The 69,873-nt window shown below is 49.8% G+C and overlaps 2 protein-coding genes and 1 long non-coding RNA gene across 7 annotated transcripts in view; 2 read left to right on the plus strand and 1 right to left on the minus strand.

The window, feature by feature from the left end:
- The first annotated feature begins 280 nt into the window (after positions 1 to 280).
- PARP1 (poly(ADP-ribose) polymerase 1) lies at positions 281 to 40,075 on the plus strand. The gene is made up of 23 exons (XM_025430661.3): positions 281 to 517; positions 4,955 to 5,120; positions 13,312 to 13,427; positions 14,017 to 14,231; positions 15,943 to 16,042; positions 18,336 to 18,452; positions 19,008 to 19,184; positions 21,551 to 21,698; positions 22,854 to 22,994; positions 24,493 to 24,735; positions 24,865 to 24,933; positions 25,148 to 25,280; positions 26,958 to 27,153; positions 30,613 to 30,741; positions 32,619 to 32,702; positions 34,449 to 34,571; positions 35,082 to 35,210; positions 36,250 to 36,348; positions 36,816 to 36,968; positions 37,858 to 37,985; positions 38,687 to 38,748; positions 39,245 to 39,359; positions 39,548 to 40,075. Exons 1-23 carry the CDS (start codon positions 398 to 400, stop codon positions 39,627 to 39,629), a joined length of 3,045 nt encoding a protein of 1,014 aa, XP_025286446.3. The 5' UTR covers positions 281 to 397; the 3' UTR covers positions 39,630 to 40,075.
- A 15,559-nt stretch (positions 40,076 to 55,634) lies between these two features.
- On the minus strand, positions 55,635 to 69,014 carry LOC112648809 (uncharacterized). 2 transcript variants are annotated; one of them, XR_003129335.3, is made up of 5 exons: positions 68,892 to 69,014; positions 68,450 to 68,658; positions 64,423 to 64,579; positions 56,292 to 57,102; positions 55,635 to 56,121 (listed from the first exon to the last, which is right to left on the minus strand). It is a non-coding gene; the product is annotated as an uncharacterized LOC112648809 (long non-coding RNA). The 2 variants fall into 2 exon arrangements; XR_003129334.3 differs by having other exon boundaries at positions 55,635 to 57,102.
- LIN9 (lin-9 DREAM MuvB core complex component) overlaps positions 65,433 to 69,873 on the plus strand; it is an 80,048-nt gene continuing 75,607 nt past the window's right edge. Inside the window, exon 1 of one of the 4 annotated variants that reach the window (XM_025430663.3) lies at positions 65,433 to 65,566. In XM_025430663.3, the coding sequence (XP_025286448.1) occupies positions 65,488 to 65,566 (79 nt within the window). In that variant the 5' untranslated portion in view covers positions 65,433 to 65,487. Of the gene's footprint in view, positions 65,567 to 69,113; positions 69,150 to 69,873 lie in introns of those variants that run through there. The other 3 variants (XM_025430662.3, XM_025430664.3, XM_025430665.3) reach the window with 3 other exon arrangements.

Consider the following 69,873-nt stretch of genomic DNA (forward strand, 5'->3'; position numbering starts at 1 on the left):
GCGTGCGCGGGGGGCGGGGGGGCGTGCTCCGAGGACGCGTGCGCGGGGGGCGGGGGGGGCGTGCTCCGAGGACGCGTGCGCGGGGGGCGGGGGGGGGGGCGTGCTCCGAGGACGCGTGCGCGGGGGGCGGGGGGGGCGTGCTCCGAGGACGCGTGCGCCGGGGGCGTGCCCCCGAGGACGTGCGTGCGCGGCGGCCCCGCCCCGAGGACGCGTGCGCGGGGGGCGTGCCTGCGGCCGGGCGTCTGCGGTCGGTCGGGAGCGGCGGGCAGCGCGGCGTGCTGGGGCGGCGGCGGCGGCGGCTCTGGGCGCTCGGTCGTCTGCGGGGAGCGGGAGTGGGGGGCGGCGGCGGCGCGTGTCCAGGGCGCGGCGCAGGGCAGGCGGCGGCGCGGGGCGGACGATGGCGGAGTCCTCGGACAAGCTCTACCGGGTCGAGTACGCCAAGAGCGGGCGCGCGTCTTGCAAGAAATGCAGCGAGAGCATCCCCAAGGACTCGCTGCGCATGGCCATCATGGTGCAGGTGCGCGCGGCCGCTTTGTGCGCGGTTGGGGGCGCGGGGGAGGGGAGCCGGGGAGGGGGAGGGGCCGCCCCGGAGCCCGCCCGCGAGAGCCGGGGAGGGCGGCCCGGAGCGGTGCTGCGGGGTGGGGGGCTCCTCCTGCCTGTCGCCGGCCGAAGTCTGAGGACGAGGCGAGCCTGGGCTTCTGAAGCCCGCCGCTTCTGCCCTCCCTCGTGCTGGAAGGTTTGTCCTACATTGATGATGGCGCCTGGCGCGTGAGGATCATTTTAATCTATTTTTGTACAACATCCGCTCACTCTCGATTTTTTTTCTTAATTATGCAGAACTGTACCAGTCGGTGTGATTTCTGTACAGCGCATTCACTGATTCGGGGTTTGAAATAACACCCCCCCCCCAACTTTGCAGGTTCTCCGGCGCCTTCCCACCCTGATGCATTTACAGCTGTCTGATTTGAGTAAAAGGCCGGAGGGGTGTCCTCGGGGCTTCTGGACCCTCTGGGGGTGCCCCGGTGAATTTGCTGAGGCTTCCCAGGCCGGGCCGTGGGACTGGGCGTGTGTCTGAGGGCTCCTACCTAGGCGGGGGGCTTCCTGCGTCCTCCAGCTGCCAGTCTGCTCCTGTCTACCTGTCCAGTCCTGCTCTTCTCCAACATGGAGCTCCTGTTGGTTAAGTTCAGTGCTGGTAGTCAGGGTAACTCGGTTTTCCCTCCCTGCAGTGAGGCAGCAGCATGTTTTAAGAACAACCCTGTAAAAAAAAAAAGAAAGAAAGAAAGAAAGAAAGAACAACCCTGTAGACTTTACTGGGTTTTCAGTTCTAACCAGGTGGAGCAGAGTGGGTACCAAATGCCAAGTGGGGTTAAAGATGGAGGATGTTGTTCTGGTATCAGAGCCAGTCTAACTCGCACCTGCCGTGCAGTACTTCCCTTCAGTGAACACCAGGCGTGTCAGGCACCGTGTTAGGTTCTAGGGCCTCGGAGACAGCCTTCTGCCCATGCAGCCACCAGCTCGGTTAAATGGAAGATAACTGGGAAATGTGGCTGTAGTGAGTGGAGACCACCCAGGATACCTGTGCACCCACCAGGCGTTGAGGGCCTGGGGTGAGAGCTGGATAGGGGTTCTTAAGCGCAGGAGTAGCAGGAAGTTGAGGTTGGAGAAGCCGACCAGGTCTTACCATCTGCAGAGCTAGATCTGCCCCTGAGGCTCTCCAGATCTTACACCTGAATGTATGGGTCGCCTAATCTGAAGCTCTCCCCTTAACATTGTTGACTATCATGAAATTAACATTTTAAAAATAATAATAAAAAGGAGAAGCTCCCTCGGTGCCGGGGCTCTTAACCTAAAATCTGAGTTTAGAAGAAGAGAAATTTATATCTCTGTAGTCCCTAATCTCTCTCTCTCTTTTTTTTTTTTTTTTTTAAGATTTTATTTATTCATGAGAGAGAGAGGCAGAGACCCAGGCAGAGGGAGAAGCAGGCTCCATGCAGGGAGCCCGAAGTGGGACTCAATCCTGAGACTCCAGGATAACACCCTGGGCCAAAGGCAGGTGCCCAACCACTGAGCACCCAGGCGTCCTAGTCACTAATCTCTAATCTCTAAATAAACTTCATTACTTTCTCCAGTTATGAATGTGAAGGCAGAAAAGCAAAAGCAGTACCTATGGTTTTTGTCACCAGTGGAAATTACAGATATTTTCATATCACTGTACGTTTGTTGGGGATATCTCAAAACATCCATTACATTCATCATCATTCAAAGTTGCTGTAGTTGCTACAGTGGGCACTAAATCTTGTTATTTTATGCTTTAGAGCTCACCATTACCATATTTTTAAACATTTTGATAATTCAGTCTAACTGCTTTCTTCTGTGAGCCTGTGTATTGTATTACTCGTTTTTAAATTTTATTTGGAGAAAGACGTATCCTTAGGCTTCACTAATCATCCAGAGAGGACCTTCCCTGATCAGGAAGGACAGACAAAACCATAGTAGAGCCAGTATATCGAATACATAGGGCTGGCCTGGTGTTCCCAGATCGTGAAATAAATGAGTTAAAGTGGTTTTCTGTAACTGTATTTGGGGGTGGAGTTTTAATTCAGAATGTAAAATCTGGTCTTTGTAGGCAGAGCTGGAGGCCTGAAAGAAAGAAGCCATTCTTCTCCCTCGGGGTTCTAATACCTTCTTTTACATTTGTATGGGCGGATTGTTCTCCAAGTGTCAGATACCTGATACTTTAGGTGGTGTGCCCGGGGGCAGCCTCCAGGGGACTAACCAGGCCTTGTAGCTTCTTGACCCTTGGACCCTGGGTTCTTTTGTGTTGGGCGGGCTTGCTGTGGGGTCACACACACTGTTAATGGTCATTCCGTGCTCTCGGTGGATAGGTGGGCAGTGGGATGGCCTGTTCTATGCCGAAGGAAATAGTGGCTGGGCGAGGACCTGGTGTGTGTTTGCTGGGTACACAGAAATTCTTCTGCTTACGGTTGCCAAGTGGAAGCGTAGCCTTATGACCTTGTTCTGGTTTCCTTCCTGCCATATCCTTGTGAATCCTACATTCTAGGGTAAGGCCTTGCTTTGATCAGGGGTCCTTGCTCTCAAGTCCCTCAAGCTGCATGCCCTTGGGCTGCACCTCTTGGTTGCCCCACGCTGCACTGATAGTTGGGACACAGCACCCACACCAGAGGTTAGGGGGCAGGTGCAGGGACCCCACCAGAGCCAGGAAACCATGCAACAGCCACAAGGTCCAGTGTGTTCCCTCCCTTTGTGCGAATGTGACCTGAGCGCCGCAGAGGAGGGGCAGACGAGGGACACGGAGGCAAAAGGAGCCCAAGTGCCAGTCTCTGCAGATGTACAGCAAGGTGGAATACGCTTCGCCTGCCTTGTTGGAAGTTTGAGAGCTGAAATGCAAGTCCATTCTGAAATGCCTTTTTGGGGGGTGGGGGCACCATCTTTTGTTCTGTTGGGAGGGCATCTTTTCCAGAGCAGGACTTCCCCCATCCTTTCCCTTTCTTATCTCCAAACTTGGGGTGTTCCACACTCTCTCTGTGTCCTCTATGAGTAGGCATTGCATGATGGTACCAAGGTGGGCATTGTTGCCCTTCCGGGAGCTTCCAGCCTAGTGCAGGACATGGACATTGAATAATGGCCCAAATGGATCCTTCTTAGCAAGGAGGAGCTTGTAAGGAACCTTCTGGGGAGATGGGAAGGTGCCACTTGCTCTGAATAGGGCAGTGGAGCATTCAGGGCCCAGGGAAGAGCTATTGTGCTGTAAACCAGGCTGCTTGATGCTAGGGAGTCCTTGAAGTACCCTGGCCTGAACCCTCCCTCTGCATGTATTATACTGATTAAGAGGCCACTCCCAGCAGGAGGGGGCTTGGTGGGAGAACTCATCACTGTTTTTCCAGAATATTTCCCCTGTCAGACTGTTCCATCCAAAAATTTGTATGTGGTATTTATTTTTGATGCTGTTTTAATGCTTTTATTCCATCTGTGTGGCATTTAGCTTTATTTTCTATAAAGGCAGATATTTGGAGCCTCTTCTGCCTTGATCAGAACCGTTTGTGTAAAAAAAAAAAAAAAAGTTTGTGTGTTTCGGTAGCTCTTCCTGCCGAGCAGAGTAGTGGACTAAAACTTGGTGTCGGTGCAGTCAGGCTGAGTCACTTGCCGCAGACATCTGTGGACGGGGATGCTGGTTGCCACCCAGAGGTAGTTGAAGGTTACGTGTGATGGCTTGCGAAGAGGGCCAGGGACCAAGTAAGTGCCAGCATTAGCCCCACTGTGCCTGGTCACCACCACTGTGCCTTCTCTGAAGCCAGAGGTGCTAGGGGCCCAGGAGACCAAAGGTGACACCACACAGGGAGAAGAGCCTGGTGCTGTGGAGTCAGCAGCCTGTTGAGTATGAAGCATCAAAGGAAAGAGGAAGTCCACCATGAGAGGGGAAGCACCTTTCCCCCCTGGCCAGACTTCCCAGAGGCCAGTGAGGGAGCTGATAGTCTGGCTCCAGGCCCTGGGGACTTCTGTCATCTGCTCCCCAGACCGCCAGCTTGACACTGTTTCCTGACACAGTTTCTCTGCCTTGCTCATTATTTGGGACTTGTTCCTCATTATTTTAACTGCAGACGCACTAAGGGAACCCTTTCTGGGCCACACAGGCCCCACAGGGGCAGCAGCGGGGGTCCTGTGTGCATTCCAGGATGCTGGGAGGGAAGTCATGTCACTGAAGCGTGAAGCCTGTGGTTAGAAGGCCTCTGGGGCTAGGTTCTGTTTAGAAGCTCCCCTGTTCCCATCTGTGTCCCATGTCCTGAGAACAGACTCCCACCTTCAGCAGACAGCTGTTGGGGAAGATCTTGAGAACTGTGGACTGGGATGCATTTTCTCACATGACACGGGACAGGGCCAGCTGCCAAGGGCTGGGCTTGAGGCTGCTCACTCATCTCCCTCTGTTCTCTCCTAGTCACCCATGTTCGATGGAAAAGTCCCACACTGGTACCACTTTTCCTGCTTCTGGAAGGTCGGCCACTCCATCCGGCACCCTGACGTGGAGGTGGACGGGTTCTCTGAACTCAGGTGGGATGACCAGCAGAAAGTCAAAAAGACTGCGGAGGCTGGAGGCGTGACAGGTGTGTATGGACCTGGGGGCAGCAGGTGCAGACCCCCAGTCCCACCTGGGCAGCTTCCCTGGGGACCTCTTCTGGGGGGTGGGGAGCCCTTCAGCTTTGTTACCTGTGATTTCGGCAGCACCTCCTTGGCTTGCCTATGGTAGGCTGTTTTTGTTTTTCAACGAGTTTTCCCATTTACCTCCTGCCGCCACACAGGCAGGGCCTCTCCCTCTGTCTCCCTCCACAGCGGTACATGTGTTCAAGTGGACCCTTCATTATCACCCCAGGTCCAAGGTTTAAGGATTCACGTGTGGTAGTGTACATTGTATGGGTTTGGACAATACACAATTGACCTTTGAACAACATGGGTTTGAACTGGTCTGCTTCTGTCTAATCTTCAGTAAATTCAACACTACTATAAATGTGTTTACTTAATAACATTTTCTTTTTTGAGGTTTACCTTATTGGGAGTTCAATATTTAATACTTATAACAAAGGATGTGTTAACTGTTGGTTATCAGTAGGGCTTCCCGTGAACAGTAGGCTGTTAGTAGTTAAGTTTCAGGGGTATTGTGGGGCACCTGGGAGGCTCACTCAGTGAAGCATCTGCCTTCAGGTCATGATCCCAGGTCCTGGGATCAAGTTCCACATCAGGCTCCCTGCTCAGTGGGGAGTCTGCTTCTCCCTCTGCCATTCCTCCTGCTCACACTCCTCCTGCTCACACTCGCTTGCTTTCTATCAAATAAATAAAATCTTTTAAAAAAAAAAAAGGTTTCAGGGGACTCAAGTGACCCATAGGTTTTCAGTGCACGAGGAAGGTCAACATCCCAACTCCCACTTTGTTCAAGTGTCATCTGTATTTGGAGTCATTCGTATGTAGTCTCTTCAGATTGGCTTCTCTACTTAATAATTAACAGGCATTTCAGGTTCCTCTGTGTCTCTTCGGGGCTTGATGGCTCCGTTCCCTTTAACCCTGAATAACATTCCATTGTCTGGATGGACCACGGTCTGTTCGTTAGGAAGGATATCTTGGTTGCTTCCAAGATTCAGTAAATGCAAATAAAAGTGCTGTGAACATCCGTGTGTAAATTTTTGTGCAGACTTAGGTGCACATCCATGTGTAAATTTTGTGCAGACTTTCATTTGGATAGAAAGCAAAGAGCATGACTGCTCATCCTCTGGGGAAGCGTAGGCTTCATTTTGTAAGAAACCCCGCAAACCAGGGGCAGCCCCGGTGGTGCAGCGGTTTGGCGCCGCCTGCAGCCCAGGGCGTGATCCTGGAGACCCTGGATTGAGTCCCATATCGGGCTCTCTGCATGGAGCCTGCTTCTCCCTCTGCCTGTGTCTCTGTCTCTATGAATAAATAAATAAAATCTTAAAAAAAAAAAAAGAAAGAAAAGAAACCCGCAAACCAGCTCTCTAAGCAGCTGTACCAGTTTGCATTTCCATCACTCCCTCACTAGCACTTGGTATGTCTGGGTTCAGGATTTTAACCATTCTGATGGGTGTGTACAGGTGTCTTGAGTTGGTTTGCAGTCCCCTAATACCCTACAATGTGGAGCATCTTTTCGTGTGCTTATTGCCATCTGCATCTCTATTTGGGAAAGAGTCTGGATATTTTGCCATTCATCTTTCATGTTCTTTCCTTGAGTTTTAGAGTTGTTCATGTATTTTGGATAGTGGTCTTTTGTCTTTTGCAGATGTCTTTTTCATGTCTGGTTTGTTTCTTCTCCCATTTTCTTGACAGCGTCTGTTACAGAAGTTCTCAGTTGTAAGTTGTAAGATAAGTTCCAGCTTATCCATTATTTTTTTCCTGGCCTGTGTCTTTACTGTTGTATCTAAGAGTCCTCACCACACCTAGGTCAGCTAGATTTTCTCCTGTGTCACATTCTGGGAGTTTTACATTATGGTGTTTTCCTTTAAGATCCTGATTCGTTTTAAGTTTTGTAAAGTAGATAAAGTCTTAGTCTAGATTTATTGTGTATATGCATATGTCCAGTGCCAGTACCACCTGTTGGAAATTCTGTCTTTCCTCCATCGTGTTGCATTTGTTCCTTTGTCAGATGTCAATGACTGTGTTGGTGTGGGTATATTTGTGGGGTCTTTTTATCAGTTTGTCTATTCTGCCAGTACCATACCGTCGTGATGACTAGTTTCATGGTGAATCTTAAAGCCAGATGGTGTTAGTCCTCTGACTTTGTTTTTCTTTTTCAAACCTGTGTTGGCTGTTCTGAGTCTTTTGCCTTCATATGAACTTGAGTCGGGGCGCTGGGAGCTGGGAGGTCAATGACATGGCTCACTGTGAATAAAAACAGCAAATTCGCTAAGAAAGGGTCCAGAGAGTGAGCCTGTCCATTTTAGCAGAGGGCAGGTGTAACAAATTTTTCTTATTCTGTGGTCGTTTTTCCCTTTTGTGTTCAGGTTAGTGGGGGTTGTCTTAGGACTATGTCCCATCTAGTTATAATTTATGTGTATCAAATTATGTAATTTTATAATAGGAAAGGCACAGTAAGTTTGCTATAAACTATTTTGTTTCTGAAAACCTCAGAAATCAAAGTTAAGATAACACCTGTTAATTGTCCAGTGATTTTTGTATTCAAAGAGCCTAATTTAATCACAGAGACACACAAGAAGTTTCCATCTTCCTAGATCCTGTAATTCCAACTATCTTTGGCGTTGTGGGGTGTCTCCCTATTTGAAATTTTCTATTCCAGTATTGATTCACATGTGTGTCACTTTTTCTTCCTGTAGAAATGGGATTCTGCCTAAGTGTTATTTTGTTAAAATGCTTCTTGTGTGTGGTGAAATACACATACCATGAAATCCACTATCTTAGCCAAGTTTAAGTGTGGGCTTCATCACCATGAAGCACATTCACACTGTTCGACCATCACCCCACCCACCTCCACCTCCAGAGTGTTCTCATCTTCCCAACCTGAAACTCAGAGCCCAATTCACAGTAAACGGCCCCCCTCCCCAATTTCGTGTCCCCCTGCTACGATTTCTGTCTGTGAATGGGACTCTGGGTGCCTCTGTGAGTGGAATCATACAGGGTTTGTCCTTCTAGGATGAGCTTATCTCACTCGACATCTGTCCTCAGCTCTGTCCGTGGTATAGTGCTGTGGCCGCTATCAGATTGCATATACCTGCAACATGGATACATCACTTTTTTTAAGATTTTATTTTTTTATTTGAGAGCACGTGCGCACACAACCGGGGGGAGAGGGAGGAGGAGAAGCAGACTTCCCACTGAGCAGGGAGCCTGAAGGGGGCCTGGATCTCAGAAATCCTAGATCATGACATGAGCCAAAGGCAGATGCTTAATTGACTGTGCCACCCAGGTGCCCCACATTTTGTTTATCTGTTCACTCATTGAGGGGTATTTGGATGGTTTCTGCCCTTGGGCAATTACAAATAACATTGTTGTGGACATTATGGTGGCATACCCAGTCCAGACCCCACTTTCTGTTCTCTTAGGTCCATATGTGGGAAGGGGAATGGCTGAATCAGAGAGTAATTCTGTGTTTTATGTTCCGTGTACCTGCCATAGTGTTTTCTGCAAGGGCTGCACGATTTTTCATCCCCTCCAGAAATACACAGTTTTCCAATTCCCCTGCATCCTTGCCAGTGCTTTATGGTCTGAGGGTGGGTGGGTGGGTGTGTTGTCTCTGTTCTTGTTTTTATAATACCCAGCCTAAGGTGTGAAGTGTTCATGTGGTGTGTGTGTGTGTTTTAAGATTTTATTCATTCATGAGAGACAGAGGCAGAGACAGGCAGAGGGAGAAGCAGGCTCCATACAGGGAGGCAGGGAGCCCGATGCGGAACTGGATCACAGGACCCCAGGATCATGGCCTGAGCCAAAGGCACATGCTCTACTGTGGAGCCACCCAGGCGTCCCTTTCATGTGGTTTTGATTTGCATTTTCCTATGATGTTGATCTATATGTTACATTTTACAGTTTAATATTTACTTTTTTTTTTTTTTTAAGATTTATTTGTTTATTTTAGAAAGAGTGTGTGATCCGGCGAGAGGCAGAAAAAGGGAGAGGGAGTCTCAAGCAGACTTCCCACTGAGTGCAGAGCCCAACCCAGGGCTTGATCTCACAACCATGACCCAAAATCAAGAGTCGGCTACTCAACCGACTGAGCTGCCCAGGCACCCCTAATATTTACTCTTTTCGTGTTAAAAAGTTGTAAGTTTCCATCCTTGTGTTTTACGGTTATGTAGTAGTCATTTATCTAGGTTTTGCTACATTTTGTGCTTCATTCATGACCCTTGACATGAATGCCCTCTCGCCCCTGTGCAGTAGCCCAGATCCAGTGCAGATGCCGAGAGGTGAGCTCACTGGGCTAGGACAATGCCAAGGGCCCATGAGCCAGGATTCGGCTCCAGACTGCCTGTCCTTGGAGGCTACACTGTCACCTGTTTTTGCAACATAGCAGATTGAGCTGCTGCAAACTTCCTGTCTAGCCAGGGCACCCGTCCAGTTACCTCTTTAATTCCAGGACGCAGGATGGCTGCTCAAAGGGCTGAATTGTCCTGAGCCATCTGTGCTCGTGTCCAATTGTGTTTCAGAAGGCTTGCATCCCTTAGTCATGCCACCCATGGATACATCTCTGCATCCACATCCCACCACAAAGTATTTCCATTCCTGTTTACTTAGTTCCTGATGGAATGGAATGTTTTGTCACATTTAGTCAGTTTTATTAATTTGATATTTGTAGGTGTCCTTGCCTTATCTTTTAGAGCATTATATGTGTAGGCTTGTTTTTTGTTGGTGGTTTTTTTGTTGTTTTTAAGATTTTATTTATTCATGAGAAGCAGAGGGAAAAGCAGGCTCCCTGTGGGGAGCCCGATGTAGGACTTGATCCAGGACCCTGAGCCCAATGCAGATGCTTGGCACATTGCCATCCAGGTGCCTAGGCGTTATGTGTTTGTCTTTCTAAGATTTACTTACTTGAGAGAGCACAAGCAAGGGGGAGGGGCAGAGGGAGAAGCAGACTCCCCGCTGAGCAGAGAGCCCCATGTGGGGCTTTATTCCAGGACCCTGATATCATGACCTGAGCTGAAGGCAGATGCTTAACCCACTGAGCCGCCCAAGTGCCTGAATTTTGTGGTTTTTTGTTTTTGTTTTTGTTTTTTTGAATTTTGTGTTTATTTTAATGAAACGGATGATAGGAATTCTTTGGGTTTTGTTTTGCAAATATATTTACAAGTTTGAGTTTTTATGTATATGTATACACATACACATGTATATAAAAATGCTTTTTTTTATTACAAAGATTTTTTTTTTTAATGTAAACTTTGCCCCTGATGTGAGGCTCAAACTCACAACCCTGAGATCAAGAACTGCCTGCTCCACCACCAGCCAGGCTTTCCTTTGACATTTTTCTTTGAAGCAGATTTGTCTGTTTTGCCACATGAAGCTTTGTCTTGGACTAAATGTTCTTTTTTTTTTTTTTTTTTTAAGATTTTATTTATTTATTCATGATAGTCACACAAAGAGAGAGAGAGGCAGAGACACAGGCAGAGGGAGAAGCAGGCTCCATGCAGAGAGCCTGACGTGGGATTCGATCCCGGGTCTCCAGGATCACGCCCTGGGCCAAAGGTAGGCGCCAAACCGCTGCGCCACCCAGGGATCCCCTGGACTAAATGTTCTTTAGTCATATTTGGCTGCTCATTTACAGTTTCTACCTCTTTTTTTTTTTTTTAATTTTTATTTATTTATGATAGTCACACACACAGAGAGAGAGAGGCAGAGACATAGGCAGAGGGAGAAGCAGGCTCCATGCACCAGGAGCCCGATGTGGGATTCGATCCCGGGTCTCCAGGATCGCGCCCTTGGGCCAAAGGCAGGCGCTAAACCGCTGCGCCACCCAGGGATCCCTAAGTTTCTACTTCTGATCTTAGTTTTAAGTTCTTCATCTGGAATTTTAAAAATAATTTACATGCAGTCCTGTGAGAACTAACTCATGGGCCATCACATACATACCCATCGATTTAGGGAACATTTCCATTCCCCCCAGAAGGTTCCCTTGTGCCTTTTCTCAGTTATCCTCACCACCTGGGTGACCACTGCTCTGATTTCTGTCCCCAGTGGATTAACTTTGTGTGACTTAGGATCTCAGAAGGAAAGGAATAGGTTGTGCTTCTCCTATAACCTCCTTCCACTCACTCGGGTTGTCTCATTTGTCTTGAGTTACACTTTTCATTGCTGAGGGGTAATCACCTTGCACAGTCCATCCAACATTCTGTGGTCAACCTTGAGCTGTTAGAAATACAGCTGCTATTCACATTTGTGTACACCACTCTGTGTGCCACACTTTTGTTTCTCTGGGGCCAGTACTTAGGAATGGAGTGGTAGATGAATGGTAGGTGTATGTGCAGCTGTTGAAGGAAACTGCCAGGCTGTCTTCCCACATTGTACCATTTCATGTCCCCACCCGGGGGATGTGAGTGTTTCAGCTCCTCCATGTCCTCGCCATCACCTGGCCTGGCACAAGCAGTCTTCAGTATTAACACTGATAGGTGTGTAGCGAGAGCTCGTCATGATTTTAATTTGCATTGGTCTCTTTATGGAGTCATAAGAGTTCTTAGAATATTCTAGATGCAAGTCCTTTATTAGATGTGAATACCTTCTCATTCTGGTGGGGCTGGCCTTTTGTTTAATTACTGATTTTATAAAGAGCAGTAGTTAAGTTTTTTCCTCTTTTTTTGGTTGATGGTTTCCACCTCCTGAGAAATCTGTGCCTGTTCTAAGATTGCAAAGATACCCTTCTTTGTTTTCTTCTGAAAGTTGTGTAGTCCTGACATTCATATGTCTTAAGTGAACATTTGTGGTAGTTGTGGGGAGGCGGTTGGTTTTTGTTTTGTTCATGTGGAGACCATGTTGTACCCACTCCATTTGTGAAGAAGACTTGTTTGTTCACACCAAGTGACTGCATACCTATAGGTATGAGTCTGGACTCTGGCCCCTTGGGTTGGTCCTCTCTGCCAGAACCCCACTGTCTTAAGTTCTGCAACTTGTAGGATGTCATGAAATCGCTTAATGTGAATCTTTGAGCTTTGTTCTTTCTCAATATCTTGGTGACATTTCTAGGTCCTTTGTAGTTCCTTACCAATTTTGTGGTAACCTTACTGATTTCTTGCCAAATGGGCCCGCTAGGATTTTGATTAGCATCACATGGAATTTATGGATCAAATTGAATTGACATACTGATATGTCAACAAATTGAGTCAATTCATAAACATGAGACTCTCCATGTCCTTAGGCTTTCGTTAATTTCATACCATCCTAAAGCTTCTGTGTAGAGGTTTTGTGGGTCTTGTCAAATCTGTTTCTGAGTATTCTGTGTATTTAAATGCCTTCTTAAACAGGAGTCTAGTTTAATTTTCTAATAGATTTATTGTTCACATATAGGAACATGATACATGTTGACCTTACATTGTCCAAATTTGCTCAATTTACTTAATGGCAGAAGTAGTTTTTTTCTATATTCCCGCTTGTGCAATCGTGTCCCTACAGGTAGAAGTGGCTGTACTTGTTCTTTCCAGGCTTACACCTTTTGTCTGTTTTTCTTGTCCTGATGGCACTCACTAGAGCCTCCAATACAATGTTGAATAGATGTGGTTGGGAGAGATAGCCTTGCCTGGTGTCTGTCCTCAAGGTAGAAGCATTCAGTCATTGACTTATTTTGTATAAGACTCTCCTTTGTTCCCAGATGCTTGGCCCTTCATTGCCAAGGCTCCTTACTGAATGACCCCAGCTTTTCCCACCAATTTAGAAATGCTGCCTTCACTGCTTGTTTCTTGTACTTCTGTATGAAGACATGCCTGTAACTTTGATACCTAGAAATGTAACGGAAATCAGAAGGGGTAGTTAGAATGTAGCAGAGTGCATAGCTCTCTGATCAGAGAGCTATGGAAGATCAGAGCTAAGGAAGTATTTTTCAAAGTGAGGGAGCACCCAGGGTGGTGATGGAGAGAATCAGAAGGAGAGAACCAGGAGAGACTGAGCCCTGTGCTGTTTCTGAGAGCCTGTCTGATGAAGGGTTGTCTTTTATGGCCAGAAAAGCAGCCACAGCTAGTAGAGACAGATGTGGGGGAGCTGGGCCAGTTGTAGGCACAGGTGTCCCAGTGAAAAGCTCCCGGGCTTGGGCTCTCCGAAGCTGTTCTGAGGCTGAGTGCAGCGCTGCTATGTCCGATCCTTCAGGCAAAGGCCAGGATGGAGGAGGTGGCAAGACAGACAAGACACTGGCTGACTTCGCAGCTGAATATGCCAAGTCCAACAGGAGCACGTGCAAGGGCTGCCTGGAGAAGATAGAAAAGGTGAGCCTAGGGGTAGGAGTGTGTTAACTCCCAGAGCCTCTGGGGGTCCGGAGCTATATCCTTAGGTGTTTTAAGATGATATACGGGGGCTTCCAGTGCTAGCCAGCACTAGTGGTTAAGCATAACCTGAGGATCTCATAAGCCCAGAACTGCTGAGAATGTCCCGTCTGAGCTCATAAACCTGGTCCCCGAGGCCTCATGAGCTTCTGGATTGTGGGTTTTTCTCTGCCTCCTTGGGACCTTCATGTATTAAAAAAAGGCTGAAGGGTCTGCAGGCAGGGGTGCATGGCGTCCTAGTTGGTGGCCTAAGGCTGGCTGTGCTTATGTCTGCTCCTGGCCAGCAGAACATTCTCAGGAAAGACGTGCTCTTCTGCCTGGGTGGGTGGGTAAATGGCTAGTTGGAGTCGACCCTATTTAAAATGGGGTGCTGAGATTTAGGGTAGCACACAATCCTTGGTAACAAAACAGCCAGCACCTCCCAGCAGCCCTCACCATGCCCTTGGTGTGGACCCAAGGCCCCACTGTCTGGCCAGCCCAGGTCACCCCCATACTTCTGGATTTCTTGTACCACATGTGGTTCTTCCTGCAGGGCCAAATACGCCTGTCCAAGAAGATGCTGGATCCAGAGAAGCCCCAACTGGGCATGATTGACCGCTGGTACCACCCGAACTGCTTTGTTAAGAACAGGGAGGAGCTGGGGTTCCGGCCCGAGTACAGCGCCAGTCAGTTCAAGGGCTTTGGCCTCCTCACTCCAGAAGATAAAGAAGCCCTGAAGAAGCAGCTCCCAGGAGTCAAGAGTGAAGGGTAGGTGGGCGGGGCAGGGGCGGGTTCCGTGAGACCCTGCAGATTCCAGGCCACTCCCGTGTCTCCCTTTGGTGACTGCCAGCAAGCCAGGGGCTGCAGAGTGAGAGACAGTGACAGCCGCGCTCAACCCCTTCCCAGCTATGGGGCAGAGGACATAGGGAGAGCTGTGGGGGTTCCTGCTTCCATATCTGATCGGCAGACCGGCAGAACCAGCCAGTCATCCCCTCTACCCCCAGGTTAGCATTTCACACATTTAGGGAGGGCTCTCCTGTCCTGAGTATTCTCCCTGCCAGGGCCAACTACCACGTGTCCTGTGACTCCCTGCATGACCTGCTTCCCCATCCCCATTGCAAACTTTGTGTCTGGGTCTCTGATGATGGTTAGGAGGATCGTGACAGGAGTACGGAGAGCAGTAGATTAGAAGCTCCTTGGTTTACCTTCAAAATGGTATGGGTTTCATATGGTCTCAACATTTAGGATGGGGGAGCCCAGTCATGCCAATCTGGAGTCCACAGGCACTTGTTCTTGCCTGTGCTGAGATTTAGGGTAGCACACAATCCTTGGTAACAAAACAGCCAGCACCTCCCAGCAGCCCTCACCATGCCCTTGGTGTGGACCCAAGGCCCCACTGTCTGGCCAGCCCAGGTCACCTCCCTCTGCTGCTCCCTGGGCTGTAGTCTGGAGTTGCTTGGTGTAACAGGCCTAGCTAGGGAGGCATGGCAGGGCCATGCAGGGCTGTGGTCAGTGTTAGGATTGGGGTAACCCTGACCTCCCCATGATCAAGCAGCTGTCAAGCACTGAGTTCATCACACACCAGTTCATGCACAGTATATGTGGCTCTGGAATATGTATGGAAAGTGGAAAATCGAGCTCATGGATTGAGTCCTCAGGACAGCACAGCCCATGATGTGTGCAGGAAGGCATAAGCTCATGTTTATGCCATCACAGCACCTGAATTGATGGGGTGCTTCTGATGTGATGGGGATAATTTAGTTAGCCATCCCCATGGTCTTGTTAGGTACATGGTATTCTGTTTCATGGATGAGGAAACTTGTTACGGTTTGAAGTCGGGTCCATAACAGCTGAAAGTGAGTCTTAACCACTGTGACTGCCCTGTTCCTGGGGGCTGCTGCTGACCCTCCCTGCCTCCTTCAAGTCAGGGGTGACTGCAACCAGCCCAGGCAGACTGAGTAGTGGTGCCAAGACCATCGCTGCCTTGGTAGGGGTTTGAATGACAGTGCAGCCCCACCTCTGAGAACAGCCCTAGGAGCAGCCCTATATTTAGCTTGAAAGGCTTGGCCCCTGGGACAAGTGATTCATCTTTTTACAAACCCTGCCCCCGGCAATGGGCTTACCTGTCATGGTCCCTGCCAGAACTTTCCAGGTGCTTTATTTGTGCGAAGAGGTACATGAGGGTTTGACATCAGATGGGGTGGGGCCTGAGCCCTGGTTCCTACATGGGCTGTTCCAAGTTCCTAGGGCAAACCCCAGCCTCTCCTTGGCAGCAGAGTATGCCATGAGGTGTGTGGTGCCTGTTGGCCAACACTACCTGGGTGGACTGCAAGCTCTTGGGGGCAAAGTGGGGGCAGAGTGAGATGCAGTGCATTCAGGGCCTGGCAGACAGGAGTTGCAGGGACAGGAAGATTCTGAATCGCCTGAGTCACTGGTTCCAGGGTTCTGATGGCTCTGTCACATCCCATGTCTCTTTCAGGAAGAGGAAAGGAGATGAGGTGGATGGGATGGATGAAGTGGCCAAGAAGAAATCTAAAAAAGAAAAGGATAAGGACAGTAGGCTTGAGAAGGCCCTGAAGGTGAGCTCTGAACTGTGTCTCTGCTCACTGTTCCGTCTATTCTCTGTCCTTATCCTGGGAAGAAATTTCCAGGGGGTATGTGCGTCCCACTTAGCCAAGACCTCTAAGAATTCCCAAACAGAAAGCAGTTGAGAAATAGCATGGTCCCTCCCGTCCTCCACTTCTTGCCTAAAGGAAAGCCCAGCTTAGGCAATGGGTTCTAGACCAGTGGCTCACCAGCCTCACACCCCGGGCACATCGCCATGCATCCTGGATCTGATGGATCTGGCACATGTTGCACATAGAATGTTCAGTTTTGGCATAGCAGACTTGCTCGGTCCAGATGAGTGGCTGGAAGGACAGGCTTGTTTCCTAGTTCTTGTTTGCAAAAGCAATAGAAGACACATAGCGAAGGAGAGAACCACCCATTAAGTCTATTGTCATCGACCAGAAAGATTCAGCACTGTGTTGATGATGATGTGTTGAATCAAAATAGAAGGTATTGATCAGAAAATGCTGGGTGTTTGGGAGAACCGTCCTCAGTCATTTTTGGGAACATGATTTCTGTGTACCATCTGCTTGGTGCTCATGAGAGAATTCAGTTTTTGCCAGTGGTGTAGAAATTCGAAGCAGTTTCTGATTTGGTTCTAGCTTCTTTTTTTTATTTTTATTATTTACTTATTCATAGAGACACAGAGAGAGAGAGAGAGAGGCAGAGACACAGGCAGAGGGAGAAGCAGGCTCCATGCAGAGAGCCTGACATGGGACTCGATCCTGGATCTCTAGGATCGCGCCCTGGGCTGCAGGCAGCGCTAAACCGCTGCGCCACTGGGGCTGCCCTGGTTCTAGCTTCTTGATAAGAATCATCGATACAGTGTAATTGTCCTTCAGTGAAACCATGTCTGAAGTGTGTAAAACTGGCTTGGCAGGGTTGTGGTTGGTGTTCTTTTGCACTTGCCCTCTGCCTTTTTGGGTGTTTTCTCAAGCACCATCATAGATAAAAAGAAAGTTGGAAATTCACATGTTCCTCTGGCCTTGCCGGCCTGGCGCATCCATGTCCACTGGCCCTCTGACTTTAGTCAAGCAGGTGAAGTAGTACATTTCCTCCGTTTAAACTTGTCCTGCTTTGGGCAGCCTGAGTGGCTCAGCGGTTTAGCGCTGCCTTCAGCCCAGGTCGTGGTCCTGGAGACCTGGGCTTGAGTCCCACGTCAGGTTCCCTGCGTGGAGCCTACTTCTCCCTCTGCCTGTGTCTCTACCTCTCTCTCTTTCTCTCTCTGTTTGTCTCTCATGATTTAATAAGTGAAAATTTTAAAAAATGCTTAAAAATAAACTTGTCCTGCTAGACTTGCCACCTTGTACCCGTAACTGGCAATGTGGCACAGGTGCAGGGGGATGCAGGGCAGGTACAGCAGAGCTGGGAGCAGACACCAGATGTGTGTGGTGGCACTTTGCTGGTCGCATTTAAACCTTCCTCACTTGAGGGGCACCTGGCTGGCTCAGTGGATAGAGTGTGCGACTCTGGATCTCAGGGTCCTCAGTTTGAGCCCTATTCTGTGAGGGGTAAAGATTACTTAAAAAGTAAGATATTTTGAAAACCAGATGCCGTTAAAATCCTCACGTGGCGTGGAGGGCAACTCCATGGGGTCAATGGGGCCAGCATTTTTATGTCTGGTTTGCAGGGGTGTGGTCTGCGGCCGAGAGTGGTGAAGAGCTTGTCCAGGACTGTAGCAAGGAAGGAGGTTGATGGAATCATGGGCAGGGTGGTGGTCAGGGTAAACAAGATGCTGTAGTGCTTCCACAAAGAGTAGGCACTGGGATCCCTGGGTGGCGCAGCGGTTTGGCGCCTGCCTTTGGCCCAGGGCGCGATCCTGCTTCTCCCTCTGCCTGTGTCTCTGCCTCTCTCTCTGATAGTCTCTCTGTGACTATCATAAATAAATGAAAATTAAAAAAAAAAAAAAAAAAGAGTAGGCACTGCATGCATATTGCCTCCAAGATGGAAAACTCGTGTCCTGAAAAGCAGAGATCTGTTCCTGTGTGATGCTTAGTGTGATATGCCACTGAGGCCAGCAGGGGTGCTTGGGAATCGTCCCTACAGCCACGTCCCGGCTCTTCCCTCTGAGGTCTGTCTGTCCCCGGCATGCTCTGGTTAGAACAGACTCCACGGGCGTGTGGAGGGGACCAGCTTAGAGGCACAGCTCAGCTGCCCCAAGAGGACACCAGTGGAGGCGGGTAGAACACACACACACTCCACCAGCCCCGGTGGGGTCTCTGTATGGACAGGGCTGGTCTGTCAGCTGCCTGGCTTTGTCTGCAGGCCCAGAACGAGCTGATCTGGAACATCAAGGACGAGCTAAAGAAAGTGTGTTCTACAAATGACCTGAAAGAGCTGCTCATCTTCAACAAGCAGCAAGTGCCATCTGGGGAGTCAGCGGTGAGCTGCCTTCGTGTACAGTGAGACGCAGGAGGTGGCCAGGGTGGTGATGGGAGGAGTGGAAATGCTGTGGTTCAGTGGTGTGGTCTTTGCTATCGCAGTCACCACATCTGGGGACAGGAAAACTCCATACGTCAGCCCTGGGCTTAGGGAGGAGACCAGGGTGGGCTATGAATATGCCTTGGGTGCATGTGCCATACATTTTGGCCCAGACACCCAGGGACTGCAGGTCTGGAGGGCGTGGAGCCCCCCATGGTGAAGGGAGGCCTACCTGCACCCCACTGGTTTGCCTCACTGGCTCTGCTCCTTGTGCGGTAGCAGGACACTATTCTAAGTCACCAGGGGGTAGGGACTGTGGCACTTCACGTGGAGACATGAGGCCTCTCAGAGAAGTCCAAGCTCTGCCTGTAACCAGCTGCACCGAGGAGTCCGTGTCGGGGCCAGCCCTTTCTCTCTTAGTTAGCAAGGTCTTCCTGCTCTTCCTCCTGGGTCGGTAAGTGTCCTTCCCTATAGCCTCTCCTCTCCTCTCTTGACCTGTTTGCTACCTGGCTTCAGATCTTGGACCGAGTGGCTGATGGCATGGTGTTCGGTGCCCTCCTTCCCTGTGAGGAATGCTCAGGCCAGCTGGTCTTCAAGAGTGATGCCTACTACTGTACCGGGGATGTCACTGCCTGGACCAAGTGTATGGTGAAGACACAGACACCCAGCCGGAAGGAGTGGGTGACCCCGAAGGTAAGTGGGTGTGTGAGGGGGTGGATTCTTGGATGTTAGCAGAAGAACACCGTCATCCCTCTTCTGGGCTTGTTCACACTCCAAGTCTCCATGACTGCAGTGCTGTGTTCTTAGTCTTTCCAACAAGGCCATCCTTACACTCAGAATATAAAACCGTATTATTGGTCTGTAAGTTTGCAAACTCCACAAACATAGAAGCACAAGCAGTCCTAGCAGGAGTACAAGTTTTGTCCTATTGGCATAAGGTTTTGATGATTGGCATTGTCCTCTTGCTTGCCAAGACTATGAATTACCTTTGTCTTTGCTTATTGAGGGCTTCCTGTGTGCCAGGCACTGTTCTAGGCACAAAAGACCCGCTGGTGAACAAATGAATGATGATAATTCTCACCTCGGTGATAGGAGACAATTTCCTAAGGATGTTTTCCTGCCTTAGTTCTCCCATCCAAGTACTAACCAGGCCCGACCCTGCTTAGCTTCCGAGATCAGACGAGATCGGGCGCGTTCAGGGTGGTATGGCCGTAGACTTCCTGCCTTAGTTCTGAGGGGAGTTGGGTCCGGAGTTCAAGTATCTCCTCCTGTTGTAGTGGTTTTTTTGGGTTTTTTTGTTTTTAATGGGAATGCATGTTGAATTCTCAGGATACCAAAAACTCACTTGGAAATCCTCAGTTGGGACTGTCTGCACCCTCAGACTCTATGTGGGCAGGGCTGCCTCACTTCTTGTGCTTGTGCAGGAGGCCAACAAGCCTGTGGGCCGGTGGCACGGGACTTAGCATGTCACTCGGGTGTCCCCCTGGCTCCGTCAGCACAGCACCTACACTCGAACTCTTTTCCTGCCACCCTCTTGCCTCCCCTGCTTGCTGCCATCATTGTACCCCACCTCGCTGTTTTCTCTAAACTTGTACTTGAGCAATCACTCAAAAACAGCTCTGACCTCATCACTGCTTGTGTCCTTAAGACCTCAGTGATTCCTTGGGTCACGTGGAAATATTCTCCCAGTTTTTCTGAGTTTGCAAATGTCACATACCTGAATGTGGTACCTGTACCCCTTTTACTATCTCTGAGAAAATGAGATCATAAGGAGTGGGGACCCATTTTGTATTTCACAGGCCAGTTGCACAGCATTGTGCTTACTTTTGAAGGTACCTGTGTGTGTAGGACCTATTTTCAGGTCCACAGTGCTTGCTGCCTATGCAGATTCACGGATTCCCAGCTCCATGCGAGCCTGCTGCTCTCTGTGGGCCTTCCTCAGGCTCTGTGCTGCCCTTGTCTTCCTGGGTACTGTCACTGCCACTGCACATGCACACACACGGTCTCTCTAGCTCATTACATTCCCAGCAATAGAACACTGACCCCCCAGTGTTCCCTGCATCCCACAGTATGTCAGTCATACGTCTTTGCTTGGACCCTGCTTTTTTGGCCCCTAGCTGCCTAAACAGGTCATTGCCTCCAGGGAGCCCCCCCAAAGTTCCCCATCTGTTGTCACATTAGCCTTCAGATGTCTGACCCAGTCAGCACTGAACTGCTTTCTTGAAAGAAGAAACTCTTCATAACCTCACCATGATAATATGGCACAGTAAGTGTTCAGCATGACTTGGAGATGGTCTGTTGCTCCTTTGATCCGGGGCATTCATGGAGCACAGGTACACGGGAGTGGGCTCTTCCTTGCCTGCACCATGCTGTTCCTGAACTCCGGCGGAGTCCTTATGGAACACTTGTTGCTCTCAGCAGCCACGTTACCTTCTCAGAAGGGAGGGGAGCTCTCTGGTTTCCTCTCGGGAAGTAACCTCTCTCCCAGTCAGTGCAGTCTCGGGAAGTGGGCATGTGACCCCTGAGGGGCCTCTCGAGGGCCAGGCCTGGGGTTTTCAGGCCGTGGCAGCTGATTCATGATTGGTTGGTTGATCTTTAAGGAAAACTCTTTGCTTACAGCATCCATGCCAGCATTATCCTAAACGTGGAAGCACTAGAAATAAGCACTGTGTTTGCAGTGATCGTGTATTTTGTGCTGGAAATCTCGAATCTTTTTTAGGATTTATTTATTTTAGAGCAAGCAGGGGGAGGGGCAGAGGGTGAGAAAGAATATCTTTGGGCGGTGGGGGGGGGGCGATCTCAAGCAGGACCTCCCCCTCCACTGAGCATGGAGCCTAACAGACTCCATCCCACGACCCTGAGATCACAACCTGAATGGAAACCAAGAGTCAGACATAACCCACTGAGCCCCCCAGGTGCCCCATTGTCTTGTTTTCTTGTCATTCCTTATCACAAGAAGTAAAATGAAATTCCTTAGTTTGAACGGACCAAACCTTTGCTGTGGCAGACGGTAATTTTAAGGGAGAACTGGTTTCTTAACTGAAACTTTAATTCTTTAGGAATTCCGAGAAATCTCTTATCTCAAGAAATTGAAGATCAAAAAGCAGGACCGGATATTTCCCCCTGAGACCAGTGCCCCAGTGGCAGCGGCACCTCCGCCCTCCACTGCCTTGGCGCCTGCTAGTGTAAACAGCTCAACTCCGCCAGGTAGGGCTCCAGGGCCGCCTGCAGGGAGGGGGGGCCCATGATCTTAGCAGGAGGAGGGTCTCTCCAGATTCTCTGTTTGCCAGTCCTTAGGGCAGCCTTACCGAGAGTGACATTCAGAATGTTGTCCAAACCACACGACAGACTTGCTTTCGTGCCTCTGGGCAGCCCTGTGTCCGTCAGTCATCCTGAGCCTGATGGGATGGTTGGGTCTTTTGCACACAGAGACCTGCTAGAGACCTTGGCCGCTAAAGCAGGTTCCAACTCCTATGAATACAAATATTCCACACCACAGACACAGATCAGTTGGTGGTTTTCCATCCAGAGAAGAGACTTGCTGCCTTTGTTCACTCAGAGACACATGGTATAGCCTAAGGGCTACAGCCACAGGTGGGTGGGTGGAAGACAAGGGGCTGACCCTGCATGTGAGCCTGTTAATGACCTCCTCCTTCCTCCCAAGGAGGCCTACGTGTGCATGGTCATTCTGAGTCAGTCTATTTTTTGGGGTGTGGGGTCAGTCTTGACTTGCCCTCACAGGAAGGGCTTGAGGGACGTTTCCCTCCCTGTTCTAGGAGTGCGGAGCCAGCCCTGATCCACCCTCACCACACCTAGGCACAGCCCCTGTCATGGGGCTTTCTGATCTGGGCTCCGTTCTAGGGAAGTGCCAGGGTCTTTGTGTTTGGAATCGGTTACCTAGCTTGGCATCCTGCTGACCACAGCGTGGAGTGACTGCCCTTAATGAGTCTTAATCTATTTGATGAGGTTCATAAGTATCACATAAGAAATTGCGAGTTGGGAAAAGAAAAGTAATTGGGAGCTCAGCTCTCTGCCTCCCATCCCACTACCAGCCTGGTGGTCCCCACATGCAGCTTTCTGGGTCTCCCTGTGGGACAGAGCCAGGAGACCCTGCTGGCCAGGCCAGCCTATTCACAGGACAGTGTTGTTATGTGGCTTTTCCCCTAGCCTGGTCCTTTGTGTGTTAGGGGACGAGACAGGCTCTCCACTTGCTGTCCTATCCTGCTTTCCCAATAGCCCTCAGCCTCTATTTTCATATACTTATCACTCGGGCACCAGAGGGGAGCTGAGGGTGTCCAGGCCCTGCAGCCTGTCCCAGCCTCCCTGAGACCTCGCTGCCTAACCACTGTTCTCTTTTTCCAGGTAAGCCATTGTCCAACATGAAGATCCTGACTCTTGGGAAACTCTCGCGGAACAAGGATGAAGTGAAGGCCATGATTGAGAAACTCGGGGGAAAGTTGACAGGCACAGCCAACAAGGCCTCCCTGTGCATCAGTACCAAAAGTGAGTTGAACCAGGACACCTGGGTGGCTTAGTGGTTGAGCACGTCTGCCTTTGGCTCAGGGCATGATCCTGGAGTCCCAGGATCGAGTCCCACGTCAGGCTCCCTGCATGTGTCTCCTTCTGCCTGTGTCTCTGTCTCTCTTTTTATGTGTCTCTCATGAATAAATAAAAATCTTTAAAAAAAAAAAAAAAGTGAGTTGAACCTGGTTGTAGAACAGGTGCCCAGTGTGCTTCCTGCCATGGCGGTGAGCTTGAGTAAGGGGACACTGAGTATGGTGTGGCATCCGCAGGGCACTCCCAGGTAGGTGTCTGGTCAGCAGCATTGTTTGGGTCTGAAGGGATACCAGTGCCTGTATTTTGTGAAGCCACTCTGTCCTGTGTGTTCACATGCTTTCTCTCCCGAGCTGACCAGAGCGCCTCACTTTGGGGACATGAATGGTCTTGGCACAACCACAACCACTGGGGCTCTGAAAAGCACAGCAGCTGCATGGACAAGCTTGGGGGTTTGAGGAACAGCAGAGCCGGGGCGGGGCTGACAAACACTCATCTCCTATACGAGGGCTCCTTCAGGACCAGGAGAGGTACTTGTCTCACCTACCCATAGAGTGAGGCAAGACAGAAAAATGGGGATGAATTCAAAACAAAAGAACACAGTAAAGTCTCAGAGGAAAAAATCTTGAAGGATTGGAGATAAGTAGCTTACCTAGTCAAAGGCACTCCACACACTGGAAGCAGGACAGATTCCTGCATTACCTGTGAAAAGCTGGTGCTGGTTCCTCACAGAAGTGGAGCAGACGATCCTGAAATGCATGTGGAACCACAGATGCTCCAAACAGCCAGAGCAGTTTTGAGAAAAGACAGAGCAGGAGGCATCATGCTCCCTGATTGCAAACTACATTATGAGCTCTAGTATCAGAGTAGTGTGGAGCTGACGTGTGAACACCCAGAGGTCAGCGGAACAGGGTAGAAAGCCAAGAATACACTCTGGAGAAAGCCAGATCCCTGCCTCACACTGCTCACAAAAATTTACTCAGAATGGATTGTAGACTTGTATGTGAGACCCATAACTACAAAATTCATAGAAGAGAGCACAGAATAGACGGTGAGCTCCTTGACCCTGGTTTTGGTGATTTTTGACTCTGGCACCAAGAAAAAAAACAGACCAACAGGACCACATCAAACTAGAATGCTTCCACATGTAAGGGAAATTGTCCATAGAATTAAGGGGCATCCTGCAGAGCAGGGGCAACCAGTTGCTTGTTGTGTGCTTGGGGATGCCCTGGGGAGGTGCAGGGTCGAGCACTTTCCTACCGTTTGGGCTGCAGGTGGCTCCTCTTCTGGGGTGCATCTGCCCACAGGCCTAGACCCGTGTGCAGGAGGCGGCACTGTACATGGGCCCCCAGCACTAGGTGACAAGGAGGGGCTCAGGCTCAGTCAGCAGGGCTCTGGCTTTACTTCACAGTTAATGCTTAGGCCGTTCTTCCCCTGGTTTGAACAGAGGAGGTGGAGAAGATGAACAAGAAGATGGAGGAGGTGAGAGAGGCCAGCATCCGAGTGGTATCTGAGGATTTTCTCCGGGACGTGTCTGATTCCACCAGGAGCCTTCAGGATTTGCTCTCCGCCCATGTGCTGGCTCCCTGGGGGGCTGAGGTGAAGGCAGAGCCAGCAGAGCCTGCAGCCCCTAAAGCCAAATCAGGAGCTGCGCTCTCCAAGAAGAGCAAGGGCCCGGTCAAGGAGGAAGGTGAGGCCCACAAACTCCTGAGATGGTCTGTGGATGCTGGCAGACCGCTCCCTCGCCCTGCCTTCCACCCCACCCGTATTTCCTAGTTCTGTTTTACTTGAGCAGTTACGGTTCTTGTCCCCTTCCAAGGCGTCAACAAATCTGAGAAGAGAATGAAATTAACTCTGAAAGGTGGTGCTGCTGTTGATCCAGATTCAGGTGAGCTCACAGGAGCGGGAGTGGATGGGTGGTCAAGAGACTAGGGTGCCCAGGCTGCACCTGTGCCCTCCTACCTCTTGGGCGTCATCTGACTGGCAGTATGGTGTCTGGGGGTGTGAAAGCCCCCCGCCCCTTACCGCCTGCAGACCTCCTTCTCCCGGAGTGCATTGGCCCCTCATGGGAGTTAAAACAGGGCACCCTGCCTCTTCCACAGGTCTGGAACACTCTGCACATGTTCTGGAGAAAGGTGGTAAAGTGTTCAGCGCCACCCTAGGCCTGGTAGACATCGTGAAGGGAACCAACTCCTACTACAAGCTGCAGCTCCTGGAGGATGACAAAGAAAGCAGGTGTGTTCTGGGGACAGGACGGAATGCCTGCGAGGTGGCCCCGTGAAGGGGGTAGGCCCGAGAGGGGTGTGGGGAGGCCTGGTTCCCTAGAGTCGGCCCCCCAGCTTCACAGGGTGTGTTTTGTCCCACCATCTCCCAGGACTCTTAACAGCCCTTTGAATCCAGAGTGTCTGACCCCTGTACACACGTTTGGAGGTACAGTTTGGTGGGACCAGAACTTGTGGGTTAACCTGGACTGTTTCTTGTTAGCAAGTAGAAATTTTCCCCACTGGAAGTCCAGGAGTTAGTTGAAAGGCAGAAGCTGTGTAGCGGTGGCCCTGTGGGAGCCAACTCAGCCCTTTTAAGAAACCGTGGCCAGCGGCTATCTATAAGCAGTGGGTGGCTTGGTTCTTCCCACTGCCTCTACTTCTCACCAAAAGTTTCACCTGGAAAGTGGCTCAGAAGTGACCCTGAGGGTCCAAACTATCTAGTAGGCTACTTAGATTTTCTGAAGAAATAAGCCTTCCAGCATGTGGATTATCATCTGCTCTGGTGGCCCACTTTAACTGGTTTTCACTGAAGGGGCAGCATGGGCTTTCAGATCTGGACATTTCTTCAGGACAGTTGGGGAAAGCACCTCCCAGACCTTTCCAGGGAAAAACACAAGCAGGGATTGTGTTTCTGAATCTCTGTGCAAGAACCCAGAAAATCTCCAGGAAGCCCTAGATCTTCTTTAAATTCTTTGGTTTTCTTAAAAGTGCATGGGATCCCTGGGTGGCACAGCGGTTTGGCGCCTGCCTTTGGCCCAGGGCGTGATCCTGGAGACCCGGGATCGAATCCCACGTTGGGCTCCCGGTGCATGGAGCCTGCTTCTCCCTCTGCCTGTGTCTCTGCCTCTCTCTCTCTGTAACTATCATAAATAAATAAAAATTAAAAAAAAATTAAAAAAAATGCATACAAATAAATCTTGTGTCTGAGGTTCTGATACCATCTTATTGTGACTTAAAACTCAGCTTATACATTATTTCCATTATTTTAAGAAAGACGAACTCCCCCCCCCCCCCCAAAAAAAACTAAGCAGCACAGCTTGTCAGGTACCTGTGGTGTGTACCCCAGGTTGACATGGGAACAGAGAATGGTGGCCTTACACTGTGGGCTCAGCCTCCATGCTGCTGACACACGTGCACACGAGCCCCCGTGCACACACAGACACACACACCCAGTGCTTGTCACATCTCAGCCTCTGAGCTGAGCCCCAGAGCCTTCAGAATCTTTCAAGCATGTCCCTAACGGTTGCATCTCTTGAGCACAGGACTGCCAAATGATGCTTACTGTATTTCTTTGAGGAGTGAAATCAGGTGTTTATATAAAGTTAGAGTTTATTATAAGCCCCGGGGTTCACTCCACAAGCTTGCCTGCCAGATGGCAGTGTAACCTGTTCTTGGGCATGTCCTAGGGCCCATTCACCGATGATGAAATTTGAAGGGGCTTTCTTTAAAGTTCTACTCCTCAGTTCCATCAAAAGCAAAAGTCCTTTGTTACAGTGTTTTTTTCTGTTCTCTGTATCAGTCAGCATCTTGGGGGTTGAAGCTCTTTCTCCTCCAAGTGGAGTGGCAGGGAAGAGAAACCTCCCGAGATGTGAGTGGCCAGCCCACAGTTTGTATCTGATCCTTACCCTCCCTCCACGCCCTGTCACAGGTACTGGATCTTTCGGTCCTGGGGCCGTGTGGGCACCGTGATTGGCAGCAACAAACTGGAGCAGGTGCCGTCCAAGGAGGAAGCCATCGAGCACTTTATGAAATTGTATGAAGAGAAAACTGGGAATGCCTGGCACGCCAAGAACTTCACGAAGCATCCCAAAAAATTCTACCCTCTGGAGATTGACTATGGCCAGGTAATCACTTAGCTTCTTCCATCATCTGCTTTTGGCAAAAGCAATGGGTGCCAGAGTTTCTGTAATATGCCTTGGGTCAGACAGCCTCTCTGGTAAATGGTTCCAAATGCTCAAATAAGTACTAACACTGATCCTTCTGAAACTCTTCCCACAAATAAGAGTCGGGGGGGTGGGGGGACACTTCCCAGCTTGTGACGTGAGGCCAATGCTACCAAACGTGAGGCTTGTGACACCAAAGCCAGAGATACGGTAGGACAACTCCAGTGTCCGTAGGGTTATAGACACAGTCCTTAATGGGGCGCAGCACAGGATTTAATACCTGAGAATGCAAGGTCAGCCCAACACGCAGAAACCGGTGCACTGCAGCAAGAATATAGTAAACAAATCACATGGGCATCCTCACAGATAGAAAGCGCATGTACGTATGAATCAAATCCACATGGTGCAGGATAAGCTCAGACAACACAGGTAGCGTGGCGGAGGTCAGTCTTTGCTCATTTGGTGCAACGGGAGTAATTCTTCAGATGCGTCTTCTTCCCTGACCCTGTGTTTCATCACAGGTCATGTGACTGATTTATCATCAAGATAGAATTACAGTGACCCGGGCTCTCCTAGGTCATGGTTTGGGGGTCCCAGGTCTGATGGTTTTTGTTAACACATTTGTAGCTAGCTCACCTTCCTGTGTACGTCACCAGATAGCTTTATAGAGGTCTTCTCTGGCACGATGCTTACCCTGGTTTTTATATGAAAATCTGTGACAGTTGCCCCTTGAATGGAGGGTTTGGGGTACTGACCCCTCCCCCCATGCGGTCGAAAATCCACATACAACTTGACTCCCCAATTCACTAATTGCCTGCTGTTGACCAGGAGCCCTACTAGTAGGAAAAGTTGGTTACAGCTTATTTTGTGTTACATGTATTCCATACCGTAGTTTTATAATAAACTAAGCTAGAGAGAAGAAATCATTATGAAGAGAAAATACACTTTTTTTCTTAATGATTTTTTATTTATTTAAGTGAACTTTATACTCCACGTCAGATTCAGAATCACAACCCCGGGATCAAGAATCACATGCTCTTCTACTGAGCCAGCAGGGCATTCATGTATTTCTTTTTTAAAGAACAGAAAATCCAGGGGCACCTGGGTGGCTTAGTGGGTGAAGCATCTGCCTTCGGCTCAGGTCATGATCTCAGGGTCCTGGGATCAAGTCCTCTGTTGGTCTCCCTCCTCAGTTAGGAGTCTGCTTCTCCCTCTTCACTTGTGTGCTCTCTTTCTTTCTCAAATAAATAAAATATTTTTAAAAAAATAATAATTTAAAAATCTATGTATAAGTGGGCCCACACAGTCCAAACCTGTGTTGTTCAAGAGTCAGCTGTACTTTAATAAAGGTGGGGGACCATGTTTACTTCCCAGAGGGCAAGAGATTTATAGAGGAGTAGAGATTTTAATTCTTAATCTTTGAGGCTTAATGTGTTTCAAATGAGTGGTTTCTAGTTAATAGAGTATTTTAAGCTCTCACTATTAAAAATAGAATTTAGAAGCACCTGGCTGGCTCTGTTGGTAACAACTTTTGATCTTAGGGTTGTGAGTTTCTGAGACCCATGTTGACTTTGGAGATTACTTTTTTTTTAAGATTTTATTTATTCATGAGAGTCATAGGCAGAGAGGGAACCAGGCTCAATGCAGGACTCGATCCCAGGACCCTGGGATCATACCCTGAGCCAAAGGCAGATGCTCAACCACTGAGCCACAGGCATCTCTGGAGATTACTTCAATCTTTAAAAAAAAAAATAGAACTTAGGGGCACCTGGTTGGCTCAGTGGATAAGCATCTGCCATTGGTTCAGGTTGTGATCCTGGGGTCCTGGGATCGATTCTCCCATGAGGCTCCCTATAGGGAGCCTGCTACTCCCTCTGCCTGTGTCTCTGCCTGTGTTTCTCGTGAATAAATAAATAAAATCTTTAAAAGAAAAATAGAATTTGTATCTGTAATGACGAGTTTGAGACCCTGGAGATTGACTCAGCAGCGTTCCCTACTGATTAATTTTTCTGATTTCAAAAATAACATTTTAGAAAATTTGAGAAAGACAAAGACAAAATCATAGTCAACCTAGAGTTAGTATGGTTACAATAATGGTGTATGTCTTTAGTGCCTCTGTCTCTCCACGGATACTTTTCCTCACCAGAGAACTGGAGTCCTGCTCCACAGGCTGTGTTGAGAGCACCCACAACCACCTATGTAGATTATACTGTTGCAGGCGCTACATTTTAAAAAGTAAAAAGAAACTGAAAGTATCTTAATAATTTATTTTCCTTTCTTTTTTTCCTCCCCTCCCCCACCTTTCTGAAACTAAATCTTTGAAATCTGGTGTGTTTTTAGCCCTTGTGACACGTCTGCATTCGGACTGGCTGTCTTTCAGAACAGCAGCCCGTGAGTTAATCTGCACTGGTCTGGAGCAACTATCTGTTAGGGCTGCACAGATGTCAGGTTGTAGTTCATGGCCTATAAATCATCTGTAATGAGGCTACTGCTTTCATAAATATTTCTGTGGTTATTACCACTAGCGTTGGAGATATCGAGTCACAGAGAATATGTACTTACGAAGGGTTTTAACCATTAACAGTTTGCCTTACAGTGGAGCCATAAGCAGGGAATACAAAAGCGGTGCAGACTCCGTGTTTGGACATGAAGTCAAGCTGACGGCTGCAGCCAGGGGCATGAACACAGCACAGGTTCCTCCATGCAGCTCAACAGATTCCAGGATCAATGTTCACTCAGAGCAAATACCAGCTGTGGCTAGTTGCTAGGGACAATCTGATGGACAGGCCGCAGTCCCTATCCTATCTGGTTCCTAAGTGACAAGAGTTCAGACATTCTGAATGCAGTGTGGTCCTGACCTAGCCTGGGTTCTTTTTTTTTTTTTTTTTTTTTCCTAGCCTGGGTTCTGCAGATAGCAGAACCAGACAGTATAGTCTTGTGCTCTTAGCTTGTCAGGGAGCAGGGATGAGGCAGAGGAGGATGGAGAGCTCATGCATCAGTCTGTGTGGCAGGAAATGGGTCTGGGTACTTGATCTTTTGGGACTGTATAGAAGGTTGTAGGAACTTCTTACAGAGGCCCTGGGGTGAGGCAGTGGGAGAGGAATGGGGAGGATCTGTCCAGAGTCCTCTTGGTCCATAGTGGGCCCTGGGCAGGTGATGAGCAGGAGGGGGTGAGGGCATGTGGCAGGGGGTGCCTGCAGGTCAGCCTGCTTAGAGCTGAGCGCTTCCAGCGGCATTTAGAGGAAGGGTCTGATCCTGGGGCAGACTCCTACGCACTCCTCCTGGCAACACTTCCTCAGCCTTTGCTGCCATTGACACTCGGTCTTGTGGTGTCCTTCATCTGCCGCCCAGATGCTGCCACCATTTCACTGGGGTGGTTGAACGGGGGTCTCTTACCGATTTAATCTCTTTTCCATGAAGGACGAAGAGGCGGTGAAGAAGCTGACAGTGAAGCCTGGCACCAAGTCCAAGCTCCCCAAGCCCGTACAGGACCTCATTAAGATGATCTTTGACGTGGAAAGTATGAAGAAAGCCATGGTGGAATATGAGGTTATTGAACTTTTCTTCCTTTGCGAGCTCTGCTGGGGTTGAAGAGTTGAGCACTGGGCCACTAGCGAGCTCGGGCTGTTGGTGGCAGGTGTCCGCTTCTGCCTGGGCTGCTCATGCCCTTGCAGGGGATCGCTGACCTGCCATGAAATGTACAGTGTGCTAGGGAGAGCTGGCCTCTGGGTCCCCCGTCCCTTGCTCTTGTCCCCTTGCTGCCATGTGAGCGCATGTGGGTGTGGCTCAGGGAGGCGGGGTAGGCAGAGTTGTTCTGGAAGTTCAAGGTGTAGCCCATTTACAGTGACCAGTGAGCAGCGCTGAGCAGGTGTGGGAAATTCCTGACACTTAGGCCATCAGAACTCCTCCTGCTTCAGGGAAAGGTGGGTGTGGGTTTGTCCTGTTCCTCCTGCCCAGGGCAGGATAGGGAGGGCCTGGATGAGACCACCTGTCCCTGTTTGTTCTCCAACCTGGCTCAGCTTTCCCTGGGAGGTGAGTGTGGAATCCCTGGCAGGGCCGACCCTGTCCAGCTGCTGTTAGAGGAACAATGTGGAGTCCTAGAGGTCCTCTAACAGGATTACAAATGGCCAGGACTCATGCAGTGCCATTCAAATAAACCCCTGTACCGACTTCTGTCAGGAAGGCTGACCAGTATGACAGCTAGTGGACGAGCTCAACAGGGACGTGGGCGCAGGGGAGGGATGGTCTCCATTTTTTTTATGTTTTAGGAGAAATGTTCCACATGACATTTCTAGCTTCCTGTGCTCTGGTTGATAGAATTTCTCAGGCCAGTCTCCTTTAGAATACCATTCCTGTCCTGGCTTTGGCTCAGGTGCCTTAGCTTCCCAGGAAGAGACAGGCCAGGGGCCCTGCAGCTGGGAGCACTGGCCCTGCTCTTGTCTCACAGCCTCCTTCAGAGCTGTGCTCAGAGCTCCTTCCTCTATGGCTCCCAGAGCCAGTTTCTGGTCCGTACTTGGGATACCACGCTCCTTGACGTATCCCATTGTCCCAGCATGGTTCACCTATCTTCCTATCTTCCCCAGACCTGGCTCCGGCTACGTAATGTTCTGCAAACCACATCTCCCCTCAGGGTGGAGAGTTTCTTTCTATTCAAGGGGAGAGAAGCCATGTGTGTAGTCAGCATCAGATGCTGCAACCACTGGCCCCTGCCTGGTGCTCCTTCAGCTCCATCTGTTCCATCTGTGCACGTGTGGGGGTGCACAGGGGGCCCTGGGGACTGGGAGCAAACCACATGGGCCAGGATGCTCACTAGGTCTGTGGGTGACCTTGGAGGAAGGTGTAGCTGATGGGGACCAGGCCCTCTAGCGGCGATTCTTGCTTTTCCACTGCGTCTTTGCCACGGGTCTTACTGGTAATTTCTCAGCTGTGAGCAGCAGCAGCGTCGCTCAAATAATTGTGGAGCCTTTTAAGATAACCGATTCAAAAAAGATGGCATTAATTTGAATATAAGTAGATATGTTCAGGAGTGTGTACTCCTGAAAACCTTGTTCACCACTTGATAGTCCTTACTCACCTGGGAACTGCCCAGGCTCTGAGACCCCAGGGTATGCCATGTAGGCTGGCCCTCATACTTGCTTTGGGCCTGAGTGGGAGTCGTGCTGGGCCCTCTCCTGGAAGTTAGCTACCCTAGTGCAAATCAGGGGTAGAGGAGTCCCTGGTGGCTCATCACTGCATAAATGAAGGGAATATGACCCCCTCTCACTCAGGCCCTGCAGGGCAGACTCTCTGGATCTCCCCATGAAGACCAGGCAACTGTGTGATCGCTTCCAGCAGGGCCAGGAAGCCGGACACGGCACCCTCTAGCTCTGCCATTGGCCACCGCACAGATAGGCTTTCAGAGGGACAATTCTCCCCTATTTTCTCAGATTGACCTTCAGAAGATGCCCTTGGGGAAGCTGAGCAAACGGCAGATTCAGGCCGCGTACTCCATCCTCAGTGAAGTGCAGCAGGTAAAGACAGGCCCATGGCTAGGGGGCAGCCTCTCTGGGGGTAGTGGGCTCACTGAGGGGCATTGACTCTGGGTCAGTGAGGTACTGCACCACAACTCATGAGGGCCTAGGTTTTTTCAATTCAGTACATAGGGTAAGTGCCCACTACTTGTCAAAAGGGGTCACAAAACTAATGAGTTAGCTGTATTTTCAGTCATCAGATGTATAACAAACTCTTAGAAACCAATAAAGGCATTTGGTTCTCCTACCTCCTGAAAATAGCCTGATTTTGTGTGATCTGAAGAGTTAGGCTCAGGGGCACCTGGGTGACTCAGTTGGTTGAGTGTCCAACTCTTGAATTTGGCTCAGGTCGTGATCTCAGGGTTGAGAGACCAAGTCCTTTGTCAGTCTCCTTGCTCATCGGGAGTCTGCCTTAGACTCTCTGACCCTCCCACTGGTGCACCCGTGTGCACTCTCTCTAAAATAAATAAACTTCAAAAAATTGAAATTGGGACACCCAGCTGGCTCAGTGGAGCTTTTGACTCTTAATCTTAGGGTCTTGAGTTCAAGCTCCACGTTGGGTGTAGAAAGTACTTAAAAATAAAATCTTTTTCTTAAAGATTTTATTATTTATTTGAGAGAGAACATGAGTGGAGGGGGCAGAGGGAGAAGCAGGATGCCAACCAAGCAGGTACCTTGACACAGGGCTCTATCCCAGGACCCTGAAATCATGACCTGAGCTGAAGGCGGACTTTTCACCAACTGAGCCACCCAGGCGCCCAAAGAGAAAATCTTTACAAAGGTAGAAAAAGGCTAAAGTTACTAGGAAATCAAATGGAAAGCAAAGTATTTTTTCACTTTGGTTCATCCTCATTGAACATCACCTTACCGGCCATCTGCCAGCGTCCCCTAGTCCACAGGTCCTTTAACACTGTGCTGTGAGGGGCTGACTAGGGGGCAGGGGGGCAGGCCTGGCCTGTGAAGGAAGAGGGGCACCCAGGAAGCTGAAGTGAGACCTTCCTGCTGAAGCAGACTCCCTGCTGGTGCTTGGAAAGAAACCGTGAGACAGAGCTCTTAAATCCAGCAAACACTGCTCCGAGCCCTGGGGCCCTTCCCTTGCTACCCACTCGCTGAGCTGTGAACGGTCTCCGCCCATGCTCTGCCCTGTTCGAGAATCCCCAGGAGAGGCTGGTAGCGCGTCCTTCCCCACGATGCAGAGCCTGCGTGGTGGGGGAAGGGAGGGGTGTTGGGACCAAGCTGTTGTGCTTTACCACCCTGTGGCCATCCCGCTGCCTGTCGGTCTAGTATCACGGCAGTCTAGCTTCTCCATCTCTGCATATACTGAGCACTTAGGTATACGGAACACGAATTGGCATTGTGGCAGCAAAGGGAGCTTGAACTCCCTGCCTTACAGCTGAAGATCAGTGGATTGGTGTGGAGGGGCCACCAGAATTCATAGGAGAGGGGCTTTTTCCCTTTCAACATTTTGTTGTGAAAAGTTCCCAAACACTCACAAAGTTGAGGTTTTATGGGAATGCCCCTGAGCTCACCACCTAGATGCTGCAGTGGACACCTTGCATTGTGGTGGGGAGTGTTGCAGGTCCATAACGATACAGGTCTTTTGGAAATGAATGCTTGCACGGGAGGGGGATCCGGCGCTCAGGCTGGTGTGACAATGATGTGCACTGGTCTTGAACATGATCTCTGTTTCCTGGCTTGTGTCCACCCCGGACCCTGCTGCCTCAATCTCTGTGCCCTCCCCCAAAGGCAGTGTCCCAGGGCAGCAGTGACTCCCAGATCCTGGATCTCTCGAATCGCTTCTACACCCTGATCCCCCACGACTTTGGGATGAAGAAGCCCCCACTCCTGAACAACGCGGATTGTGTGCAGGTAGCACAAGGGGTTCAGGAGGGAGCCTCGGATCTGCGGGGCTTTGGTGCGGGTTCTGGCTGGTGCTTCCTCAGAGTAGAGGCTGGTGCTGGGAGGACCACCTTTGGGCCCTCCTTTTGAAGTACAATGTCTTCCCACATCAGTGCAGACCGACCACAGGCAAGACAGATGTGTTTTCCTTCCCTAGTTCTACCATATTAGTCTGGGGGAACGAGCCTTAGGAGCCGGACAGCCCTTTCTAACCACGTGTTCCTCCCCGGTTTCTGTCTCTGCCTCATCTGGGTGCCAGCGATAGGTCCCCTTCGGTTCTCCGCATGTCCTTGTAGCTTCTGGCTCTCCTCTCCCCCAGGGAGCACGCCCCTCTTGGTGTCCCATGCTGTCCCCAACCAGCTGGGGGGTCCTCCTTTCACTGTCCCTTCTGGTTCTCTGTGTATGGATTTTCTCTGGTAAAACAAGGTGTGTCTCCCTCACCCAGGTCCGTAGCCCAGGGTTTCCTATCTGTTCTTCCAGGCCAAGGTGGAAATGCTGGACAACCTACTGGACATCGAGGTGGCCTACAGTTTGCTCAGGGGTGGCTCTGATGACAGCAGCAAGGACCCCATCGACATCAACTATGAGAAGCTCAAGACTGACATTAAGGTAATAGGCACCCCCTTCTCTGGAGCATCCAACCGCTCATCCCGAGAGCAACAGTCCCCAAACTACAACATGCGTTTCTCCTGGAGGCCTCCTTAAAACCAATGGCTGGGGCCCAGGAGCTGGCCTGATTTCAGCATGTTCCCCAGATGCTGTGTGCCTGGCCCTTGGAGAACCCAGGAGCTTCTCATCTGTATGTAAGCACCTTGGCCAGGCAGCTTCCAAGCCAGGCCTCTGGTACAGAGACTAGTTTTTGAGCAGCCTTTCAGAAAGTTCACTTTTCCTTAACCTAGAGAGGATCTGTTTTTGGAGACTTGTGTGCTATGAACTCTATAAGGCTTGTTGTGCCCATTTCCAAAGTGGAAGCTCCTAGTGGCAGTCATACTAGTACACGGTACCTAGGTTCATACTGTGGACTTGAGGTGGTGCACAGTCCCTGAACTCTGGGAGTGTTGGGGGCTTGGGCACTCAGCCTCCAGCTTGCCTTGACCTTGAGTCTGATCTCCTTTCCCGCGTGTCTCCCTTCTTGGGACCCTGCGGTGTGGCCAGGTTAACGTGAGCCTGGAATGAAATTTTACCTCAATGGAAAGAGCCTTTGCTTTATTACCTAAGACAAAGCAGAGTTCTGTGGGTCCTCAGAGAGTAAGCCACCAAGGTCACTTGTTTGGTCCCTGGGGCACCTCCTGACGGGAGTGCTGTGGGCCCAGTTCTCTGTGAAGGGCTTATTTGCTTTCTGTTTACAGATTCTAAGCCTTTTAAGCTGTGAAGAAAACCAGAATTCCTGGGTTTTCTGCACTTTGGCTGAGAGTATGAAACCTCGGCCTTCCTCATAGTGCACTCATGTTTGTGCGCCGTGGATAATGTTAACGAGTAGGCGGTTGTTGGGTAGACACGCTGGCCATGGTGCGCCCAGCCCTGAGAATTCCAGAGACTCGGAGTTCTCATCCTGTCCTCAAAACCTGACAGTTCATGCAGTGTCGGCCCATGTGTGGGGTGACTGTACTTGGGGTCTTCTGCACTCTGACTCCCAACAACGTTGTAGGTGGTGGACAGAGATTCTGAGGAAGCCGAGACCATCAGGAAGTACGTTAAGAACACTCACGCGACCACGCACAACGCATATGACCTGGAGGTTGTTGATGTAAGACTCTTCCTCCTCTTACCATTGTTTAGTCCCACAGGCTCCTGCCTACTCACTCCCGCCTGGGTCTAGGCAGGGGAAAAAAAAACCTTTCCTTTACTTTAACTAGAGGAAGTGACTGATTTGTTGGTTGAGAAAAATTAGCAGTGTTGTGGTTTGGGGGGCGCTTTGTATCTCTTTTTCTGTTCCTTTCCGATCTCAAAGCCTAGATGGAGACCCAGAATGTACAATGAGATGCACCTCGGAGCACCTCTCAGGGGTGCCTCTGCTACCTGTAGCGTTCAGGGTAAAGGCAGCCTCTGCAAGGTGGGGTTCTGGTGGAGTAGCTCATCCCCACCTGACCCAACCTCTCTCTCTGCTGTGGCCTCTAGCTCTAGAGACCGTTCTGTTCTCCTGGGTCAGGCCAATCTGTTAACCAACGGCTTCTGGCATTTCCTTCCATTAATCCCACCCCCACCCCCGAGCAGATCTTTAAGATTGAGCGTGAAGGCGAGAGCCAACGCTACAAGCCCTTCAAGCAGCTGCATAACCGGAGGTTGCTGTGGCACGGGTCCAGGACCACCAACTTCGCGGGGATCCTGTCCCAGGGCCTCCGGATAGCCCCACCTGAGGCCCCTGTGGTAGGTGCCTGGCCTGGGGCGGGGGCCTGGGTGGGAAGGGCCTATGCCCCCATACAGGGTCTGTTGCAACAGGAGATATTGGCTGAGTCACGGCAACAGGAGACTATTGACAGACCTCTCTCTCCGGGCCCCTCACACATGGCACCCAGAGTGTCTCACCTTGTCCTCCTGCCCCTAACTCTGGGGGATGTGGCTGCACCTCTATCAGCCATAGTTTCTGGAACAAAAGAAGCGGGTGTCTGGGCCTTGCTTTAACGGGTGTGTTGACATGCAAGGAACAGGCTTTGGCCACAGGCCAAGCCGAGTCCAGACCTGCCTCTGCCGCTTCCAGCTGGGTGACCTCATGAACCCAGTGTGTTCCTCAGGAAAACGTGGCGTTGCCTGAGTGAAGCCCTGCCCGGACACAAGGGGTCGGTGCATCACCCACTGGATTGTAGAGGTGACCCGCTGGTCGGGGGCTTAGAGGCAGTCTTGCAACCCTCTCGCTTTCAGATTGTGAAAAGAGCAAAGAGGTCTAGTGACTGGCTAGTGCCATGTGACCTGGGCACATGCCCTGACCGCCCTGAACCCCATTTTTAACAGAAGGACATAAATTTAATAAGCCAGCATTTATGGGGTGTTTACACGGGCTGGGTACTGATCTACCTGCTCACTAAGTCATTTAATTTTCATGAGGGCCCCATGAGGTTCTTTCTCCTGTTCAAAGGGGAAGAAAGCTGGGTGCAGGCAGATTAAGTAGCTTCTTAGGTGCCCGGCGGGACCCAGGATCTGAACAGCCTGCTGCATGAGCTCAGCCACTGTGTGTGCCTTGTTGCCTGGCTCCTGGTCAGCACTCAGGGGATCGATGGTGCCACGAATACCCCTTCAGTGACCCTTTCCAATCCTCCAGACAGGCTACATGTTTGGTAAGGGGATCTATTTCGCCGACATGGTCTCCAAGAGTGCAAACTACTGCCACACATCCCAGGGAGACCCCATAGGCCTGATCCTGCTGGGAGAAGTTGCCCTTGGGAACATGTGAGTCAGCCCATTTTGGGGAGAGCAGCCCGTGGGGGGGGACGGACGGGTGGGTCCAGAAAGGGGAGCTCCCTTTGGCCGGGATAGGACCCTAAAAATTCCCTGCCACGATGGTAGAAACCGGTTCTAGTTAAGTGAATGAGGGAGACCCAGGAGTGCTTCCCAGTACCCAGGCTGAGGAATCCAGCCAGGCCTTGGGAACTGGCGGCATCCATCCTTCTGTGGGCTGCATAAGGGATGGTCACCCCCTCGCACAAGTGTGTGCACACAGATGTTAGATTTTTTGTTGGAGACCAACTCAGGTCAAACCGGAATCCATCCCAGTTTCAGATTCCTTGCAGAAAAAGTCAGGTTGGTCCTGCTTGCATTGGGCATCCACCTTGGTCCAGTCATGACATGGGAGAGCAGAGTCATGTAATAGACCAGGGGCCCAGGGAGGGTGGCCTGGGCAGAGAAGCCTCCAGAGTGGCCAGCCACAGCTCAGGACAGGACCTCTCCTGAAAAGTTGCCACGTAGTAGCAATCACTGGCACAGACTGTTGTCAGAGAACTGCCCCTTCACTCCCTAAAGCCAGGGTGGGAGGGAGCTCCCAGCAGGGAGGGCAGGCTGGGTTCTTCTTCTCACTTGGCCTCCTGCTGGTCAGACCTTTTGAGAGCATGGAGCCCTCAGAGGCCCTTCTGAGACTGTCCTTTCTCGTGTAGGTACGAACTAAAGCACGCTTCACATATCAGCAAGCTACCCAAGGGCAAGCACAGTGTCAAAGGTAACGTGTTTCAGAAACTGCTGCTCCCTGGATTCATGGGAGGAGTCTGTGTGTCTGTGGCCAGCTGTAAAACAGCTGGAGGTTCTTTAGAGAATCAGGTCACACCCCCTTGTGCCGCTCGTGTGCCAGGATCCAGGGTTTTAACGTGACTCTCAGCTGCGGTGCTGGGGGTGGGGCTCGTGATGTTGGGGTGCCCAGAACATCTGGGCTTGCTGGAGTTCCAAGCACCTGGCAACCCAGGGTCTTACCTGCCACATTGAAGTGGCTGCTTTGGACCTATGCTCAGAAATAGGACTGGGGTGGGGGCAGGTGAGATCAGTAAGGCTCTGGCCCTGGGACCTTGATTGGTAACTACAGGTTTCTGGCTGGAAGGATAGAATATGGAATGCATGCGTATCTTTAAGATGAACACACAGACCCAATGTAAAATGGATCTCCTCTTGGAATGTTTTCAGTCTCCATTCTCACAGTTCCTATCATGCCTTCTGCTCTGCAGGTTTGGGCAAGACGACTCCTGACCCTTCCGCTAGTATTACTCTGGATGGCGTAGAAGTCCCTCTTGGAACTGGGATTTCCTCTGGCGTCAACGACACCTGCCTGCTGTATAACGAGTATCCTTTTCTGAGCATGCCAGGCTGTATGCCCCAAGGGATGTCCAGGGGGGCAGGCTGACTGCACACCCTCTGTCGGACCTGCACTGGGGGACAAGCCAGGCCCCCCGCCCTTGAAGCCCGGTTGGTATGAGGGACGGGGGCAGCCAGCATGAAACCAGGCACTCCTTGACACGCTCCCCTTCTAGGTACATTGTCTATGACATCGCTCAGGTCAACCTGAAATACCTGCTGAAGCTCAAGTTCAACTTCAAGACGTCCCTGTGGTGAGCTGGGGCGTGAGGCTGAGGCACAGCCTGGTGGCAGGGATGAGGGTGCCCAGTGCCCCGCACTGCCTGACTGGGCAATGGCCGCTGTACCACCACCTGGAGATCGACCTCCATTCCGTCTCCTTAGGAAGGATTTTCTACGAATGTTTGCTCACGTGTTAAGCGATGTTTCCCCCGCTTTTCAAATCCTTTGTTTGTATGGGTCTGGGGGTGGGGCAGGGGGTACCCCTGCGGCCAGCACCCTGGTGGGGACGACTGACAGTAGAAGAGGAAGGGGGTTCTAGACTAGTTCTGCAGGAAGAACCACGCACGTCACGACGTCTGCCTTACTCACTGGCTTCCCGGGGGGTATTCCTTCCGCCCTTCTAAGTGTTCACGTTTAGTTTCAGTTTTGGAAAAATGTTAAGCGTTTATTTTGAGGTAAAAATAAAAACTAATTTCATACTACTTAGGTTTTCTTTTTTATTTTGCATTTATCGTCTTTTATTCCCCCCACTTTTGTATGAGTTACGTGGGGAGACCAGGAGGAGGAGGGATGTTAACAATTTCTCACACTTAGAAATAAAGAAGTGCTTTCTGTTTCTGGACACACTTGGATGTGGAAGCCCTCAGAACGCGCAGTGCAGCGAATTAAAAGTTGCATTTGAAGTTCCTGTATTCCCCATGACTAGTCTTGTCTTCCAGATTAAAACGGTATCACTGATGCACGCACCCAAGGGCTAACAGTACTTCTCAATTAAAACAAATGGTTTCTACGTTTGTTGTGTATTGTGTTTGGTCTCATTCCAATTGGATCGGGTTCATCCTCAGTACAAGGTCCATAAAGACTACCTGGGGGGCATTTGCTTCGGGGGGGGGCAAGAATGTCAGGCAGCAGATGGCATTGCCATGGTAGCGCCCATCTAGATGGCAGAGAACCAGAAGTCGGGGGCCCACGGCCTCTGGTAATCAAGTAGGTGGTGCTGGTGGAGGCCTGTGGGCCAACCCTCCCATCCACGGAGCCCACAGCACACCGCCTCACGCCACAGCCAGGGGCGGGGGATGACCCCAAAGCATGCTAGGGTGATCGCAAGGACACAGGGCCTTTGATGGGAGAATGAGAAGTGTGGGCCTCAGTGTCAGGCACAGTGAGCCAATGACTTCTGAAACAAGTTTTTGTGGGGTTTTTGGTGAGGGAAACGGAGCAGACGTCATTCCTGACCAGAGACCCAGGCAGGCTTTCTTTGATGGCAACAGCAGGGGATTTGGGGAATCCACTTGAAAGTAGGTCCTGTGTCTGTCCAGTGTCCTCCACTCGGCCCTCGTGCCTTTGACCTGAGATGTGCTCCCGATCAGCCATTCAGCAAGACTCAGGCTCTGTGGATCCAGAATGTTCTGAGTTCTTTACCGTCCTTGGCGCAGAGAACGGCAATTACTCTCCCAGTCCTTGATTAAAGTATTTTTAGGTTGGAGTGATTGCTCCATGGGTTCCCTCCTCACAACTGACTTCCTAGAGTGACGCATTTCTAAATTCACATCTTCTAAAAGGGCACCCGCCATACTATGCTTCAATATTTATATTTTAAGGGACACCTTTGGCTCAGAGTGTGATCCCAGAGTCCTGGGATCGAATTCCGCATCAGGCTCCCCGCAGGGATCCTGCTTCGCCCTCTGTCTGTGTCTCTGCCTCTGTCTCATGAATAAATACATAAAATCTCTTTTTTAAAAAAAAATATGAGTTTCTTTACTTACAAGTCCAGGCCCATCCCAGGGTGTGGCTGAAATGCATACTGGTAATCTTAATTTTTCTTTTTAAGCCTTTCATGGAAACAGGTGCAGCCCTGGGTCCGGGTGACAATGCCGGTCCCTCCAGGGTGGCAGCTGGCGGATCCCCTTGGCAGTTCAGCCTTGCCACCCTTGGGGTGTTGCCGTCGCTGGAGGCAGAGAGCCACCCCTACGACATCCCAGAGCGCTGTGCCTGCGGGCTGTCGCCTGGGCGAAGACACCGCCACGTCAGTTAGTGTCCACGCTGAAGGCCCGCCCAGCGCATTGTCTGTCTCTGGACACCGGGTGTCTGTCGCTGTGGAAGTCTGGGTCTCAGACCTGGACCTGCCAGGGTCGTCCTGTGACACTCCCATGTTACCTGGGTTCCTTAGGGGTTTCCTAGGTCTCTATGTGGTGTCACTTCCCTTAAGATCTGTTCAAGTCCCGGAAGATGGGAGTTTGGGGGGGTTTCTTTAAGGAATGACGTAAGACCTTCAAATGGCAACTTGTCTGGGGCTGGGAGTTTGGAGTTTAGTGAGGTCTGGTGACAAACCGCACCCCCTGCCCCTTGGCGGCCTCTGCCCATTCTCCTGGGGGGCGGGGCGCAGTACCAGGTCTATTTACCTCTCTGAAGTTAAGTCACAGGAAGGCACATTTTTGGAGACTGACTTTGAAAAGTAAAAGAGAAAAGTGACCCATAAACACGCCTGGTGACTGGGGCCGGGCTGGAGGGCGGCGCTGGCGGCAGGGCCCCCCAGGTGTTGGCCCGTGTCTGGGAAGCGTGGCTCCTCAGGGAGCTTCCTGAAGGGATGTGGGTCCATCTTACAGGATCTGGTATACGTTTTAAATCCAACTGCTAGGGCAGCCCAGGTGGCTCAGCGGTTTAGCGCCCCCTTCACCCCAGGGCGTGATCCTGGAGACCCGGGATCGAGTCCCACATCGGGCTTCCTGCATGGAGCCTGCTTCTCCCTCTGCCTAAGTCTCTGCCCCTCTCTGTGTGTCTCTTGTGAGTAAATAAATACAATCTTTTTTAAAAATAATTAATTTAAAAAATCAAATAAATAAATAAATCCGACTGCATGTTGCTGTCTCCTGCAGCCACGGTGTGTGGGTCTGGTGGCCAACGGGGGAGGCTAGTCCTCACAGCAACCACATCTGACAGCCGCTTGGTTTCTGCCCCCCCCCACCCCACCCCACCCCCAGCAATGCTGGTTTGGAGGTCTAAGGCCTCGAGGGAGAAGTGTCTCTCCTTGGGGACACAGTAGTTCCACTGAGTCAGAAGAGGCTGTGCCGCCTGGCTGGCAGGGGCTCCTTAAAGGCTGCTGTCCCCACAGCAGAGAAAGGGGAGTGGTCTCCTGACTATATCAAGGGGGAGGCTGTGCCATGGAAGTGAGGACCTCCCAGCACTCAGGTGCTCCTCCTCCTAGACTCAGGAGCATCTTTTAGAGTCAGAAGCTCCTCCCAACATCCAGGAATTCCTCCTCCCAGCACTCAGGAGCACCTCCTAACACTCAGGAGCTCCTTCTAGCACTCAGGGGCACCTCCTGTGTCCAACAGGAACGGTTAGTGGGAGCCAGCAGCCCCCAGCGGTGACACACAGGGCTGTTGAGGACTCAGGCCCTCAGGGGTGAAGGGTTGGGTACTCAGCGGGGAAGAACTCTGATAGGCTGGTCTGACCAAGGGCAGGGGAGATAGGGAATGGATGGTGGAAGGAGTTGTAGGTTAGCAGGTTTCTGACCAGCTGTGGGAATGCAGACTGAAGTAGCCTCTGGGACCTGAGTCTGACATGTGTGATGATGGGTTCAAGTGGCTGCAAATATAAAACTGGACTCTCATCTGTGGAGCATCTATAAATGTCTAGGTTAGGGTGCCTGGGTAGCTCAGGTCATGATCTCAGGGTCTTGGGATGGAGTCCCACCTCAGGCTCTCTGCCCCCCCTGGGAATCTGACTCTCCCTCTGCCCCTCCCCACACTGGTTCTCTGGTTCTCTCTCTCTCTCTCTCTCTTTCTTTCTCAATTAAATAAAATCTTAAGAAAAAGTAAATGTCTAGGTTATGTCCATACCCCAGATTCCTCACCTCCTACCTCAATGCATCCTGAACTCAGAGGCCTACTGTTGCAGAACCAGTGGTGGGTGGCACTTGGGGAGCTCAGTCGGTGGAGCATCTACCCTGGGCTCAGGTCATGATCTCGGGGTCCTGGGATTGAGTCCTGTGTTGGGCTCCCTGTTCAGTAAGGAGTCTGCTTCCCCCTCTCCTCCCCCTGCTCATACGCTCACTCTCTCTCTCCTTCAAATAAATAAAATCGTAAAAAAAAAAAAAAAAAACAGTGGTGGGTGCCTCATGGGAGAAGCAGAGGTCAGGACTCAAACAGACGAGTCCTGGATGCCAGGGGTTGCCTGAGCCACAGATCCCATCTGGCCCTTTCAACCAGGCCTCTCCCTCATTGACCAAAAAGATGAATCAAACCATTCACAATCCCGGAAATCTTTTGGTACCTACCTCTTTGAGTTGTTTGTTTGTTTAGAGACCTTATTTTTTTTTTTTAAAGACCTTATTTTTAAGTGCTCTCTACCTCCAGCATGGGGCTTGAACTCACAACCCCAAGATCAAGCAAGAACCACATGCTTCTACCCACGGAGCCAGCTGGGCAGCCCCTTTGAGCTGTTTTGAGAGTGTGTGTCCTAATCCCTGCAAAATACCTGGCGTGGTCCCTGACCTTGACATGCCCTCAATAAATCTCAGCCGTTCCTGCTGGAGTCCCAGAAAATGTTTGGCCGGAGTGTGAGTCCAGATGAGAATGGGGAAGCCAGGGGCCAGGGTAAAGACAGCAACCTTGTGCATGGTAGTGGGGGGTTAGACGGTCTCGGGAGGAAGAGCCCCAGGCTGTTGAGGGGCCCTGTGCCCCCTTCAATCCCCCAGCACACCGACCTTCCCAGGGTGGCGTCGTCCTTCCATGCCTCCTGGTCACCGTCTCTGTCCAATGGGCCCAGCCTCAGCCCCTGCCCCCGCCAAGGCCTGGCCCCGCGTCCAGGCAGGCCTGCTGGGGCTCAGAATAGCCCAGCTGCTGCCTCAGCAGATGGCCGGGCTAATTTTAGCCATGTGGTGCTCACCCAGGGACCAGGCTGGGCTTTTTAGATTTGAATAAGCCAGTGTGCAGCTTTGGTTTGGAGCCAGTAACAAAGCTTTGAGTTGTTGTGATCGGGTGTCTGCTGAGCACTTTACAGGCATTCCAGAAATACACTGTTTAGAGCATTTTGTTTCTCTGAACCGACAGGAGCCCAAACTACAGAGCAAGCAGGCGGTGCAGCCTGCGGGGTGCCGGGGAGGAAGCAAGAGGCCGCGTGCTGGCGGAGGTGGCAAGAAGCAGACGCCACCCCAGCTCCTGCCCCACTCTCCCTGCTACCAGGCGGGTGGCAGGGCCTCGGGGTGCAGGCCGCGTGGGCTCTCTTGCTCCTCTGTCAAAATGAAAGCAGCGGGCTGGCTTCTCGGCGCCCTGGTTCTGGGTCTGGACCGCTCCTGGTGGATGGGCTGCATTTTGAAGCTGTGGAAGGACAGATCAGGAAGTTCCCAGCCACACAGGCCAACCAGGACCTGGGGACGGCCTAGTGTGATGTGGCCAACGTGGGACCTATTCTCACAGAAGCAGCAGACTCTGCCCAAGATCCCGACACAGGTTAGAATTGAGCCGTTTTTTCCTGCGTGGTGTTTCTTACTCATCAGCCTGCATCTTTGAAGACTGCCCTTCATGCCAATCCCCCCAGCACGTGAAAGAACTGCTGGCCCAACGTGGCTTAGAGACCTCTGTTCCAGCTGCCTTGGCCTCTCTCTCTGCTATGGAAGGTGAGGACCAGAGCAGACATCAGTAGGATGAGGAGACCCAGCTCTAGTTCGTGGCTTCCTAAACTGGTCCATGGACCCACAGAAGATGCTCCATGGCCGTTGGGGAGTCTGCTGTGACACGCCTGCTTTCAGCTACAAGAGAAGGGAAGCCCACCTGATGTCAGCTCCAATGACAAGGACACAAGTTCTATCTCTGTCAAGACATGGGCAGTGCCAGGGTTGATTAATGCAGCTCTGCATTACTCTTGGTTTCCCCTTCATTGTTGCAAGATGGCAGCTAGACTTTTTTTTTTTAAGATTTATTTATTTATCTATTTATGATAGATAGAGAGAGAGAGAGACAGAGGCAGAGACACAGGAGGAGGGAGAAGCAGGCTCCATGCCAGGAGCCTGACATGGGACTCAATCCCGGGACTCCAGGATCGCGCCCTGGGCCAAAGGCGGGCGCTAAACCGCTGCGCACCCAGGGATCCCTGGCGGCTAGACTCCTAACATCAACAACCAAAAGCAGGAAAGGAGAAAGTTGCCCTGTCATCCGTCTCTGCTCCATTGCTCCCAGAAGACTAATCTCGTTGGCCAGGGTTGGGACCCAGGCCTGTGCCCTGGCTACAAGGGAGGTTGGACACACAATGATTGGTGTTTGCAGCTTGTTTTTAGGGTGAGGTGGGCTCTTCCAGCAAGGACCACGGAGTGGGGCCTGGTGGCTGCATGCAGGGCATCCCCTGAGAGCACACTCATTGGTGTAAGGACTCTCCAAAATACAGAGGATCTTAGTAGAGGATCTCGAAGTCTCCCTTAGCTGCTCTAACATTCTCTGACTTTCGTGAAGATGTAAACCACAGAAATAGAGTCAGTGCCCAGAACAGTCTAAATGGTGGTACTTAGTGCTGACCTCGCAGACCCATTGGGCTTCAATGACATTGCCAAGGTCATTGCCAGACACTCCTGGGATGACTAAGCCTCTACTTCCCTCTTTAGCTTGTTTTTTTGCTGTGAACCCCCTTGTCCTTGCCCCGAGGATGGTCCTGTCCTGCTTGTCAGTAGTGGAAATTCTTTGCCTGAGCAGTGCCTGGGTTCCAGCTGTCCTGCTGGTGATTCTGGGCCGCTGTGCTGCCAGCCATGGGCACAGCGGTAAGGGGCTGTGGTGACCTCTGGGTGGGGCTGGGCAGGTGGGACAGGTGGGCCCCACAGGAGCCACAGTGTGGTGTCCAGGCATTTCCCGCACCAGCCCCACACAAGGACCAGGGGCTGGCTCTGGGCAGCCGGCTCATGGCAACAATTGAGGGAACGCATGTGACATCCTGTCAAGCTAACAGACACTTGACACAATACATCCCATCTATGTTATGTCGACAAGCACAACAGGTGACCCAAACCATTTGTTCTTCTCCTGCTGCCCTTTAAGAATTGCTCAGCGGGCAGGGGCGCCTGGCTGGCTCATTTGATGGAGCGTGTGATTCTTGACCTCAGGGTCTTGAGTTCAAGCCCCCTACTGGGGGTGGAACCTACTTAAAAATAAATGGAATGGGATGGAATGGGATGGAATGGAATGGAACACAATAGAATAGAAAAATAAAATAGTTCAGTGAGGGAATCTTTCTCCTGCCCCTGGAAGAACATTCTGCAGGCAGGCCCTGTGACTTTGTCCTTCTGTAAAGAACAGTTGGCCTTTCACACCCCACAATGACTCTGAAATTCAAACACAGTTTCACCTTCCTTCCACACACTGACCCCTGGCCTGGCTGGAGGTTTCTAAGTGTCAGAGAACTCTTCGCAGACTGTTTCCTCCGCATGCCTGTTGTGTTTTGAAGTCTCCTTCATAAATTTGATCTGATTGCACAGCATTTATTTTTACCCTCGCACTAGCCTTATGAGGGAAACTGAGGCACAGTGTAGTTGAGTGATTTGCCCAAGGCTGTACAATGAAGTACTAAGTTCTAGACATGCCTTTCATTGCATGACTGCCACACAAACCCTGCTGAATGGGTAGGCCGAGCGACATCCCTCCTTATCCAACCCAAGGCCAGCTACTAATGACTACATGGTTGGTCATTGTACAAAGTAAGAATTATTGCACCTCCAAGAAACCTTCTGGTGGTGGTAGAGGTGCCAGGTACACTGGTTGTGGTATCAAAGTTACTATGTTGCATACTTTAAATAGATGCAGTTTATTGTAATTAAGTAACCCCTCAACGCAGTTGATTTTTCTTTTTTTTTTTTTTGCTTTTGTTTTAAATATGCACCACATGGTGCATGGAGCCCAACGTGGGACTTGAACTCAGGACCCTGAGATCAAGACCTGAGTTGAGATCTAGTCAGACATTCAATGGACTGAGCCACCCAGCTGCCCCTTCAGTTGATTTTAAAACACCAATGGATTAAGTAGTAATAATGGCCTCTTGCCTTCAGAGGTGAAGACATCTCGCATCCAAGGCCGGGTTGGACTCTGCGTGATGAGCCCTGGGGAGTCATGAAAGGGTACAGAGGTATCCAGCAGGTTTCCAGAGAAGCCACATGACCCCACCCTGAGGGGAAGAGAAGACCAGCTCTTGACTTTCTGCCTCCTGCTTCTTGGAGAGCACGATTCCCCATGTTTCTTCCTATGGACTTTGTGACTTTACCGTAAGGTTCCTTCCTTCCTTTCTTTTTTTTTTTTAAGATTTATTTATTTATTCATGATAGATATATAGAGAGAAAGAGAGAAGCAGAGACATAGGCAGAGGGAGAAGCAGGCTCTATGCCGGGAGCCCGATGCGGGACTTGATCCTGGGACTCCAGGATCGCGCCCTGGGCCAAAGGCAGGTGCCAAACCACTGAGCCACCTAGGGATCTCCGGTTCCTTCCTTTCTTGAATCAGTTCAGGTGGGTGTCTTCCTAACCCCAGAGCCCCGAGAGCCTGTGCAGCAAGGGGACCCAAGCTCAGGCTCTCAGGCCCAGTTCCCTGCCTGTGATCCTGAGCATCACGTTTCTGCTGGGCTGGCCTTGTCCCTCCAGGTGCACAGCCAGCGACCCTCACATCCCTACAAACTGCCACCAGGGCCTCTCTGGGAAAAGCGCAGCTAACGGTGACATTCACAATGACCCCAGGAGGTAAGACACAGCCCCCTGCAGGTGTGGCTCCGGCTAGGAGAAGGAAGGCAGAGGGAAGTCGCAGAGGGAAGCCACACAGAAGCCACTGATCCTGAGTCCTGAACCAGAGACAGGAGGTCATGCCCCTGAACGGAGAGAGCCCTGGGTTTGTCCGAACATGGGAGTTACTGGGACCCTTTTCTGACTCCCTTGGGGCTTGAAGGGTGGGGGGCCTGACCCGGAGAGCCCACCAGCCGATGCCTGAGGGTAAGAGTGGCCCCTGCCAGGCTGCCTGGGCTTGAACCCTGGCTCCATCATCTGTGAGCCCTGGGACGGCTCACTGACCTCTCTGCACCTCCTCTTTTTCATCTGTGAAGTGGGGCTCACGGCACCTGCTCACGGAACTGTTTTATCTCATTTTCATGAATTAATAGGCATGAAGTTCTTAGATGGGTGCTCAGAACACAGTTATTGGCGTGTGACCATGGCAGCAAGGACCACATGGCTCTGGAAAGTCCCCCGACACTCAGTGGCCACAGGCCCCACGCCCCCCTCCTCTCGGTGGCTTCTGTCCATCTCAAGCATTTCAACCATTGTACTTGCTTATTGTGCCATCTACAGTATTGACTTTATTAGGATTGAAATCAGTTTTAAAAGGTGTTCAAGACTATATCTAAAATTTTTAAAAACTGTATTATGCAGTATAATGCAATTCTGTGAGAGAAAAACATTAAAATATACATGCCTAGAAAAATATGATTAAGACAACCACAAAACGTAAAAGTAGCAGTGTCTCTAGGTGGTAGGCTCACAGGGGACTTTTATCTTTTGGGCTTTTCACATTTTTTTCCACAATAAGCCTTTACAATCAGGTCTTAGAAACAATGAATGTTTTTAATATGGTTGACGAATCTCTGCTTTCTGGCTACGCTCTCCTGATCCCCACTATGTACTACAGAGAAGCCCTGGTACTGGGGGCACCTCCTCTTTCCTGAGTTTTCCCTGGGGCAGGCAGGCCTAAGACAAGACACAAGTGGCAGGGGCCACGGGCACAGAGGCAGCTCTCTGCTGGGCCCCCCATGACCATGGCCTCCATCTGCACCAGCCAGGGCCACATCTCCAAGGAGCTCCTGGCCCTTACCCTCCAGAGCATGTCCCTGAATGATGGCTGCTGGCCTCCATGCCCCAGAAACTTCCTCCATGCCTCATGCCATCTCCAGGTGGGAAAGACACAGGGACCCAGTTTTTTTTTTTTTAATACCTTTCCTCCATTGGTATTTTGCCCCAGGTGCTCAGCTGAGGCATTCCAAGGGCAAGTAACCAACTCTCCTAGAGTTCTCTCCTTCCATCTATCAAACCACTGGACCGAGGAGGCCACGTCACCTCCTGAAGCCTGGAAGCGCTCCCTCTCCGTTTTTGAAGAGAATACTGTTAGCAAGAAATGATTTTGTGAGTGGGGGGTCAAGTGGCTGGCTCAGTCAGTAGAGCGAGCGACTCTTGATCTTGGGGTCATAAATTTGAGCCCCATGTTGGGTGTGGCAATGCCTTAAAAATAAAATATTTGAAAGAAAGAACAAAAGAAAAAAAAAAAGAAATGATTTTGAAAAACACCGAAGTCAAATATTTAAATATCTTCTGTTCTTTGTTATTCCAAGAAACCCTCTTGGAACCACCAACTTGGAAATCCTTCGGATTTAATGGACAGTAACTTAGTTGCTGGGCTTAAATGAAATAAGGTGGCAGGGCAGCCCGGGTGGCTCAGCGGTTTAGCGCCCCCTTCAGCCCAGGGCCTGATCCTGGGGTCCCGGGATGGAGTCCCACGTTGGGCCCCCTGCATGGAGCCTGCTTCTCCCTCTGCCTGTGTCTCTGTGTCTCTCATGAATAAATAAATAAAATCTTAAAAAAAGAAAAAAAGAAGGTGGCAGAAAATGGGTGAATGGCTCTGGGCCCAGGCGCTGAGCACCGCCTCCAGCCACGGAGACAGTCCTGTTGTCCTGAGGCCTCAGCTCTCGATCAGTCGGCAAACATCAGGGGCTCAGTGCCCCTGCTCCGCTTTAGAACGAAACGGAAAAGAAAAGAAAGAAAGAAAAGTAAAGAGAAGAAAACAAGAACCAAATGGAACCACACGGTAGTTGGCAAGGACCTTGGATGGAAAACACAAAGGAGGGGAGTGAAGGGGTGACGTGGAAACCAGGCTGAGCCAGGGCTGGGGGAGAAGCCTCTGGGGTTGGTTTTGGAGACTGCACCTGTCCTTGCGGATTTCCCGATCACGAGTTGTGAGCACAAGTGCTGGAGCTGGACGGTCCTCGGGGTGTTTTATGGAGGGATTCCACGGAGGGGCTGCAAGATCTGGGCCATCTCAACTTTAACATGGAAACTTCTGTTGCATGCAGGTGTGTTGGTTTAAAAATGCGTCCACATGTTCTTTGGCGATTTTCCCTTCCAAGAGTGAAAGCTAATTTATTTCCCTTTCCACGTAGGTGGTATTCAGGTAATTGCTTCTAGAAAAATAGGGCCTGAAAGGCACTGACTGTGGCTGCTCCTTGCCATCTCTTAGTTTTCTCTGGGGGAAGCCTAGGGCCGTGTTGTGAGGACACCAGAAGCCGAGGCCATGGAGGGAGTGAGCCCCTGGGAAGGAGATCTGTGGGATGGATTCAGCCAGTGGATCAGGCTTCTCAGCCTTGGCACTATGAACAATTGTGGCTGGGTCATTTTCATCATGAGCTCAAAGCACCCATCTAAGCTGCTTCCCAATCCCTGACCCACAGAAACTGAGATAATATACTATAGATAATACATACAACATATAATTAATACAATAAATAGCATATATAGAGTATCTAAAGTTCCTGGGGGTGATTTATTGTGCAGCCATAAATTCAATTCAATGCACATAGTTTTTCAGAGGAAAAGAAGAGTCTCTACCTTTCTTCTGGTTCTCAGGGGGCATCCTACTCCAAAAGGCTTGAGGATCCCAGATCTGGTCCAGCCTCCCAGCCAGTGTAAAATTCCTTTCCACAACATGCTTGAGCGCTGGTCAAAAGGACTGCTTGGATGGTCCCAGTTTTCTTACCTCATAAGGTCACTCAGTTTGTTAAAAAATTTGGCTGTACTGTACTGAGCCAAAATCTGCTGCCTGAGCTCCAGCCTGAGAGGCTGACCTGGTTTTTCAGATTTCCTTACCAGCTCTTGATCCCTGTCAAAACTTAGCTTCTCTATGCCCCTCTTTCACTTCTCCTCCTCTCCTTCAGCCCTCTACTCCTCTCCTTCCTCCCCCACCCTTTCTTCAGACCCTCGTTAACTAGTGAACTAATTCTTGCCATTCTGAAAATAACAGCTAGCAAAAGCTCGTGCATATTCTGTTTAACACTCCTGGAAATAAGAGTGTTGGACAAATCATTTCAGGAGTGCTCTCTGCTGGTGGAGGTCCCCACTTGAGTTCAGGGCATTGGCAACTTGCAGTTGCTGGGCCTTTCTCTCCAAATTCCTTGAGGTCCTGGACATGCTGCAAACAGTTTCTTCCTGCCAGCTCCCTGGAACTGCTGTGATGTTTGAGGACTCTGGCTACCCTGACTTGCCTGCCCATCTTTCCTTTCCTGGGCTGCTACCTCCAGGGCCCCTATAGTTTCTGTTGCAATCCAACCTGATACTTCTTCGCTTCTTTGGGTTTGTTTTGTTTCTTGTTTTAAAGATTTTATTTATTTATTCATGAGAGACACAGAGAGAGAGAGAGAGAGGCAAAGACATAGGCAGAGGGAGAAGCAGGCTCCATGCAGAGAGCCCGATGTGGGACTTGATCCCAAGACCCTGGGATCATGCCCTGGGCGGAAGGCAGATGCTCAACCACTGAGCCACCCAGGCGTCCCTCGTGCACCTCTTTGACACAGGTCCAGCCCTATGACTTCCAAAGCTGGCCACTGTGGGCCAGAACCACTTGCCAGAAACAAAATAGCTGCATAAAGAGAAACCACAGAGCAATGAACCTCTTTCCAGAACCCATTCAATCAAGGAGAATGCAAGACTTTCATTGGCTGAGAGCTCACGCAGTAGGAGGCCCATGCTGGCGCTCATTGGCTCAGGCACACAGCACAGCCGGCTCGTCTTGGCTAAGACTGCAGACATGAAGGTACTCTTAGAGCAGGGGAAAGAGTGACCCGGTCCTGTGAAAATTTGTGCTTGGGTGTTGTTTGAAAGATTTTATTTATTTATTCATCAGACACACACACACACACACACAGAGAGAGAGAGAGAGAGAGAGAGAGAGGGGCAGAGACACAGAGAGAGAAGCAGGCTCCATGCAGGGAGCCCGATGTGGGACTCGATCCCAGGATCCTGGGATCACACCCTGGGCAGAAGGCAGACGCTCAACCGCTAAGCCACCCAGGCATTCCTATTTGTTTCTTAAATAAAAATATTTCTAAAGATAAGTAACCTTGTAACGAGTTAGTGCTAGCAGGATGGCATTATGTAAGAATATGCACATATATTTACTCTCCTATTTAGAAAATAGACTAACCAAATTAAAAGCATTTGTCTCCTGAAAAGCCCTAACAATTTATTCTAACAATAGAACTTTTACATGCCTTGTGCTGACTTTGGCCACCTGGGATAAATTTGATAAACTCTCAAAAGCAGTTGATATGCTTGCCTGTGTGTTTCTCTGTTTTATTTTTTTATTTTTTAAAGATTTTATTTATTCATGAGAGACAGAGAGAGACAGAGAGAGAGGCAGAGACACAGGCAGAGGGAGAAGCAGGCTCCATGCAGGGAGCCCGACGTTGGACTCGATCCTGGGTCTCCAGGATCACACCCTGGGTTGAAGGCAGACGCTAAACCGCTGAGCCACCCGGGGATCCCCCTGTTTCTCTGTTTTAGACTGAGATCCAAGCAGGCAGGACCCATGTTCTGTTTGTCTTTGTATCCTTCAGTCCTCCATGTACAGATAATGAGTTTGTACACTGTACAAGGATGCCCAGCCAGGGGAGTGAGCCTGGGCTTAATACCAGTCTGTTCTTCCTTAATCAAACTCCACAACTTGGGGTTGTGTCTATCCAGGAGTGTAGTTCTATTTTATCTGATTCATAAATATCATTCCCTAAGAGTGCCCTTTGACTTTTCATCTCCTGAACATTGTGGGAACCCAATAAATGTTTGCTGGAAGAGGAAATGAATCCATGAAAGAATTAATGGACATACTTTGCTCTTAGGGAGGTGATTTTGTTGTTGTTGTTCTTGTTGTTGCCAGTGCAACAATCATTCCCCACCTTCCCAGCCCCATTTTTTTTTCCTATTCCCCCACCCCCATCCCACTCCTCTACCCCTAACCTATACTCAGGGTGAATCCTTAGGAGCCTAAGACAGTGGTACTGAATCTTGGCTACACATTTGGTACTTTTAAAATCCCTATGCCGAGGGCACATCCCAGCCCAATTGAAGTGGACCAGGGTGAGGTGGGCATCAGGCATCCACAGTTTTTAAACCTCCTCAGCTGATTCCACACCCGCAAGGCAGCTGGTCGATAACCTGACATTGGTGATCTAAGCCAATCACGGTGGTCCCATTCCCCTTGGTGGCACACAGCTTAGGACAAAGCATGTGGCCCAATTCTGGTCCATGAGGCTTGAGGGGAACTTCGCCAGGGGCTTTGGGAAAAGAGGTCCTCATGGAGGTAAGGTAGAAGAGTTGGCTCCTTCCCCTGGGCACCCCGATGATTGCACACGTGGATGTGGTAACCATCAGACACCATGAGAAGAGCTCTCTGCTTCTCCAGGACAAGCTGATGTGCTGAGGGGGGCAGGCTGACAACAGGGGCAGGACCCAGGTCCCTGATACCTTCCCCAAACTGCACGACCCCCAGCCTGAAGACACATCATTTCCTTATCATTCAAAGACTTACAAAGGTATAACTGATATGGTTAAGAGTTCTCGATATGTAAAAGACTTTAAAAAGATTCACTTCATTGGAGGAAAAGTTTCATGATAGTGTGTGTATGTGTGGGGGAGGAGAAAGAGAGAGCAAGAAAGAGAGAGAGAGAGATCGAGAGATCATGTGTTTCCCCCAGAGGAAAGCAAGGAGGAGAGGAGCAATTGAAACACAACATGAAAACAGAGGAGGAGAGAGGACTAAACAGCCAAGAGCTAGGGGCTCCTGGCTGGTTCAGAAATCTTGGGGTTGTGAGTTCAAGTCCCATGTTGGATGTAGAGATTACTTGAAATCTTTAGGGGCACCTGGGTGGCTCAGTCAGTGAAACATCTACCTTTGGCTCAGATCATGATCTCAGGGTCCTGAGATCGAGTCCTGTATGGGGCTCCCTGCTCCACGGGGAGTCTGCTGCTCCCTCTCCCTCTGCCCCTCCCCCCTGTTCATGTGTGCGCCCTTTTTTTTTTTTCCCTTTTTTTTTAAGATTTTATTTATTTATTCATGAAAGACACAGAGAGAGAGAGAGAGAGAGAGAGAGAGAGAGAGAGAGGCAGAGACACAGGCAGAGGGAGAAGCAGGCTCCATGCAGGGAGCCCAACGTGGGACTCAATCCTGGGACTCCAGGATCATGCCCTGGGCTGAAGGGCAGGCACTAAACCGCTGAGCCACCCAGGGATCCCCTGTGCTCTCTCTCAAATAGTAGAATCTTAAATAAAATGAAATCTTTATTTAAAAAAAGCCAAAACCTAAATACAGACAAAAATTGGGGAGGAAATTATGCTTTAGAAGAGGAATTAGAATCATAAAGGAAGAAGTTAGGTTGGAGGAGGTGCTAAATAATTTTGAGGACAAAAATGCTGGTGATCAATGGAGTCGCAACATGGTTGCTGAACACAGAGGCCCAAGGGGAGGATTAGAACCCAAGAGCTAAGGTGGTAAGAGAAACAATAAATTCCAGGACCAGGTGGGAGCCAGGGAATGCACAAATAGTCATTAATACCCACTCTGTGTTTACTCATGCAGGTGACACCATAAATCCAACAACACTCGCAACCAAAGTATAAGATTTCCTCTCAAGAAGCCATTGGAGAGCACTCCATCCTGCACATAAGATGCATGCAATAAATATTAGTTGAGTCAACCAGGGACAATATATGATCAAGGAGCAAATTGTTGGATCAAGGCTATTATGTCTTTGGGATGCAGAGAAGGGGAAATTGGCAGACTTGCTGGAATGATTCTAGAAGGGACCACGAAACATAGGAGCTGGGTCTTGAAACATACAAAAGATTTACTCGGGCAGAGAAAATGGGCACAGACTCAATGACATCAGGGTGATGAATTTGCAATCGTGGATCCCTGGCAGTTGTGACAGGCCAAATAATTTCTATTACTATGATTCAGAGACAAGTACACTATTGACACAGTTACATTTGATGTATGACTACTTGTTTTTAATTTGAAAAAAGTAAAGTATTCCATTCAAACAGAAAAACATATGAAGCTGGGAGCAACTAAGGAAATCCTTGTGCCACTCTTTTCAATGTCAGTAGTTTATACATATTTTTTCTTCACAGATTTTTATTTATTTGAGAGACAGAGGGAAAGTAAGTGAGAGACAGAGCATGAATGGGGTAAGGAGCAGAGAGAGAGAAGCAGACTCACCACTGAGCAGAGTCTGATGTGGGACTCAATCCCAGGACCCCAGGATCAAGCCCTGTGCCAAAGGCAGACACTCAACCACTGAGCCACCCAGGCATCTCATCTGACTCTTGATTTTGGCTTGTCATGATCTCAAGTACCCGAAATCAAGCTCCACATTGTGCTCCACACTCAGCTTGAGTGGAGCACAGCTCCCCTTGGAGCCAGCTTGAGATTCTCTTCCTCTCTTGCTCATGATCTCTCTCAAATAAATACATCTTTAAAAAAATAAAAAATAAAGATGAAGGAGATCATTTTAAGACCATTTTCCAGCTTTGTTCTGAATTGGCTGTTTCACTCCATTTGCATTACAATCTAATCAAGTAGGTTACATTATAATCATCATTCAACACAAGGAGATAAGGCCTAAAGAGGTAAAGTCACTTACTTGTCCAAGGCACTGTGATAGTTGGTTAAGCTGATGGCCCCCAGGAACTATGCCTCCTAGTATGTACTCCCCTCACTTGGCATCTCAGCAGACCCATGGCTTGCTTTAACAAATAGAATGTGGCAGAAGTGATATTGGGCCAGTTCCAGCTTCCTGGTAGCTTCTGTTGTGCTCAGAAATCTGGCTGTTCTGCTGGAAGGGCTGGGTGGGGAGGTTAGCTGGAGGACCCCGGGGCTGGAGCTGGAGCTGGAGCCAGAGCCTGCATGGAGTCAGCGGGCTTCCCATAATTGAATACTTAAATGTATTACATGATTTTACTTAACTCTACTAGAAATATCTACTAAAAGGCCTCAGCTGTGAATTAAAAAAACCCAGAGGGAAGATCCTCATTTTACTGTATCAATAAACTGAGGACTGTCGGCTTACCTGCATCTACCTGGGGTACAGTGAGTGATGGATACAGTCAGTATTTACTCAGAAATGAATATGATTATCCAAAAGCAGAGTTCTGACACATTTTGAAAAAGCTAATCCCAATGAAAACAAAGTATTTACTTGAGTTGTCTTTTTTGTTTTATTCATGGAATAAAAGTGTTTTATTATCCTGTGTTTCCTTATCCTGTGGACACATATGTGTCCCGAAGGGATAGCTTTCCTAGATTAGAATCCAAAAGCCAGGGATCCTGGGTGGTTCAGCGGTCTGGTGCCTGCCTTTGGTCCAGGGCGCGATCCTGGAGTCCCGGGATCGAGTCCCACGTCGGGTTCCCTGCATGGAGCCTGCTTCTCCCTCTGCCTCTCTCTCTCTGTGTGTCTATCATAAATAAATGAATGAATAAATAAATCTTTAACAACAACAACAAAAAAGAATCCAAAAGCCACTCTATGGAGCTGTCCAACCCTCTGGTTTGGGAAGCTCTGATGACAAGGCGCTCCTCCTTGTGCAGCCTTGGTCTCCTGTGCTCCCTCATCAGTGTCCCCCAATTCAGGTAGGAATTCTGGACGATGATTTTTCATGTGTATGTGTGCTATAGGTCTTTCTACTTTCCCTCCCATGGGATAACCTGTCATAACTTTTTCATAGTTTGTTACACAAGATATCTGGTGAAAGAGGTTGCTATTATTCCTTCAAGGAAGTGGTGTTCTTAGTTCTGGCCCCATTTCACAGGCTGAAAAACAGAGGCCTCCAGAAATCACCTAGGGTACACCAATTTTGCTGAGCCAAGTCTTTAGAAGTAGTGCCTCAGAAATACAACAGACATTTAGTTCGTTTTGGGTACAAATCAGCAAAAAAGGTAGGTGACGAGGGGGGGCAGGGAGCTGGTTTTACATGCTGGGATGTGAGTCTTGTGTTTTATCTTAGTGTCCCTGTTTACTTCTCATTAGAGCCCCAGGAAATAAGTCTAATGATGCTTTCTGCTTTGTTTCATTTTGTTTGAACCAAATGATACTTTACTTGGGTCTCAGGAGAAACAGGTATTTGATGACCCTCCTAAGGGTCATTCTAAAGAAACAGGATCTGTCAAGAATTCAATTTGCGTCTACCTGCAGTCACTTGGTTCCAGTGGGAGAAGTCGCTTCTCTTTCCTGTGTAGTTTGCAAAATAGTAAGTAGCACGCTTGGCGAAAAGACAGTGGAAAGGACATTTGGATACTGTTATGTCTTTTCTTTGGTCTTTGGTTTGCAGCTATCATTGAAAATTGCCCAGAAGAGTGTCTTTGATTTTGCATTTTCATTAAGTGGCTTAGAAAAGCATTCTGTAAAAAGTGACTCCCAAGGGTTTTTGATGGAGACAAAACCCAAAAAGTCTGAAAATATGGTTCTTCTAAGAGCTTTATTGGGATATAATTCATATACCAAATGTGTCACCTATTTAAAATGTACAATTCAATGGTTTTTAGTAGAGTTGTACAAACATCACTATAGCCAATCAGTCGATTTTTTAAAAGATTTTATTTATTTATTCATGACAGGCAGAGAGAGAGAGAGAGAGAGAGAGAGAGAGAGGCAGAGACACAGGCAGAGGGAGAAGCAGGCTCCATGCAGGGAGCCTGAGGTGGGACTCGATCCCAGGTCTCCATGATCACGCCCTGAGCTGAAGGCAGCGCTAAACTGCTGAGCCACCGGGGCTGCCCAATCAAACGATTTTAGAACATTTTCATCACTGCCAAAAGAAACCTTGTACCTTTAGCAATCTGATATCCTGCCACACCCCAGCCCCCAGTCAACTGATGACCTACTTTCTGTCTCTATTTGCTTATTCTGGACATTTCTTATAAATGGAATCATACGATATGTGGTCTTCTGTGACTGGCTGCTTTCACTTAGGATGCTTTTAAGGTTCATCTATGTTGTAGTACTTCACTTCTGAAGAATATTCTGTTATAGGGGATCTCTGGGTGGCTCAGCAGTTTAGTGCCTGCCTTTTGCCCAGGGCGCGATCCTGGAGTCCCAGGATCAAGTCCCGCGTCGGGTTCCCGGCATGGAGCCTGCTTCTCCCTCCTTGTGTGTCTCTGCCTTTCTCTCTCTATCATAAATAAATAAATCTTCTTAAAAAAGAATATTCTGTTATATGGATGTAGCTTTTTAAAAAGTGGCTGCTTTTATTATAAAATAAAAACTTTAATTGACTGCACCTGGGTGGTACAGTCAATTAAACGTCTGACTTTTGGTTTCGGCTAAGGTTGTGATCTTAGGGTCCTGAGATTGAGCCCTGGGTCTGGCTCTGTGTTGGGCACTGAGTCTGCCTGAGGTCCTCTTTCCTTCTTCAGCCCCTCTCCCCCGTACTCTCACTCTAATTTAAAAAAAATTTACTATAGAAAAGTGATAAATGCAGCTACAAAGAAAATAAAAATCACACATAATCCCACTACCCCTGGGACGCCTGGGTGGCTCAGCGGTTAAGCATCTGCCTTCAGCTGGGGGTGTGATCCTGGAGTCCTGGATCAAGTCCCACGTCGGGCTCCCTACATGGATCCTGCTTCTCCCTCTGCCTGTGTCTGCCTCTCTCTCTCTCTCTCTCATGAATAAGTAAATAAAATCTCAAAAAAAAAAAAAAAGTAATCCCACTACCCAGGGACAGCCACTGCTGCGTATGTTTTGTTCTGGATTTTAGTTCACGCATGTATATGTGTAAATGGAATCATACTGTGTGTACTGTTTGTGCAACATGGACTTTTTTTACTGTTGTTAAATATACATAATATATAATTCTCCATTTTAACCATTTTTATTTTTAATTTATTTTTTTTAAAGCTTTTATTTATTCATGAGAGACGCAGAGAAAGAGGCAGAGACACTGGCAGAGAGAGAAGCAGGCTCCTCACAGGGAGCCCAATGCAGGACTTGATCCCAGATCCCGGGATTATGCCCTGAGCTGAAGGCAGATGCTCAACTGGTGAGCCACCCAGGCATCCCATTTTAACCATTTTTTTTTAAAGATTTTATTTATTTATTCATGAGAGATAGAGAGAGAAAGAGGCAGAGACACAGGCAGAGGGAGAAGCAGGCTCCATGCAGGGAACCTGACATGGGACTCGATCCCAGGTCTCCAGGATCACACCCTGGGCTGAAGGCGGTGCTAAACCACTGAGCCACCTGGGCTGCCCCATTTTAACCTTTTTTAAAAAAGATTTTAAGTCATCTCCACTCTGAGCGTGGGGCTTGAACATACAACCCCCGAGACCAAGAGTTGCACGTTCCACTGAAAGAGCTGGCTGGGTACCATTTTAACTTTTAAGTGTATAGTTTGGGGGTATAGTGTACAGTCCCATCGCTCTGCAACCATGGCTATCCATCTCCATTTCATTCCAAACTGAAATTCAGTACCCCCTACACAATGACTACCCCCGGCAACCACAGTTCTGTTTTTTGGCTCTACAAAGGTAACTGCTCTGGGTACTTCATGTAAGCGAGATCCTTACCGTATCTGTCTGTTTGCGACTGGCTTATCTTATTCGGCATAATGTCTTCAAAGCATATCTGAGAACTTTCCTTTTTTTTTTTTTTTTTTAAGAGAGCATAAGAGTCAAGGGGAGGAATCTCAAGCAGGCTCCATGTTCAGCACAGAGCTCAACATGGGGCTGGGTCGTGGATCCAGGACCATGACCTGAACCAAAATCGAGTCAGACGCTCAACCAACTGAGCCACCCAGGCACCCCTCTTATGTCATTTTAAATTGGAATACACAATTTAACAGCCTTGTAATGGATGTGTTATTGTCACACCACAGGGGGAGAGGCTGAGGCAGGGAGAGTGGGCCAGGTTCCTGATTCTTTCACCTGCTGGATGTTGTCCTTGAACAAGGTTCCAAGCTATTGGGAGAATCGAGTAAGCCAATGACTTAAACTCTTTCTCATAAATATCCAACAAAGAACCTCACTGAAAATAGTAGCTTAGTGCCTTGCTTGTAGTCCCACAGTTAACATGTGGTAGGATATGGGGCTGGGACACAGCTTCAGGCTTCAGAGTATAAGAAGACTCATTTAGGGTTTTTGCTTAACATGCAGATTACCAACTATCTATAGAAAACCTGAAAGACTCCACCAAAAAACTGCTTCAACTGATAAATGAATTCAGTGGAATCACAGGATATAAAATCAATGTGCATAAATCTGTTGCATTTCTGTGCATGAAGAAGCAGCACAAAGAAAAAGAAAACAATCCCATTTAAAAATGCACCAAAACCTAACCCAAGAGGTGAAAGACCTGTGCTCTGAAAAGTATAGAACACTGATTAAAGCAACTGAAGGCGAAATGCAAAGACAGTCCATGCTCATGGATTGGAAGAACAAATATTGTTTTTATTTTTAAAGATTTTATTTATTTATTCATGAGAGAGAGAGAGGCAGAGACACAGGCAGAAGGAGAAGCAGGCGCACTGCAAGGAGCCCGATGTGGGACTCGATCCCAGACCCCAGGATCACACCCTGATCCAAAGGCAGACATTCAACCACTGAGCTACCCAGGCATCCCAAGAACAAATATTGTTCAAATGTCTCTACTACCTCAAACAATTTACACATTCAATGCAATCCCTATCAAAATACCAACAGCACTCTTCACAGAACTAGAACAATCCTAAAATTTACATGGAACCACAAAAGACACCGAATAGCCAAAACAATCTTGGAAAAGCCAAGGTGGAGACATCAAAATTTTAGACTTCAAATTTTATTACAAAGCTGCAGTGATCAAGACAGTATGGTACTGGCCCAAAAATAGACACATAGATTAACAGAACAGAAAACCCAGAAATAAACCCACAATTATATGATCAACTAATCTTTGACAAGGCAGGAAAGAATATCCAATGGGGAAAAGATAGTCTTTTTATAGTAAATGATGCTGGGAAAACTGGACAGCCATGTGCAAAAGAATGAATTTGGACAACTTTCTCACACCATACAGAAAAATTTACTCAAAATGGATCAAAGGCCTAAATGTGAGACCTGAAACCATAAAACTCCTAGATAAGAACACAGAGAATAATCTCTCCAACATCAGCCATAGCAATGTTTTTCTAGATATGTCTCCTGAGGCACGAGAAATAAAAGCAATATCAAGTATTGGGACATTAAAATAAAAAGCTTCTGTAAGGGAGCTAGGGTGGCTCAGAGGTTGAGCGTCTACCTTTGGCTCGGGGCGTGATCCCGGAATTCTGGGATCAAGTCCCGAGATCGAGTCCCACATCAGGCTCCCTGCACAGGGCCTGCTTTTCCCTCTGCCTATGTCTCTGCCTCTCTGTGTCTCTCGTGAATAATTTTTTTTTTTAAAGCTTCTGTAAAGGAAACACTCAACAAAAACAAAAGGCAACCTAGAGAATGAGAGAAGATATTTGCACATGAAATATCCAATAAAGGGTTAGTATGCAAAATATATAAAGAACTATACAATTCAACGCCATAAAAACAAATAATCCAACTAAAAATGGGCAGAAGACATGAACAGACATTTCTCCAAAGAAGACATACAGATGGGGCAGCTCAGCGGTTTAGCACCGCCTTCAGCCCAGGGCATGATTCTGGAGAGCTGGGATGGAGTCCCATGTCAGGCTCCCTGCATGGAGCCTGCTTCTCTCTCTGCCTGTGTCTTTGCCTCTCTCTCTGTGTCTCTCATGAATAAATAAATAAAATCTTTAAAATATAAAAATAAATAAAAATAAAACCAGTTAAAAAAGAAAAAAGAAGACATACAGATGACCAACAGACACACAAAAAGATGCTCAACATCACTTGGCATCAGGGAAATACAAATCAGAACTACAATGAGAGGGAGAGAGGGATGCCTGAGTGGCTCAGCAGGTTAGTGTCTGCCTTCGGCCCAGGGCATGATCCTGGGGATCCAGGATCGAGTCCCACATCAGGCTCCCTACATGGAGCCTACTCCTCTCTCTGCCTATGTCTCTGCCTCTCTGTGTGTTTCTCATGGATAAATAAATAAATAAATCTTTTTAAAAAAACAGGGATGTCTTGGTGACTCAGCAGTTTACGTCTGCCTTTGGCCCAGAGTGTGATCCTGGGGTCCCGGGATCAAATCCCACATCAGGCTCCCTGTATGGAGCCTGCTTCTCTCTCTATGTCTCTCATGAAAAAATAAATAAAATCTTTAAAAAACAAAACTGCAATGAGATACCACCTCACAGCTGTCAGAATGGCTAAAATCAACAACACAAGCACAACAGGTGTTGGTGAGGATGTGGAGAGAAAGGAACTTTCCTGCTCTGTTGGTGAGAATGCAAACTGGTGTCGTTATTGTGGAAAGCAGTATGGAGGTTCCTCAAAAAGTTAAAATAGAAAAAAAAAGTTAAAATAGAACTAGTTTATGATCCAGTAATCACATTCCTGGATATTTACCCCAAAGAGCATAAGAACATTAACTCAAAGGGAAACAAGCATCCCTGTGTTTACAACAGCATTATCTACAATATGGAAGCCGCCCAAGTGCCCACTGATGGACAAATGGATAAAGATGTGGTATATATACATAATGGAATATTACTCAGCCATAAAAAAAGAATGAAATTTTTCATGTTGTTTGCAACAACATGAATAGACCTAGAGAGCATTATGCTAAGTGAAGTAGATCAGAGAAAGACAAGTGCCATACGATTTCACGCACATGTGGAATTTAAGAAACAAGGAAACAGAGGAAAAAAAGAAAAAGACATTAGGATGCCTGGGTGGTCAGCGGTTGAGTGTCTGCCTTCAGCTCAGACTGTGATCCCGGGATCAGGGATCAAGTCCCGCATCAGGCTCCCTGTGAGGAGCCTGCTTCTCCTTCTGCCTATGTCTCTGCCTCTCTCTCTGTGTCTGTCTCTCATGAATAAATAAATAAATCTTTAAAGAAAAAAGACAAACCAAGAAACAGACTCTTTATACAGAAGATGATCACTGAGGGAGGTAGGTGGGAGTATGGGGGAAACAGGTGATGGGGATTAAGGGGTGCACCTGTCCAGACGAGCAGCAGGTGATGTACGGAAGTGCTGAATCACTGAGTCATACAACTGGAATTAATATTACACTGTATGCTAACAATACTGGAATTTTAAAAAAAAGTTTAAGAAAACAAGAAAAAATAAAATGCAGATTATCAGAAGAAGGGCCTAAAATTACTTAACAGCTGGCCTGCTGTTACATGTGAAATCTGCATTAAGTTTTATCGCCTTAGTCTAATGATACATTGACCATGGGTTACTCTGCCAAAGTTGACTTACTCCAGTCCTCTATTTTTTCCATTCTCAGAGCTGACCTTTTCTTGAACTCATCCCCAAATGGGTAGGACTTACTCCCACCTGCTGACAACAGGGACTCCTGGTTTGCAGCTTCTTAGAATGTAAATCAGAATGTGTTTAGAAGGCAGGGAGGCGTTCAATTAGCGAAGTCAGCGTTATTTTGTAAAACTGAATTTTCTTCACCACACCCCAGCAGCACCCAGTGTCTAAGGCAGAAGCTGGCAGCACCGGTGACACTCCCGACTGCAAAGTGGTGCTAGCAATAGCAAACATCTGAGCCACATCGGGCGAGAAACTATAATCAGGCCTGTACCTCTCTACCAACTCGCTGAATCCTTAAAACGCTCTGTGATCATCTGCACTTTGCACAGGAGAAGAGGCACAGAGATTTAAGAAACAAACCTGCGGAGCGCCTGGGGTGGCCCAGCTGGTTAAGGCCCAACGCTTGGGTTCAGCTCAGGTGGTGAGATGGAGCCCTGCAATCAGCCTCCCAGGCTCAGCGACGAGTCTGAGATTCTCTCCGCCTGCCCCTCCAGAGCCTCGCGGTAGTGCTCTCTCCCTAAATAAATGTTTAAAAAAAAAAAAAAAGAAGAAGAAGAAGAAGAGAGGAGGAGGAAACAAACTTGCAATATAGATTATACAACTGGTAGCCAGAGCCGCACCCGGGCCCTAGCGCCAGGTGCAGACAGGTCTGTCCTCCCTTGCCTGCCGGCTCGCAGCAGCTTCCCCGCCACCACCGACAGGGGCTGGGCGGCCTCTGCTCTGATCTCACCGCGCCGCAACCCGCCGCCCGCGTTTCTGTTTTGCAGCAGCGATGCTCTCTCCAGGGCCCGGCTCCCCCTGCTCCGGCGCTCTCAGCAAGTCTGGGTGCCGACTGGCCTCAGCGGCCCGCCCCGTCTGCACCCCAGCTCCAGGCACTCACCTGTGCTGTACCGTCGTTGCCTCACTGCCCCCCCCCCCGCCCCCCCGCCTTGCCGCAGACCCCCTTGGTTCCCGGAGCTGCCGCCGCGGAGTCCTGCCGCCAGCAGGGCAGCTGCCCGGGCCGGTGACCGGGCCGGGGCCCTCCCGCAGGCCCACAGATGCCGCCCGCCCGCCGCGCCTCCCCGCCCGCAGCCGCAGCCCCGCGGGGCGGACCCGGGGCGGGCTCCGTGCGGGCCTCCGGCACCCGCGCCCCGCGCCCCGCGCCCGGCCTGGCGGCGCGGCCTCCTCCGCCACCCTCCCCCTCCTCCTCCCCCTCCCGCTCCCGCCCGCGGCCGGCCGGGGCGGGGGGCCGGGCCCGGGGACCGCGGGGCGGGGGGGGGCGCGGCGCCGGGCCCGCTCGGCCGGACCCCTCCCCGGCGGCCGCGGGCGGAGCCGACCCGCCCGGGCGGGCCGCGGCGGGAGCGGGAGCGGGAGCGGGAGCGGCAGCGCCGCGGGCAGCGAGCTCCGCATTCGAACCTCCCTCGCAAAGACAGTCTCCGCCCCACAATGCACCGCGGCGGGCAGCCTTTGAAAAAGCGGCGCGGCTCGTTCAAGATGGCGGAGCTCGACCAGTTGCCTGACGAGAGTGAGTAGCGCCTCAAAGCGCCCCTCGCCTCCCGCCGGCCGCCCGCCCCCGGGCCGCGCCGGCCGGGGTGGGCGGCCGTGCCCTCCGCCGGGCGAGCGGGCCGGCTGCCAGCGCCCCGCGCTCCCCCGGCGCTCCCACCCTGGGGTTGCCGCCGCGTCGCCGCCTTTGTTATGGTGCCTGTGTGAGCCGCTTTCTGGGGTGGTGTGAGCGCCGGGGCCGGAAACCGGGAGCCCGGGGGCCCCGCGCGCGCGGCGGAGGCGGGGGCCGCGGCCGGGTGGGGGAGGAGCGGCCGCGGGGCCGCGGGGGCCGTCCGCGCCGCCTGCCCCGCTCGCCCGGCGCCCAGGGACGCCCGGGGGGTTATGTAAGCCGTCCCGCCGGGGCCGCGCGGGGCGGGAGCTGGGGAGGGGCGGCCGGCCCGGGGTCGCGTCCAGGCGCGGCGCCTGCCTCTGCAGGAGCTCGGGGTCCCCGTTGCCCTCCCCGCGACCCCCCCCCGGGGCGTCCACCCCTGGAAGCGTTTCCGTGTCACCGGGCCGGCCCCTTCCTCTGGGACCACAGGTGGCTGTGGCCCTTCCCGGGGGGGGGGCGGGGGGCGGGGGGCAGCGGGCCCGCAGACTTCCTGGTGTGCTCCGGTGCCCTCGGAGCACGGAGGGGGCGGGGGAGCCTCTGCGCGGCTGCACGCGCGGCGCCCCTGCTGACACCCACCCTGCCACTGCCCGCCTTGACCCTGTGTGCCCCCCCCCCCCCCCCGCCGCCTCTGACCCGCGCGCTCCCCCGCGTTGAGGAAGTGCCAGCACCAGTTCCCTAGTTTCTGCACGACTGGACTGGGGTCTTGTCATTTACAGTGTTGCGGGAAGCGTGGGAAAAGGCAGGTACTTGACTTCATTACAGAAGGGTCCTGGCCCACACTGTTACTCAGTTGGTGTGTGCCTCTGGGTGAAACAAACAAACCCAAGTCTCAATCACTGCTCAACCAACTGTGCGACCCTCGGGCAAATAGACCCTTTTAAAAGGAGAGCCCTGTACAGCCCATTCTGTCTTCTTTGTGGGGGTCCTGTATCCTTAATGTGTTACAAAGTTAAAGGTTCAAGTTACCAAACTGGTGAAAAAGGGTTTGTATTTTAAATTTGTTCTAGACCAGAGCTACCTTCCAGTAGAATTTCCTGGTTGATGGAAATACTCTATTTTGTAACGTCCAGGAGGGTAGCCACTGGGCACCCTCAGATGTGGCTAGACTGGCCCAGGAACAGAATTTTAAGTTTTATTTTCATCGATTGAAATTTAAGTGGTCACAGGTGGCTAATGGCCACTTCGTTGGACAGGGCACATCGGTAGACCATGGATGAGTTTTATAGTTTCTTGTTTGGAGAGCACAGTTGTGATTTTAGATGCTCCCAAATAAGGGTGAACCTACTAAACAAAGCGCTTGTCATCTGAAAATCTTTGCTGTCTTAAGGATAAAGATGTTTTATCACGCCTGAGAAGTCACAACCACTAGACCTCTCATTTTGATTGCTGTGGTCATTCTGTTGAGATGACCAATGTTTTAAATGCCTTTTTTTTTTTTTTTAAGATTTTATTTATTTATTCATGAGAGACAGAGAGAGGTACAGACATAGGCAGAGGGAGAAGCCCACTGTGGGGAGCCTGATGCTGGAATCGATCCTGATCCCGGTACCATGACCTGAGTCAAAGGCATACACTCAACCACTGAGCCACCCAGGCCTCCCTAAGTGGCTTTCTTTTAACTGTCATTTGAAATATTTGCTTGTCATCGTTAAACATTTATTGAGGACTTAACTGTGGTTCTTTGTAGAGACTTGGGACTCACAGTAGGGTTCAAATTCTAGCCACACTTTCAGACTATATAGCTGACATTTATATTTGTGACAGCTCTGCTGCATTGGGGTATATATAGGAGTACATCGTGTTTGTGTGGTGTAGCCCTTGTTTGGCTAGACCACAACTTGTAGAAAGCAGGAATTGCCTTACTCTGTTGGTCACACAGTGCTACGTATCAGGTATATGTAAATACTTGATTTATACTGAATGGAAGATAGGATGAGAGGCATGCCTAATAAACCTGGAGCGGAGTCTTGGAAAGGGAAGGAAAGTGATTTCAGTTTGATACTGGAAATAGTATGTTTCTTTGCAATTTTTTTTTTGTCAAAGAGGCTAGCTAATAAACTAGCCAATAGTCGGTATAACATTATCAATAATATAAGCTATCATTTGAGTGCATACTATGAACCAGATGCTATACAAAGTATATGATACACATTTACTCATTAAATGCTTATTTCAGTTGACTACATACTCTCACCAGCAGGATTGTGTGTATGAGGCTCCCTTCTGCCCAGACCTTTCCTCTGAGCTTCCGGACCCATATCCCTTGCTGTTTCACATCTCTTAGCTGCTTCAGTGGCCCCTCAGACCTCATGGGTTAAAGACCTACATCATAATTGCACCCCTCTAGGACAGAGATATTTCCAGGGGTCCTGTCTTAATGGCTCCACTGTGTGTTCCCTGAAACCTAAAAGCTAGCTTGGCCCTTCCATGTCCCACACTGAAGCCCATACTCGCATCTTGTGACTTTGATTCTCCACGTCTCAATCTGCCTACTTCTCACCATCTCCTGCCCCAGTCCAGGTGACACTCCTGGGCACCAGTCACCATTAACCCACACCCCGCCCCTACCCTGCAGCCTTCCTGCGGTCAGAGTGGTCCTTCCAGAATGTGTACATGTCATCCTGCTGCTTGGAACACTTTCGTAGCCACAAGAGCCTTTGGACTCTGGCCACACCCCACTTCTCCAGCTTCATTTTGTACCACTCTTTCTCTCATCCCTTTGGGCTAAATTTGGCCTTTTTCGTTCCCTGTACTCACCAGGCTTTCTTCTTCCTTCTTCTTCTTCTTCTTCTTCTTCTTTCTCCTCCTCCTTCCTCCTCCTCCTTTTCTTCTTCCTCCTTCTTCCTCAAGGCCTTTGCATATGCTGTTCTCATTACCTGGAATGCTCTTCCTTCCCCTCGCTTGCAGTTGACGGCTACTTATCCTTCAGATCCCATTTCAGCTTCTTTAGAAAATTATTTTCTGTCCTTGACAAAGATTACATCTTATTAAAGCTGTTACAGTGGCAACTTTACGATGGTTACATGCCTAACACCTGGCTCATGCATTTCTGGTTCCATGAGTAACACCTGGCACACTTCTCTGACCCTTTTCATGACCCTCTTCCCTTGCTAGCTAGTCCCTAAGCACACTGCCCTTTCCCCCTGTTCCTTGAATGTTCTAAATGTTCTATCTCGGGGCTTTTTTTTTTTTTTTTAACCTGTTATTTCTTTTGCCCAGACTCGTTGCTTTGGCCTCCTACTCCCTCAAGATGAGTCCTTTTTAGATGTAACCTTCCCAGAAAACCTTCTCTCACTACCTTGTGTAAAGCAACCCCCACCCCCAACCCAGATCACCTCATTTGTTTCCTTTATGACAACTGCTATGTATCATTATCACTACATACTGGCTTATATAATGTGTGTCTCCCCCACTAGAGTGTAAGCTCTCAGCAGAGGCCTCCTCTCTGTGCCTTCAGGTAATCCCAGCCCACAGAATAGTGCTGTAGCAGTCATTCAGTGGGTACTTTGTTGTTGTTTTGATTGATCAAAGTAATGGTAGCAATACGCATGATCTAAAAATTAGTCATATGCTCTGTGCATTGTTCTCTAAGCACTTTTACATATGTAACTTGTTTAATCCCCATTTTACAAATGATCAGCGGCACAGAGAAGTTAAGTAAATTGCTTAAGTAACCCAGCAAAAAGAACCAGTATTCAAACACACCTCCAATGTGTGCTCTTAACCCTTAGGCTACACTGCTTCTCAGAGAAAAGGTTGAGAGTGGTAGGTCAGAATCGCCAGGACAGAGTCTTGCCTTCATGGAGCAGGAATGAATATCCTTGGGGCTTGGACTTCTTCCTGCAGATCTCTGCTCAAATATCACCTTTCACAGAAGCTGATCAAGAACACTTCTTAGAAAAATAGTCTTCTGTCTCCCAACTCCCCGCCCACATTCCTGTTATATCCCCCACCCCCTCCAGTGCTCAACATCACTTGATGTATGTATTTGTCTGTCTCCCCTCACTGGAATGTAAACACCATGAGAGTGGGGACTTTGGTTCTTCTGTATGCTGTCCTATACCTAGTGCCTAGAGCAGGGACTGGGGGGGTCCTATGGCACTACATATTCACAGGGATGAGTGGATGCTATTACTTTTTCTAAAACTAGCCATGTTTCTTTTTTTTAAGATTTTATTTAC

The sequence above is a fragment of the Canis lupus genome, chromosome 7 (genome assembly GCF_003254725.2).
Source record: "Canis lupus dingo isolate Sandy chromosome 7, ASM325472v2, whole genome shotgun sequence".
Taxonomy (NCBI): Eukaryota; Metazoa; Chordata; class Mammalia; order Carnivora; family Canidae; genus Canis; species Canis lupus.

Excerpts from the sequence above, each read along its gene's own strand:
- PARP1 (XM_025430661.3), top strand. The coding sequence starts at position 398 with ATGGCGGAGTCCTCGGACAAGCTCTACCGGGTCGAGTACGCCAAGAGC. Across the intron at positions 518-4,954 it reads GCATGGCCATCATGGTGCAG|TCACCCATGTTCGATGGAAA; the intron begins GTGCGCGCGGCC and ends GTTCTCTCCTAG. Across the intron at positions 36,349-36,815 it reads ATGACCTGGAGGTTGTTGAT|ATCTTTAAGATTGAGCGTGA; the intron begins GTAAGACTCTTC and ends ACCCCCGAGCAG.